General features: G+C 45.9%; 2 protein-coding genes across 7 annotated transcripts; both read left to right on the top strand.

The window, feature by feature from the left end:
• Positions 1–4569: 4569 nt before the first annotated feature.
• On the top strand, positions 4570–31430 carry LOC115078255 (phospholipid scramblase 1-like). Of its 4 annotated transcripts, XM_029581056.1 has the most exons (8): positions 4571–5066; positions 19358–19402; positions 23109–23311; positions 26107–26149; positions 26978–27198; positions 28139–28300; positions 29000–29161; positions 30457–31430. In XM_029581056.1, the coding sequence occupies exons 3-8, from the start codon at positions 23141–23143 to the stop codon at positions 30481–30483; spliced, it is 786 nt and encodes a 261-aa protein (XP_029436916.1). In that variant the 5' UTR covers positions 4571–5066; positions 19358–19402; positions 23109–23140; the 3' UTR covers positions 30484–31430. The 4 variants fall into 4 exon arrangements, with proteins under 4 accessions (XP_029436917.1, XP_029436916.1, XP_029436915.1 ...); XM_029581057.1 differs by lacking the exon at positions 19358–19402 and having other exon boundaries at positions 4570–5066; XM_029581055.1 differs by lacking the exon at positions 4571–5066 and having other exon boundaries at positions 19289–19402.
• Positions 31431–40092: 8662 nt separating this feature from the next.
• On the top strand, positions 40093–61358 carry LOC115078197 (phospholipid scramblase 3-like). 3 transcript variants are annotated; one of them, XM_029580943.1, is made up of 7 exons: positions 40093–40150; positions 46731–46921; positions 56265–56292; positions 58471–58652; positions 58957–59118; positions 60236–60364; positions 61106–61358. In XM_029580943.1, the coding sequence occupies exons 1-7, from the start codon at positions 40138–40140 to the stop codon at positions 61157–61159; spliced, it is 759 nt and encodes a 252-aa protein (XP_029436803.1). In that variant the 5' UTR covers positions 40093–40137; the 3' UTR covers positions 61160–61358. The 3 variants fall into 3 exon arrangements, with proteins under 3 accessions (XP_029436803.1, XP_029436804.1, XP_029436801.1); XM_029580944.1 differs by lacking the exon at positions 40093–40150 and having other exon boundaries at positions 46185–46921; positions 60236–60334; XM_029580941.1 differs by lacking the exon at positions 40093–40150 and having other exon boundaries at positions 46185–46921.
• The last annotated feature ends 3515 nt before the right edge of the window (positions 61359–64873 follow it).

The following is a 64873-nucleotide window of genomic DNA, read 5'->3' as shown; positions in this document are numbered from 1 at the left end:
TCACAAGCAGGGTGCGCTTATTGATTTACGGTGTTTGTCCACTTGGATCTGGCTTTGGGGAGCTTGTGCTGACCTGCGAGACCGTTCTCTAAAGCTGGTCACAGATGTGTTCAGTAATCCGCTGAGACGGTCCTGCCTACAGCCCTTGATTTGCACGCACACGATTATTTGAAAACGTGGCCCAGAGCCAGCGCCGTGCCCTGCTGGTGCACATCATGTACCGGGTCGGAGCCGGTTCCCGTAGGTGATGACTATACTGAGTGGCGTTACCCCTGCCGTCTCCTCCCTTCCAGTCCTGGGGGGAGGGAGCCTTGGCTGTTGCGCTGCAGCGACATCTGCTGGCCAGCAGGAGATTTGCTTCTGTACCAGGCTCTGAAGAGAGTCCCTGGCCCTACTCCTGGGGCCATGTGCAGGGCCCCACCTGGGCTTGAGGTAGAGGAAGAAAGCCAGGGGGGCCTGCGAGCGAAGGGACGGGGGAGGGGGGGTGGTGGTGCCTGAGGGGCTGTCAGGGCTGAAGGCAGGGGAAGCTACCCAGCCCAAAATAAAATAATTTAAAATACATTGCACATACATCTATACTTTTTATAAAAACAAAATTACAGATGCCGGTAACTCTACCTTTGTTCAAATGTTTTTTTCCATCTTGTACCGCCTTTTCCTATGCTCCCCTCCATCTCCAGCGCATGCATCTCGCCTCCTCTCGTCTCTCCAGCACACACTTGCTACCACTTTCAGCTCCCTTCTCATTTCTCCCCACCGCTCCCGTCTCCATTTCTCTATTTCTCTTTGCCTTCCCTCCCTCCCCCCCCCCCCCCCACATTGTCTTATTTGTACAGAGCTGGCCAATGGCCCCCTGCACTCCCCTACCCAGTCTGCTGCTCCTCCCTGCACTCTCCCCTACCCAGTCTGCTGCTCCTCCCTGCCCTCTCCCCTACCCAGTCTGCTGCTCCCCCCTGCACTCTCCCCTACCCAGTCTGCTGCTCCTCCCTGCACTCTGCTTTTTACTAAGGGGCTTAAACCTGGAGCCAAGAACATTGGGGAAGGGGGGGGGGGGGGTAAGCCATGCATCCTCTGGGAATGTGGCACTGAGTCCACCCCGGTTGCATTGATAAAGATGATTTTCCTACGAGTATGGCGGAAGGCGGTTCTCGTCTTGTAATCTTGTGGGATCTGTTGGCTGTGTTTCACAAGAGCCGATCACTGGAGCCTTTTAAATAGATGGTGCAAGATGGCTCCAGGTGGCATCGCTGTGTCCTGGTCGTCGAACACAACAACAAGTGGGGCCATAAATTGTGCACTTCCAACTAATGTCGACTGAACTGTGGTGCCCCTCCAGCCTCCTCCCTGTCGCCTATTGGTTTTTTGTTTTGTTTAAATACGGACCTCCAACTTCTAGGGAAGTGATAACAATTTGGCACACTCTATCATATATTCCAGGGGTGGCCAACTCCGGGCCTCAAGAGCCACAAACGGGCCCGGTTTTCAGGATCTCCACAGTGCATAAGGCATGAGATATTTGCAAACAATGGAGGCAGTGCATGGAAATCTCACGCATGTTCGTTGTGGATAATCCTGAAAACCGGGCCCATTTGTGGCTCTTCAGGCCCGGTTACTGACTCCTGCGATAGTCCAGACAGAGGTGACAGAACTGAACCGGGTGATGTCGTGACGGTGCCGATCCCGGTTCGCGCTGGGATAATTCCTTCGTCCCTGCAAAGATGTAACTCGGGCACTGGGGGTGCATTGCGAGACCCTCGAGTGAAAATGGAACGGCAAATTCCAAAAGTCTGTTAATTGTGCCTTGTTTCCTCGATCGGGCGGGGTCGCCCGTTCAGATGGCGGAGGGGCCTGCCAGAGAAACCAACTTCTCATCCACAGCTGATCCAAACTGCGGCGGCCAGAGACTTGCCTCTTAGGAGCAGGCTGCGGTGGCTTCCAGTCCATTTTCGGACTTGGTTTAAACGACTGACCTTACCTCTCTCAGGCCACAAAAAAAAGAACGGATCCTTCCTAGTCAAGGGACGTGGCATAAACCCAGATCTACTTTGTGGCCAACAGGAGAGCTCTTACTCTGTATTCCCCCACTAGGTAAAATTAGATTGGATGCATGGAGTGCCTTTTGTGTTCCTTTTCTTTGGTTGGTTTGGTTGTTTGACATTTATATGAAGGAAGAAACAGAAAAAAAAACCAAAACGAGGTGGATGGCGTAACTTGATTTATTATTTTTGTCCGTTTGATGAATATGTACCTTCAATGCTTTGTTATAGCAGTTTAATATCACATGCCCATGCACAAGCAATGGTTTTCTGCCAAAACAATAAAGAACCTCTATTAAATTTGAAAAAAAACAAACAAACCCCCAAGGAAACCTACAAATTATGAGCCCAGAACGCTGGAACACGATCCACCGAGCAATTAGACTGAAGGTTAATGAGCTGCAGGGCGGGCACGTGCTGCAAAAGTTGGGGTTTCTCCGTTCAGCCTTCGAATAGTGATTGTAGCCTCTCTGTTTTGCGAAGGCAATGTTTTATGGCTCTTGAGAGAGCCCGTGCTACCATTCTGTGCAGGCGGCTTCACTTCAGGGATCTCGGAGTCAGATCATGGCCCCTCTAGCCTGCGTCGTGAGAAGTGATCAGGGGGAAGCTTACTGACGGCCTCTCTTTATTTAGGTGATGGTACCTTAAGTTAATGTTTCTTGTAGGGATGATGTTAACTGGTTGACTGTTCATTATCTGTATTTTATATTACACGGGGGAGGGGGATTTCAGTGCCTTGGGATGTTTTATTTATTGACTAGTGCTACGGCTTTGTTTGTTTACTGTTTTATGTTTTATGTTCTTGATGCTTTTTGGATTGTTATTGCTTTCGGCATTTTATTGGCTTCTGTTTTTATTCTTCCTCTTCTATGCTGCCTTGTTCCCCAAATGGGGCCCCAGTCAATTCTATGACAGGTGTACATTGTGAGCCGCTTCCGTCTGCAGGAAAAGCAGTGAATACAGTTCTTTAATTAAAAATGTGCGATGTATGAGCTCTAGGTCATGGCATTTGTGTGTTTTTTTTTTGTGGTGGGTGGGTTGTTTTTTTTTTGTTATCTTTTTATTTAGAAGGGAGAGTACAAGGTGACTTCCTCCCTCAGGGGTGGAGGTGCTTTCCTCTCTCCCTGCTCCTTGGCCGGGTGCTGAAGAGCAGTGAGACCCCGGTAGCAGAAAGCAGAGCGCGTGCTAAGCCAAAGGCCACCAACGAGCTTGCTACTGCTCTTCCTCCCTTGGCTGCGGTGCAGGCCCTCCTCCTCCTCCTCCACCGGCTTGCTGGACCCTTCCACGCGTCTGCCCCACACGAAGCACTGCACACCCCCCAGCGGCGAGTAGCAGAGATGGGGAAGCAAGTGATCCTGTCTCCCACAGCAATGGGAGGCACCAGGCCCCAGAGCCGGATGTCCTGGCGGGAGGAGAAGATGGGTTAGGGGGGGGGGGGGGAGGGCAGGTAGGAGCTGGGATTTGGAGGAGGTCTTTGCCCTTAACTTTGCGGCCGAGTCCCGAGGATTCACGGGAGGTGGGATAGAGGTGGGAAGGGCTGGGGGGGGGGGGAATGGGGGCGCTTGGGTCGTTCCTATTAGTGTTTGCCTTTTTTCCCCTCACTCCGTTCATTGCAGGCTGAAGGCGTCTTCCCCCCCCCTTTTTTTTTTTTTAACTGTTGGCTTGGCGTTGGTGTAGAGTTTGTCACAGGGCAGGGTGAATGGGAGGCGAAGTTATGTTAAATTGTGATATGGCTGCCTTTTATGGGTGCAGGACTTGGGCGTGGCCATGGGCAGCACCAGAGGCGAGATCCTTGGTGAAGGCAGGCGGTGGAGGGATTGGTGGGCTCGAAGGTGGCTCACTAGCGGGATGTCCTGAAGAGCACCAAGGGCATGGGGGGTGCTTGTTTCTGTTGTATGGTTCGGGTTTCCTATTCGCAAAGAATAAACTGTGGCCTTCGTTAATACCATACTTGTGTCTCAGTATTTGCTATGAAACACAGAAATGACGGCAGAAGAAGACGTCTGCCCAGCAAGCTTTCACACATTTTTTTTTCTCTCAGATTCTTATCTGTTTCTGTTGGCCCTTAGTAACCTTTTTTATTCTATTTCCCTTCCACCCTCGCCATTAATGTAGAGAGCAGTTTTGGAACTGCATCTAAGTGAAATAGCTTAATTTAGTTAGGGGTATTAACCATCGCAATAAGCAAGCTACACCCATGCTTATCTGTTTGTTCAGACTGTGTAATTCAGTCCTTGTTGATTGTTGCCTGAATATAGATCCACCTTTCTTCATTCCCCCCTGCCATTGAAGCAGAGAGTTATGCTGGCTATGCATTGAAAGTGAAATATCAGACTTGCTCCCCTGCCGTTGAAGCAGAGGACTATGCTGGATATGCGTGAAGTATCAAACTTCCTCCCCTGCCGTTGAAGCAGAGAGCTATGCTGGATATGCATTGAAAGTGAAGTAACAGACTTTCTCCCCTGCCGTTGAAGCAGAGAGCTATGCTGGATATGCATTGAAAGTGAAGTAACAGACTTTCTCCCCTGCCGTTGAAGCAGAGAGCTATGCTGGATATGCATTGAAAGTGAAGTATCAGACTTTCTCCCCTGCCGTTGAAGCAGAGAGCTATGCTGGATATGCGTGAATTATGAGGGCAGCTGGGAGGAATTCTGCAAGTCCCAGCATGCCCGTGTTATTAAATGTAAACTCTCTAGTTTTCAGTTTTATGCTTTTATTTTTATCACACTCGTGAGTTCCACTTATTGCAGCGCCGCGTGCTTATTGTAAACTTGTGCTCATGGCGCAGCCTCTCCTGAGTTATGCAAAAGGCTAAGCGAACATTTTAGCTGGAGTTTGTGTGCACTTTGGAGCATATTATTAGCTTACTGCCTTGGAAACGAAATAAAAATGACCGCGCACAGCTTCCAAGCCTACCCCCTCCCCTCCCCTCCTCTTTCATTCAAGCTACCTGGGAGAGGTGGGGCTGGAGCAGGAAGCAGAGGGCCGAGGGAGAGCAGAGGAGAGAAAGCAGAAGACAGCCACACACAGGTTAGAAATATTTTAAAGTTTGCTAAGGAGCTGGGCAGCGGTGGGGGGACAGCGAGATAAGGATATCAATCTGTCTGTTACTTTGACCTAAAGATAGCACTATATATATATTATATATATATATATATATATATATATATATATATATATAATATAGTTTTGTTTTTTTGTTTATTGACTTTTATTTTTGTGCATTGAAGTGGACTGACACAGACACTGCCCTAACTTTAATCTCGGGTCAGTAGAAACCTTGTTTATCATACAGAGGACGTCTGTTCCTCCACCCTGGGAGCTGCTCTGCCTGTTTAGGGTGAGCTTCTGTTCATCTGTCCACTCTAGTCAAACACAGAAGTACTTTTCAATATATTTATAAATGATCTGGAAAGAAATACGACGAGTGAGATAATCAAATTTGCAGATGACACAAAATTGTTCAGAGTAGTTAAATCACAAGCAGATTGTGATACATTGCAGGAAGACCTTGTGAGACTGGAAAATTGGGCATCCAAATGGCAGATGAAATTTAATGTGGATAAGTGCAAGGTGATGCATATAGGGAAAAATAACCCTTGCTATAGTTACACAATGCTGGGTTCCATATTAGGTGCTACAACCCAAGAAAGAGATCTAGGTGTCATAGTGGATAACACATTGAAATCGTCTGCTCAGTGTGCTGCGGCAGTCAAAAAAGCAAACAGAATGTTGGGAATTATTAGAAAGGGAATGGTGAATAAAACGGAAAATGTCATAATGCCTCTGTATCGCTCCATGGTGAGACCTCACCTTGAATACTGTGTACAATTCTGGTCGCCGCATCTCAAAAAAGATATAATTGCGATGGAGAAGGTACAGAGAAGGGCTACCAAAATGATAAGGGGAATGGAACAGCTTCCCTATGAGGAAAGTCTAAAGAGGATAGGACTTTTTTCAGCTTGGAGAAGAGACGGCTAAGGGGGGATATGATAGAGATGTTTAAAATTATGAGAGGTCTAGAACTGGTAGATGTGAATCGGTTATTTACTCTTTCGGATAGTAGAAAGACTAGGGGGCACTCCATGAAGTTAGCATGGGGCACATTTAAAACTAATCGGAGAAAGTTCTTTTTTACTCAACGCACAATTAAACTCTGGAATTTGTTGCCAGAGGATGTGGTTAGTGCAGTTGGTATAGCTGTGTTTAAAAAAGGTTTGGATAAGTTCTTGGAGGAGAAGTCCATTACCTGCTTTTAAGTTCACTTAGAGAATAGCCACTGCCATTAGCAATGGTTACATGGAATAGACTTAGTTTTTGGGTACTTGCCAGGTTCTTATGGCCTGGATTGGCCACTGTTGGAAACAGGATGCTGGGCTTGATGGACCCTTGGTCTGACCCAGTATGGCATTTTCTTATGTTCTTATGGTGGTGGTGGTGGGGGGCATGCGGTGAGGAAGCGTCACCTCGGCTCTCCCCACTGGACTGGAAGGCTCAGGGGAATGGTCACAGCATCACCTTTAGGTTCAAGCCTGGCCAGAGTGCCCTGTCTGAAATGAGCTGGTGGCCTCCGGCCAATGCACATCTTGGCTACCATCAGACTCCTCGGAGCTCCTCGTTCACAATGGGCCAAAACCCTCAACAGGCATTGTCCAAGGTACATTCAGGATCCCTGGGCTATTGTGAAGTGAGAAGGCTCCCCTTCTTGAAAATTTCCATCCGATTCCTCCGCAGGCCTCGGCAAATCAACGGGAAGCTCGAGGAGGAGGAAGTTTCTTGCCAGCACCAGAGAGGTGCTGAAGACTTTTCCTTTTCCCTCTGACCTTGGCCTCGGCCATTTGGACCCCAGCTGCGAGTGTGAGAAGTTCCGAGGCATCACCTGTGCGGCCCAAGTATTTGCTTCGCGCCTTGAACGCGATCTCCTGTTTTCAGCTGACGTGAGGAGCTTAAGCTGCTCCAGCTGAAAAGTCACCTCAACCTAGGCGCCTAACTGAGGTTCCTAAATCTAGGTCAATGATTAGAAGGCTAAGTGCTGAAAATCCCGCCCTAACTCCACCCCCACATCTGCCCACCTTTCAGGGCCTAAATTTCGGGCTCCTCTGTCCCTCAACCAATTTCTAATCCACTTCGCTGCTTTGAGCCCCGTCGCTCGGTGTTTCTATGTACGGGACAGCCTCAGAAGCTTTGCTGAAATCCCAGGACACCACCTTCAGCACCGGCCCCTGATCTAATGCTCTGGACTCTCCTGGCCTATGAAATCTGATCAGATTTATCCGAGTCACTCTCCCCCTGCTGTAACCACGCTGCCTCGGATCCTGCGGCCTGTGAATTTCAAAATACTGCTCTTGCTTCTCCTTCACTGAAGTCTGGCTCGCCGGCCTCTAATTTCCAACCTTCCTATTGTTACCGATGGCAAGGGACTGGCTCTGCATACATAAATACCTTTTTTTTTTTTTAATTCCATTATTTTCGACGGGCCCTTTCATCCATTAAGGGCCACGACTCTCTGCGAGTTAATAACCGAAATGTACAACACAATGCCATTCAAGGATAAGGCTCTGCGAGCTCATAGCAAACACCTTGCTTTGTTCAGGATAATTGCAAGGTTGTAATTATCTGCACTTTGCAGCCTCTGGAGGCTTCACATCAGGTTAAAACACAGCAGCAGCAGCGCTGGCTGAGCCATTTGCTCTCAAATGTGAAATTCCCTTTTTAGCAAAACCTTTAGCGCAGGTCAGGAAAGCAGGGAGAGCAGGTATTTATTTCCGAGGAAGCAACTTTGCTCCAAATAACGGGGAGGATTAGACTGTCCATTTGAGTCCACTCCGAGGTCAGCTTAGGTGGCTCCTGGCCCTTTTCAGCGCTGTCCATGTGAACTTCCACTCCCAAGCAGAGCCCGTAGGATTTTTTCTTCTTCCAATGGGGATCTGCAAACCCACATCCAACCCCAAGAATTGGGCAGGCCGTTCTTCCAACTCTGTTAATCAACAATCCTGCTCGCTGGTTTGGAAGAAACCTATAAGGTGCATGCAGTTGCCATCCGGTTTTGTGGTACTAACTTCGCCTCCTGATCTGCCAGGCTGCTCTTTTGAACCAGCATAGAAGCCCAAAAGGGAAGGGTGGATATCCTGGGTATTGGTTTATCCAGAGACTACCCTGGTGATGAACCATTTCTTGTAGAGTAGCTAGAATTGTATTGGCTTACGTGAGGCATAGCTCTATCTCAGCTTTTACATGCTGCTCTCTAGGTGCCGGTGCCACGGCTGCTCTCTAGGTGCCACGGATGGAAGGCTGCTGGCTGCAGCACCGCCATCGGTACAGAGCCCAGCTACTGCCTCTGACAGGGAGAGGGCCCCACCAAGACCACCAATGCTGCCAGTGAAGGGAGGGCCCCGCCACCACAGCTGAGAGGGGCAGAAGAGATGTGTTGCTTCCAAGAGAAGGGAAAGCAGTGCAGCAGAAACCACCATGTCCGGATTGGAGGGTAAGAGATGAAACAGATTTGAGAGTTGTGTCGATCCTGAAGAAGATGGACTTTGAGTGGGCTACCTGAGCGTTGTCCAGAACCAGTGAGGAACGTGAGCTTTCTAGACCGTCTTGTCTGGAGGAGGGATCTGGGAAGCTCAACGTGCCGCCACAGTACAGACCCAGGGACGTGGGGGCCATTGCCAGATTTAGGGCCTGGGAGGGAAAGTTGTTACTGTGCTGCAGAACTGGCTGCAGAGGCACGTCGGGTGTTTTTTCCTTGTCCCGTTGGCAGGGCATTCAGAAGGAGGATTAATTGCCATGGATCTCGAGTTACTGCTCGACCTCATGCACTATGGGATACTGCAACCTGCAGAACAGGTCGGATTCACACTGTAGGGCGTTCGCTTGCTGCTTAATACTGTGTTATTTTGGGGTTGTTTTGGCGCGGAAGAGGTGCATGGCCTGCTGGCACGAGCGTGGAGCTTAACCTCTGCAGCTCTTCCCACAGGGAGATAAAGCCATTCACCCCAGCCAGGGATTAGAACTGAGAGCATGCAAATCTGTCCTGTGCGTATTCATTTTGGCTGTCCTGAAATCAGATGGGCTAGGTGCGCCTCCAGGAGAGGTTGGGAAACACCAGACTGGTAACCGGAAGGTGGTGGGGAGGGACCATAGGAGGTGAGAGAGAGGCAGTAAGGGTGGAGACAGATTGAGAGAGAGCAGGAAAAGGAAAAAACTGCATTGAACTAAAACCATGCAGTACTGGAACAGCCATTGCAAACTTAATCCAAATAGCGAAAAATGTGCCAAGTTGTAGAAATACCTCACAGATACATTTAAGAAAAGATAAACAATAAGCAGAAGCCCCTGCCTCAGGGGCATCTTCAGTTATTTAGGGGCAGAACAAGAAAACTGCCCGTGCTTGGTTTTGGCCAGTTTGGGCTCTGGAAAGTGAAGGTAGGGGTCAGCAGTGCGTCCTTGCATGAGCGCAGAGCTTGGTCCTCAAGGAAGCAGGACCGTAGGGGTTCGGGCGTCTGAAAGTCGGAGGAAAGAGCAAAATAAAAACCAAGCAGTGACTGAGAAAGGAAGAAAAATATCCCCTTGTTTTCAGTTGAAAGATTGGGTTAGGCAACTTTTGAAAGTTTTCAATTATATATGAAATTGGGAGAGATCCAAGTTGGCGATTTGAAGGAAGGACGCACTGGGAGCTCTCTGCCGATTTCTTTTCCTAAGTGCTGGTTTTCTTCCCAATGGTGAAGAGGCATAGACCCTGGGCAGCTCCTTCAGTCTTGCCCAAGTGTGCTCCTACGTAATAGCAGACCATAGGAGCTTCCTTGGTTAATGCAGGTTCAGTGGCTTGTCATTGAATGGAGGTTCACCAGTTGACCTCCGTTCCGATGTCGAATCATCTCCTCTGGGTGCAGCAGCGGTTCATCCTCCCTTGCGTCCCGGGAACAGCGAAGGTGGTGCACCACCGTCATCAGCTTTGATCCCGGTAGCAGGGTCGACGTCTGCGTCAGCTGAGGGCCCTGCTCCGTCTTCTCCCCAGAGGGTCGCGTCAATGTGACGCCGTGCAGGATGATCTTACCCGAAGAGCAGCAGGAGATGTCGGAGCCGGGGGCTTTAGTGGGTGTCGCTGGTATGGTGGTCCCCCTGATAGGGGTAAAATTTTCAGCTATTGCTCCCAACCAAGCTGTCCACTCTCCTCTGCCTAGACCTAGTGTTGTAACACTGGATTTTTTGTGAACTCTCTGGCCATATTAGAATTTTCAATTTCCACTTGAATATAAACCCCTGTCTAGAGAGACCAATAAAGACCAGCTTTAAGAGTCAAAAAAAGTGAGAAGTTTATTTTGGAGAAAGGCGTGGTTTCTCCAGAAGCAGCAGGCATTACAAAGCAAATGGTGCATGCCCAAACCCTGCTCAGCGCTCCTCTGCTAGTGCACAGCTTTATAAGGGATTGCCTTCAGCCAATCAACAGATGTCCGCGTTTGCCTGCCCCTTACCTTATGACCAATTATTAAATTTGGGCATGTATATGTGCTCTGTTACTAGGATGCTTTTTCTGCCATTTACACTTGTTGGTAATTTCCAGGAAATCAGTCTGCTGTAAGTTTCGATTGCTGAGGGCTGACGTCACCTGCACTAAGCATATTCATACACACTCTATCTGCTCTTACCATGGATGTTCACACAAGTTTGCGATCTAGCCAGAGATCTCTGGAAGTTTCTCAAGAAAAGACTGCTGCTCTATAGAAAATTGTTCAAATGCTATAGAGACTATACAAACTGAGGCCAGGGTTCATCATTCCTTGTGGAATGGATCGGCAGGGATGACTCTGGCAAGGTATTGGAAGAATTAACACGACATCATTTTATGGTTACTTGTATGATAGCTCTTGTAACACTTAATTCCTTGCGGAATGATGAACGCGGCGGTAAAGGGGGGCAGGGGGAGAAGAAGGGGGCGGTCGGGCAGCCGGCTGCCCCATGGCGGTGCGGTTTTACCTGCCGCGGTGCGGCCATGCTGCACACTATCGCAGGCCACCGTAAAATGTTTAGAACATTATCGCCGGCAGCAGTGCCACCGGCCTATTTTCCTAATCCCCTCTCTAACTCCTCCCCTCCACCTAATTTGAATGCTACCACTGCAATACGGCTATTATTGCGTCCGATAAGGCCCTAACGCATGCGATAATGGCCTTTCGCGGATTGGAAAATAACCCCCTGAATTGGTCAAACATAACATATTCACACAATGAAAGCTGGAAAATCTGGAGAATGCTTCCAAATATTTAAGTCTACCAGAGTGTTAAACTTCCGTCAACTGAGTTTGTCTGCTCCTGTTGATACTTTTGAGGAGTGTTTGGTGAAGACGCTTTACCTCCTATCACAAAGGCCTTTTTTTTTTTGCCGTTAGTTATGAGTGAAGGATGGAATGAAATGCCTCAAGCGTCAGAACACGTTGATAGCTTAGATTTGACTGCATTTTTGGGATAGATCTGCAGACGTGGTGTTTTCATCTAGAGGGACATTATTAGTGACTTTTGCCTTCTCTCAGGATCGTGACACCGTCTTTTAAATTCTGTTTTAGGCGCAGAGCTGCTCTTTCCTTTGGACATAAAGTTTGGATTTTTTCCAGATCTTTCTAGGGCCACTCGGGCTGGTAGAAAGAGATTTCTGGCAATGCGCCAGGAGGCCATTGCTCTTGGCGTTCGGTGTGTCATTAGACTTCCTTGTAGATTACAGATGAGAATGTTAAGTATATTTTCTTTGAATGCGACCCGTTGCCTTCCTTTTTCGATTTTAAGAAGTTATCGCAAGGCATCTAGAGTGCTTAGTCTGAGATATAATGAACCTGCTTTCCTTCTTGTGAGATTTCTACATTTGTTTTCTTTATTAAGTGTTCTGGCTTGGAACTTCTGGATCTCCTCCACCTTTTATGGACTTTAATTAGTGCTGCTTAAATTTATTATCTGTATTCTCTGTTATCCTTTCATATTTTGTTTCTGTTAATTAGCAGTTGGATTACTGTAAGAAGAGGCTCTTGTATTGTTAATTTAGAAAATTAATTTATATATATATATATATATATATATATATATATATATGAAATTGTGTGTAATAATTGACAGCACTGCTCTACTCATGATAGTTCAGTCTCCTGATCTGTTTTGCAAATGCTACTTTTGGCAGATTTTTTTTTTGGGGGGGGGTCATGCTGGAAGTTTTGGTTTTCTTTTCTTTTCTTTTTTATTCTTTCTCCCTGAAGTCAACAGGTCGCGAGCATGGGCTGTCTGAAAGTAGGAGGAGGGAGATAGGAGGGAGCAGTAGGGGAAGAGACGGGGTGATGAGAGAGCCAGAGTCGGCGGTGGCAGGGACGACGGGCGACATGGAAAAGAGATGGGGGGGAAGGAATGCGCTACAGCTAAAAATGTAAACAAATCTGTTGTGGATCGGCAGGGATGACTCTGGCAAGGTATTGGAAGAACTAACACTACATCATTTTATGGTTACTCGTATGATAGCACTTGTAACACTTACTATACCTGGTTTAGTTAGTTGATAGGTCAGGAATTTAGGAGTATTAAATGGCAGTAAGCTTTGGAGGATTCCTTGTATCCATGCTGCTGTTTCTTCCTCTTGCTTTCCACAGTTGCGACACATACGTTACGCTGAGCCATATTTAGAACAAGGCCAGCTAAGAAAGGTGGTTCAGGCAACTGGTTCTTACGCACCTGGACTGCTGCAATAGTCTCCTTCTAGGACGCCCTACAGCTGCTTCAAGATGTGGTAGCTCACTGTCTGTGGTGAGCCAATGACCCTTACTTTCAAGTCATTACCGGGACGTCCAGTGGCCTGCACACCCAGTTTAAGGATTTGCAACCTGTTTTCAAAGTTAGTGGTCGCAGTACAGATTGTTTACAACCTTGGATCTCTTTTTTTTTTTTTATTGAGTCACCTGGACATTACCCTTGTCCCAGGCACTGAAGGGTGCCCATTTGAAAAAGACACGTGTTAGGGACTTCAGTCGCACTGGGTCATATCTATGGAATTTATTGCCTTATAAGAGAAGGTCATTGCAGGACTATCTGGTCTTTAGGAAAACTGTAAAGGGTTGGTTGTTGTCAAAGGCATTTAGTTAATTTCAGTGACTACATATCTATAGTGTGGCTGTTCTGGAAGGGGGCAGGCTGGGTTGTCACATTTTTATGATAGTGTTATTGTACATAACTGTTTATGGTTGTTCCATAATGGAATTTTATGTTAGATGTTAATTTTATGCATTTCTAGTGTTTATTGTTAACATATTGCTATTGCTACTTTACTTTAATTGAGTTTGTTTTATGGTGTACTTTTGTATCAGTGTTATGTTTTAGCATGTTGTGCCCCACCTGGAGCAGTTAGGGAAAGGTGAAATAGTGGAGTATATTCCTTAGTGTGTGTGCCTGAAATAAAAAGCTAATATAAGGTAAGTAATTCTAGTGTCCCTATTTCCCTCCCTCCCACCCCTAGCTCATTTTTTGTTTTTCTAAGCAAGAGACACTTTCTCATTAAAAATCAATGAAGGTTTTATCTAAAATACAGGATTTCCCCAGCCCTTATCAAGAGTTTAATTATCCCCTTTCATATTAACAGATTAACAGCAAGTACACCACATACATTTAAAGGATTCTAATTTCTCATCCCTACTCCCTTAGCAACCTAAACTTAACTAGGAACTCAACAATATTATCGCTTCCCCCAGATATACGCCAGGAACAATGCCATCTCTCCTTCAGAAAGAAACTGAAAACCTGGCTGTTCACACAAGCTTACCATTGAAGGAACTTTTATCAACCAACATTGACTCTCACTCTCCGACCTCTTCCCTAACTCCTCCCCGTCTTAGTCCCTGCCCTGCCACCACCACCCCCCCTGCTTACCTCTCCTTGTTTCCTCCTTCCACAAGATATATTAAGTTAATAATCACCTAAGATAAATCTACAGCCGAGCTCAATCAATCTGTTTATGTCTCGCTATTCTATTGTTTTTCATTGACTATTTTATCACTCTCCAGTTGTTATCGTTTTAAATCTTTCCTGTCTTCCAGCTCCCATGTTTTCGCTCCCTGTTTAATGTAACTTTACCTTCTATATAGTTGTTAATTGGTTTCCCCCTGTTCTATTGTAAACCGGTACGATAAGATCTCTTCTTGAGTATCGGTATAGTAAAATAATTTAAATAAATAAATGATGAAGGCAACAGTCCAGCAGTGAGATGGAGGCTTTCTAGTCTTTTGCACCAAGTGTCACATGTATGATTTTTGTGACCAGAGGTTATATGTGGGTACCTGGTGCAAAGAGCTCATAGCTCTCAGAAAACAAGTCTGATCTCTGGAGGCTAGAGTAGCAGACCTGGAGGAGCTGAAGCAGACAGGTACTGTTTATTGAGGAGACCTTCAGGGACATAGAAGCCAAGTCCCAACTCCAGTCTGACAGCCCCAGTGCTGCCTTGGAGGAGAAAGTCACCTGATCGGAGAGATTCACCCTGGTATAGCAAGAAGTGATCCTGTAGCAAGGACCTGCTGTCCAGGTGGTGCATTATCCTCTCACATGGAGGACAAGTCTTCCAGGATTACTGCCTAGGAGGGAAAGCTTAAGTTGGTCATCACAACTGGTGATTAGATTTTTAAGAATGTAGATAGCTACATTCCTGGTGGACATGAGGATTGCTTGGTAATTTACCTAGATAAGTTTTTAGATAGTGCTGGGGAGGAGCTGGTTGGCCTGGGCACCAATGACATAGGACAATAGGATAAGGATCCTGCAATAAACTAAATGCACAATCGATTCTTTATGCATAGAAATCCCTTGTGTGTTGGGGAGGAGTATAGCGATAGGAGTATACTACTATCCACCTGGCCAAAATGATGAGATGGACAGTGAAATGCTAAGAGAAATTAGGGACACTAACCAAATTGGTAGTGCAGTAATAATGGGAGATTTCAATTACCCCAATATTGCCTGGGTAAATGTAAAGAGCTAAAGATCCTGGATGGAATAACTGACAGCTTTATGTAGCAATTAGTTCAGGAACCGATGAGAGAGGGAGAAATTATAGATCTAATTCTTAGTGGAATGCGGGATTTGGTGAGAGAGATAATGATGGTGTGGCCACTTGGCAATAATGATCATAACATGATTAATTTTGAATTAATGACTGGAAAGGGGACAATATGTAAATCTACAGTTCTAGCACTAAACTTCAAAAGGTAGACTTTGATCAAATGAGGAAGATAAAAAAAAAACCTGAAAGGTGTAGCTGCAAAGGTTAAGAGTTTATAATAAGTGTAGACATTGTTTAAAAATACCATCATAGAAGTGCAGTCCAGATGTATTCTACACATTAAGAAAGGTGGAAGGAAGGCCAAGTGCCTGCTGGCTTGGTTAAAAGGTGACGTGAAAAAGGCTATTTTAGCCAAAAAAAAAAAACCTTCCTTCAAAAACTGTAAGAAAGATCCATCTGAAGAAAATAGGAAAAAGCCTAAGCATTGGCAAGTTAAATGTAAAATACTGATAAGACAGGGTAAGAGAGAATTTGAAAGGAAGCTGCCTGTAAAGGCAAAATCTCCTAATAAAAACTTTAAAAAATATATCTGAAGCAGGAAGTTGCAAGGGAGTCGGTCGCACCATTAGATGATCGATGAGTTAAAGGGGCACTTAGGGAAGTTAAGGCCATTGTGGAGAGAATAAACAAATTCTTTGCTTTGGTGTTTACTAATGAGGATGTTGGGGAGATACCTGTTCCAGAGAGGGTTTTCAAGAGTGAAGATTCAGATGAACTGAACCAAATCACTGTGAACCTGGAAGATGCAATAGGCAAGAATGCCGAACTGAAGAGATGCAAATCACCTGGACGGGATGGTATATACCCCAGGGTTATGAAAGAACTAAAAAATTAAATTTCAAAATCTATTACTACTAATTTGTAACCTATCATCAAAATCGTCCATTGTACCTGAAGACTGGAGGGTGGCCAATATAACCCCAATATTGAAAAAAGGGCTCCAGAGGTGATCTGGGAAACTATAGACTGGTGAGCCTGACTTCAGTGCTGGGAAAAAAATAAAATCACAGAATATATAGATACACATTATTTAATGGGACACAGCCAGCATGGATTTACCCAAGGGAAGTCTTGCCTAACAAATCTGCTACATCTTTTGAAGGGGTTAATAAACATGTGGATAAAGCTGAACCGGTAGATGTGGTGTATTTGGATTTTCAGAAGGTGTTTGACAAAGTCCTTCATGAGAGGCTTCTAAGAAAACTAAAAACATCATGGGATAGGAGGCGATGTCCTTTCATGGATTACAAACTGGTTAAAGGCAGGAAACAGAGAGTAGGATTGAATGGTCAGTTTTCTCAGTAGAAAAAGATAAACAGTGGAGTGCCTCAGGTTACTATACTTGGACTGGTGCTTTTTAATATATTTATAAATGATCTAGAAAAGGATACGACCAGTAAGGTAACAAAATTTGCAGATGACACAAAATTATTTATATTTGTTAAATCACAAGCAGATTATGATAAATTGCAGGAGGACCTTGCAATACCGGGCATTCAAATGTCAGATGAAATTTAATGTGGACAAATGTAAAGCGATGCACATAGGGAAACTAACCCATGTTGTAGTTACACAATGGGGTACATTTTAAAAAACGGTGCGCGCGCGTATCTTATAAAATCCGGGGTCGGCGCCCGCAAGGGGGTGCACATTTGTGCAACTTGCGCGCGCCGAGCCCTGCGCGCGCTGCCCGTTCCCTCCGAGGCCGCTCCGAAATCCGAGCGGCCTCGGAGGGAACTTTCCTTCCACGCCCCCGCACCTTCCTCTCCCTTCCCCTACCTAACCCACCCCCCCGGCCCTATCTAACCCCCGCCCCTACCTTTATCGCACAAGTTACGCCTGCTCGAAGCAGGTGTAACTCGCACGCACCGATGGCCCGCTGCCGCGCCATCACCCGACACGGGGGCTGGTCCAGAGGCCTCGGTCATGCCCCCGGAACGCCCCCGGGCCGGCACCATGCTCCCTGGAACGCCCCCCTAGCAAAGCCCCGGGACTTACGCGTGTCCCGGGGCTTGCACGCGCCGCCGAGCCTATGCAAAATAGGCTCGGTGCGCGCAGGTTTTGTTTTTTTTTAAGGGTTCCGCGCTTAACTTAAGCGCGGAACCCTTTTAAAATCTGGCCTAATATTAGGTTCCACATTAGGAGTTAGAACCCAGGAAAGAGATCTAAGCTTCATAGTGAAATCATCGGCTCAGTGAGCTGCGGCAGTCAAAGCAAACAGAATGTTAGGAATTATTAGGAAGGGAGTGGCAAATAAAACAGAGGATGTCATAATGCCTCTGTATCGCTCCATGGTGGGACCGCACCTTGAATACTGTGTACAATTCTGGTCACTGCCTTGCAAAAAAGATATAATTGCAATGGAGAAGGTACAGAGAAGGGCAACCAAAATGATAAAGGGGATGGAACAGCTCCCCTGTGAGGAAAGGCTAAAGAGGTTAGGGCTGTTCAGCTTGGAGAAGAGACTGCTGAGGGGGGATATGATAGAGGTCTACAAAATCATGAAAGGATAAATTGGTAAATGAATCAGTTATTTACTCTTTCAGATAATGCAAGGATTAGGGGGCATTCCATGAAGTTAGCAAATAGCACATTTAAAACTAATCAGAGAAAATTCTCTTTTACGCAACACACAATTAAGTTCTGGAATTCATTGCCAGAGGACGTGGAAAGGCAGTTATCATAGCTGGGTTTAAAAAAGATTTGGACAATTTCCTGGAGGAGAAGTCCATAAACTGCCATTGATCAAATTGACTTGGGGCAGATTTTCAAAGGCTACGCGCGTAACCTGAGAAAATCTGCCCCTGCACATGCCGAGCCTATTTTGCATAGGCTCGGCAGCGCGTGCAAGCCCCAGGACGCGCGTATGTCCCGGGGGCTCCGAAAAAGGGGCGTTCTGGAGGCAGGGCCATGGGCGGGGTGCCAGCCCGGGGGTGTTCCAGGGGCGGGACCGAGTCCTCTGAAACAGCTGCCGTGCCGGGGGATGGCGCGCCGGCAGCTAGGCGGCGCGCGCAAGTTACACCTGCCCAGAGGCAGCCGTAACTTCAACGATAACGGTAGGTGGGGTTTAGATAGGGCTGGGGGTGGGTTAGATAGGGGAAGGTGGTGGTAGGGGGGGGCGGAAGGAAAGTTCCCTCCGAGGCCGCTCCGATTTCGGAGCAGCCTCGGAGGGAATGGAAGAAGCCTGCGCAGCTCGGCTTGCACAATTGTGCACCCCCTTGCATGCGCCGACCCTGGATTTTATAACATGCGCGCGGCAGCTCGCGCATGTTATAAAATCGGGCATAGATTTGTTCGTGCTGGGTTGCCACTGCTTATTACCAGCATCAGTAGCCTGAGATCTACTTAATGTTTGGGTACGTGCCAGGTTCTTATGGCCTGGATTGGCCACTGTTGGAAACAGGATGCTGGGCTTGATGGACCCTTGGTCTGACCCAGTATGGCAGGTTCTTATGTTATGTTCTTAAGCTAAGACTTGGAATGTCAGTAGTTGCCATGAGGCAATGAAAAGGCAGTCAAGTACCTGAGATGTTTCTGATTTGGGCCTCTGGCATGGAGGTGGAGAATGTGGTTGGTGGCTCTTTGAATCAGCTCCCAGATACTGAAGATGTTCTTTCTCGTTCTGTCAGGTGGGTGGAAAAGTGCAGGACGCTGGAAGGCAATTTCTGGTGCTGAAAAAGAGGGTCTCAGAATGTTTTTTAACTTTCAGCTCTCTTGAACCTGAGCAGACTGAAGGGGTTGGGACGGGTGGCGGCCCATTGCTAGTTCTTATATTTACTTCATCTGGCCATGAATTTAATAGTTGGTTGTTATTTATTCAAAATAAAGATTCATAATTCTTAGGTCAAAAATTTTGTTTCCTTGAACCAATGAGGAAGGAAATGAAAACGGAGTTGGTTGAGACCTGATATCCTACAGGCGGTCAAGCTTCTTCCGCTGGCAGCTGGGAGATCTCCTTAGCAGTGTGGTCAGGCAGAACCGGGCCGACTGGTTGGTCTGGTTTGGTCTTCATCGACTGTCATTTACCCTGTTCCTCTCTCACTGCACCATGTAACAGTCTTATTTATTTTATTAGAATATTTATCATCCGCCTGTAGCATAATGGGGCAGGAGGCAACTCACATGGAGACATTGTTTGCCCTTGAGAGATTCATTTACATGTTTGACAAGGAAGTGGTATATATATATATTTTTTTTTTTAATCCTTTCTTGTTGCGCTGCCTTCCTGTCTAATGAACCGAAAGCAAGCAAGAAGAGAAGCATTTGGCAGAGGGACACCCCTGTTCTCTGTAAGTTGTTTGAGGGCTTTTGGCGATGGTTTGGGGGTTTATTTCTTTGTGTGCTTGATATCCACCAAATGCCCGGTGGTTTGCCCAACTCTTTCCACTTCTCACACTGGGAGAAAGCGCCCATGGTCAAGGGTGTTGCTGTGTACACAGGAGCTGTTTAAAGAACTGGATGTTCGGGGTTATTGGCAGGGGATCTGTCCGTTTCTGGATCCAACGTGAGAAGGAGCTTTGCTTTTTATCACAGTGCGGGTCCTGACTTTTACAGTCTGGGGAACTGACAACATAAGAATGAAAAAGCACAGGACTGCTTCTGATGCCAAGTCCATAAGCAAAACACGTCAGCACAGTCTGAATTTTCAAAACGGTAATCATTCAGAGCTGCACAGAGCAGCAGCTGCTACCTTAAGAGAAACATGAGGTGACCTGCACGGCTTGCTGGACAGACTGGATGGACCATTTGGGTCTTTTCTGCTCTCATTACTGTTACTATATGTTATCCCAGGCAGTAAAAGAAAAGGTAACTCCAGATGCAGTCAACAAATGGTGAGCTAATGCATCGGTCATTAATAAAAAGTATGCAAACCCCATTTAAAAATGTGCGCTCAGCCTTTTGCATAGGCTGAGTGCACATTTTAGCTCTGTTGGGGAAAAAGGAGTCTCTCGGACTCGTGATTTAAGCACACCAAAAAAATCAAGCAATTTTGCATGCATGACAGTCTCTTCCGTGCAGAAAACATGACCTCGATGCATGCTTCCTGGCACTCACATCCCGACTACAGGTCTCTGCGCCAGAACCCCTGCTTCTGCCCATAGGCTGGCACTAGCCCAGGAAACCTTACTCCACGTCTGACCAGGTTAAGAAGACGCTAGGCCCCTCTCTGCAGTGGGGGGAGGGGGGTATTGGCTCATGCCCTCATTAGCATGGGATTTGCATGAGCGGCCACTAGCCTGTATGCACGTTGTAGTGCGCACGCCTCTTCTGCATGGGGAGTAAGGTGTGCACACAAGAGATGTGCACACAGCTGCAGGTAAAACCGTACGCCCCGCTGCGTTGGGTAAGTGACGGGCTCCAGACTTCCCTCCCAAGCAGAACATTGGGTGAAGGATGCCCTTGGAATGATTTCGCCAGGGGCCATCTCACAGGCTCGCTCCCTCTCGCTCTCTCTCTCTTCGTCTTCTCCTTTCCCCCTTGGTGTTTTTCTGATCCTGGGAACATTTGCTGTCACGTTCCCTTCTGCTCCGGGTAAGGGGATGCATTTGGTTTCTTCAGGATGATTCAGGGACTGGGTTTATTTTTGGCATCTGTTTTGATTGGAAGAAATTGTAAATGTTGAAAAGTTGGTGGCTTTTTGTCCTCTGTCCGTCTCTCTCTCCTTCTCTTTTTGGGGGGTGGGGGGGAATGGAATAACTCTCTGGTGATTCTGCGAACATAGGGCCTGATTTGCGAAGGCTTTTCTGCCCTTCTGTGTCTACGGGGAAAACGCTTTGCAAACGAGGGCGGTAATCTGGCCATTTTTCCAATCTCTTTTCTTTTTTCTTTCCCGTGGATGTGTTCTCTCCCCGCACCGTCGGTCAGGAAATTAAACCCAGGCCCTTTTTTTTTCTAGTGCAGGCTGAGCCGGTCCGGGTTTTCTTTTGCTTGTTGAGCTTATAGTCTGTTTGATTTCTAAAAAGACCCTGGTTGCAAACTTCAGGAGGTGCAATGCACCTCAGGCACCTGCCCAAGGCGAATGCATCTTTTCCAGAAAGCTAAATAGAAAATCCCGGTATTATGCAAATCCCTGCACTCTTTAAAAACGCATCAGCTTTATAGTTCAGCAGCTACCACCTGGAGGGGGGCAATAGGAAGGGACATGGCAGTCATCTAGAAATCCACTGACTAGGTGTGGCTGAGATTCTGCCCAAAATGACACACTCCCCATATCCAGCAAAATGCCTGCAATCATCTTGCCCAGCAGCTTGGCTCTTCCACAGTTTATGGGAAGAGGGGTGCGATTTGGGATAAAGTCACGTTAACTCGCTCCAGTGCTCTGGATTCTGGGAGCTGCTCTCCAGAGACCCACTAGAGAGCTCTTGCTCCTGTTTAAATGTTGGCTGGTGGCTAAACGCTGCATATTGAATTTATGGCTAAATGTTGGCGTGGTCAGCGGAACTAGTGGAGATGACATGTTTAGAGTTTCCATCTCTGTATTTTAAACAGAAAATCGCAGAATATAAATTCTAGAGCATCTGGGAACCCTACGTTAACACTTTGTCTTCACATCAGCAGCTGCAATGTCAGGAGAGAGAGAGGCGGGAGGTGTCGATTCGCGCTGCCAGGACGTAGAATGCTCTATAAAGTGGGCTTGGGCGTTCCAAGATGGCGGGGATGGGGGATAGACCATGTGGGTGGGGGAGGGGGAAGGGGTTATTTGCTGTCTAACTAAATGTGGTGGAAGTTACTGATGTTTATCAATAAAATGCAATAAAGATATTTAAAAAAAAAAAAAGACACCCTAACTGGGGTAGAGACGTAAATGTAGTCAGAACCTGAGAACACAATAGTGTCCAATTATTATGGGTAAATGCGCATAAAATCACTGCGAGGCAGACTCGATGGCCCATTTTGGTCTTTATCTGCCGTCAGTGACTATCGGGCCGATACAGTAAAGTGCACTCCAGCGGAGCGCACTGTTAGCCCACGTTTGGCCGCGCTATTTTTACCCCTTATTACAGTAAGGGGTAATAGTGCGTCGAAAATGCACGGCCAACCCCCCCGAAACTAATAGCGCCCGCAGCATGCAAATGCATGTTGATGGCCCTATTAGTCATTCCTGCGCAATACAGAAAGTAAAATGTGCAGCCAAGCCGCACATTTTAATTTCAGCCAGCACCGGGGAAGTGCACAGAAAAGCAAAAAAATCTGCTTTTCTGTACACCCTCCGACTTAATATCATAGCGATATTAAGTCGGAGGCTCCAAAAGTTTAAAAAAAATTGTAAATCTGCCCGCGGCCCGCAGGTTGGAAGACGGACGCTCAATTTTGCCGGCGTCCATTTTCCGAACCCGTGGCTGTCAGCGGGCTCCAGAACCCGCGCCGGAAAAATTGAGCGTCGGCTGTCAAACCCATGACAGCCGCCGCTTCTGTGAGAAAGGAGGCGCTAGGGACGCGCTAGTGTCCCTAGCGCCTCCTTTTATCGCGGGCCCTCATTTGCATGCCTCGGTTTAGTGAATTGCGCGCCCAGGAGAGTGGCCTGGGCACGCGTGGGGAGAGCGGGTGCTCGCCGGCTCTCCCGCGGGTTTTTCTGTATCGGCCTGTCAGTTATTATATGGGAATAACTAACCATAATACAACTTGTAAAGATAGCCACAAAATACCACATTATAGTTCATAAACATTAAACTAAAAGCAGGTAAAGGAACTGATCAACCCTAAAAAGCCCAAAGCTCAATAATTATTTAGAAAGTCAACCATCATTACATACAAAATATGTAAAAACTGTCGCTTAGCATACTTTATAACTAATCCCTCCTCCTCCCTCCACCTACATCTCCCTAGGCAAGGCAAGACCTACAAGTTCCAGCACACCCTGGGGAGAGGGATGGGAGAGTAAAACCAGCAACAGCCTACAGTCTGGTTTAGAAAGGGCACTCGGAAAAAAACAACCCAAGAAGACGCTGGTTTCTGAGTTGTTTTTTTTCCTGTTTCTTTCGATTTCATCATCAGGTAATCCCATTTCTCCGTTTGAGGTGAACGTGATGGAGAAGTCGGACCGCCACCATCCCTCCAATGCGGGGGGCATCCAGGTGCAGCCACCACAGGCCAGGGGGGGACCCCAGTCATCCATGAAGATGGACCCACCCACCGTCATCGTGCCGTACATGCCCCCTATCACAGGCGTTCCTCCGGGGCTGGAGTACATGACCCAGGTGAGCTATGGTTCCAGGATGCTACCTTAAGTCAACAGACTGTGACATGCTTGCTGAAATGTAAAAAAAGCAAATTCATGTGGCAGTACAATAATAATGGGAGATTACTGCCTGGGTCAATGTATCATTAGGACATGCTCAAGAGGTAAAGTTTCTAGATGCCATGTCTGCTTCATGGAGCAGCTACTTTAGATCTAGTCCTCAGTGGAACGCACAAGCTGGTGCGAGGGGATGCTGTGGTGGCACAGCTATGCCACAGTGATCATGATGCAATCAAATTTAACATAATCGCTAGAGGAAGGATATTAAATGAAACTACTGCTGTGGCATATTAACTTTAAAAAGGGAGACTGACAGAATGAGGCCATTTATTTAGAAAAAAACTAAAAGCAGTTGCAAAGGTTAAAAGATTGCATGAGGAGTGGAGATTGTTTAAAAATACCATTTTGGAAACCCAGATAAAATGTATTGTATTGCATTTAAAAAGGTTAAAAGAAGACTAAAATGACTGCCAGCATGGTTTATTTGGGAATAAAGGAGGCATTTAAAGCTAAAAGGGCATAGTTCAAAAGATGAAAAACAGAGCCAAATGATGAAAATAGGTAAGAGCATAAGCACCAGCATGTTCAATGATAACAGTAATAAGACAGACCAAGAGAGAATTTCAGAAAAAGCTTGCTAGTAAGACAAAAACTACTAATAAAAATGTTTTCAACTTCATTCAAAGCAAAAAGCTTGCAAGTGTGGCAGTTGGGCTGTTAGATGACTGAGAGGCAAAAGACATACTCAGGGAAGGAAATGGCTGGAAAACTGAATGAATTCTTTGCCTTTGTACTTTCTGAGGATGTTGGGAACATACCCACATCTCAAACTTTCTTTAATGGTGGAGAGTCTGAGCAACTAAAACAAATACCTGTGACAGTGGAGGATGTGATAGGTCAGACTGATAAACAAAAGAGCAACAAATCACCAGGACCAGATGGCATCTACCTCCAGAGTTCTAAAAGAACTAAAAAGATGAAATAGCTAGCCTGTTGCTAGCAATCTAAAACAGTCATAATGCCTGGAGGGTGGCCAATATGATGCAGAATTTTAAAAAGAACTCCAGGGTTAATCCAGGAAACTATAGACTAGTGAGCTTGACATCGGTGCTGGACAAAGTGGTAGAAGCCATTCTTAAAAACAAAATCACTGGCCATGTAGATAGGCCTGGCTTAATAATGATGAGTAACATTGCTTAGCAAAGGGAAATCTTGCTTTACCAATCTTTTAGATTTGGTTGAAGGTGTAAATGAACAAGTAGAGAAAGGCGAGCGGGTTGATCTAGTGTATTTGGATTTTCAGAAGGCATCTGACCCTTTCAGATAATACTAAAACAAGGGGACGCGCCATGAAGCTAACCAGCAGCAGATTCAAAGCAAATCATGGAAAGTACTTTTTCAAACTGTGGAATCTGTTACGGGAGGATACGATCTAGCACATGGAGGGAACATCCATAACCCATTATTAGCCAGGTAGATTAAAGAAAGCCATCGCTATCCCTGGGAGGGAGTAACGGGAATCAGATCTGCTTTACGGGATCTGCCTGCACCTGTAACTGGATGCTGGCTGTGATGGACCTTTCTCTGGTACTAGCAGGCTACTGAGCGAGCTGGGCTGGGTCTGGGTCTTCCCTTCCCAAAGAGCTTCCTGCACTGCAAACAATGAATGTCAGTTCTAATTCCTAGGGACAGCAATAACGTTCTTAATCTTTAGTCTTCCTGGGACTCCTACTGCAGGTCGGCTTCCACCCCTCCTTGTGGCTCCTATCAGGCTGCTGACAACTTCTTGTCTGCAGTACATCTCTGGCTAATCTCTTACTTTATTGCCCACAATTTGGTCCTTGCTCTGAGACTCTGTCCTGCATATCTGTCCTTGTGGGCTCAGGACTGCAGTAATCCCTGAATGACAGATTTAGATCGATCCCATCGACATCCAGGCAGATGGCAGGTCTCCTGTAAATCATTCTTATTTTTTAATTGCTGGGCTGTTGCTCTTCCTCCTGTCCACTCTCTCCCTCTCATCTGCAGTTCTAGTTCTTAGTCGTCACGTGAAAGCTTGTAGAGATGTTTGTCACCTTGAAAGCTGCCATGAGGGGGAGGTTTCCTTGCTGCAATCTGTCTTCTAAACTCTGCTCGGTGAGCTGCTGCACTCTGCTTGCCAACCAGCTGGAATTTGGTTGGCCTGGTCCAGCTGGCCGACAGCACCTTGAAATATACTCACCATCAGTCTGCCAACCACCTCCCTCTCGAGCATCGAGACATTCAGTCCTTCTCCTCACCACTCTACAGCCTCTTCCAGCTCATCGCTCTAAAAGTGCAAGAGCTTCTGGGGCCCCCTGAGCTGGCGAGGGGATGGGAGTGTCGATTCACGAGCTCTGCACTCGGTCCTCGACTGTCACAGGCCCCGGACTGGCACCAGCAGCTTCTCTCGCTTTTGGAGACATGAGGGCAGCCAGGAAGAGAAAATGGAGACCTGCAAGCTGGGGATGGTAGTGGTGGAGGTCTTGAAGGGTTGGCGTAGGGGCAGTGGAGATTCACTTGGGTGGCAGGGTTGGTTGGCATGTATTTTAGGGGGGTAGGCCCCTGCATTGGCAAGCCTAGACCACACACATAAAAGCCATGTCAGTTAAAAACACAACACAATACAACACAACACATTCCAATAATCCATAACAATAATCTTTGGCCTTCACAGAGAGCGAAAAGGGCAATTGTAAGATGGAGGTTAATGCTGTTTTGTTTTTCACATTTCAGATTGACCAAATTTTAGTCCATCAGAAAGTCGAGCTGGTTGAAGGTAGGAAATCCTCTAATACTGTAGATAATGAGGAGCCTTCTCCATTGGGATGAGCTGGTGGAGTCGGTTCCTGTGAAAGCCAGTCACTAGTTCCAATATTGGCTAAGGGAAAGTTAGCCACAGCACAAGAGGACTAGATGCAGGCGATGGGGATTATGAGAGGCTGATATTCAAAAGAGCTGTCCAGCTAACTTTGGGAATTAGCCAGACAAATCTGGGTTTAAATGACACCTACTCCGCCTGCCACCATCGCTGAACAGATAGATATCTTTTTTCTGGGCAAATCGTGGCCCACACAAAAGTTGCCCACATAAAAACAGGTGAGATTGGAGGGCGTTTCCTCGGGCACAGTGACATTTTAGCCAGTTACCTAAAGTTGAGCTGCTAAGTCTGATTGGAGAGAGAGGTTGTCCTAAAGTTATACGGATAAAGTTATTCAGATATATTTGGATAACTTGCTGCTCGCTAGCCCTTTGGATATGGACCTCTGTGGTACTGGATGGTTACCGTACATATGGAGATCCTTGGGGGGGGGGGGGGCGGGTTTGATAAGATGGCCATCCGTCAAGCTTTTGCCATATTGTCGAGTGATGGCCTTTCTGAGGGTGATGACCGAGGTAATGAATGTGGTCGTAATGATCACGGTGGTGGTGGTACTGAAGATGAGGAGGATGATGGTGGTGGTGATGACTCTGCACCTCTAAAGGAGACTGTGGTGAGGGTCGTGATGTGAAAGGGGGTGATGCAACCACTGTGGAAGGTGCCCGTAATGATGGCAATGGTGATATTGGTGGTAGTGATGCTAGATTAAGGTGCTCTTGTTTTCAGTATTGACTGGCTGTGAGACCAACAACAAGTATGAAGTTCGAAACAGCATGGGTCAGACAATCTTCCTTGCCAAGGAAGACACCGACTGCTGCACCAGGTTCTGCTGGGGCTCCCTGCGGCCCTTTAACATGCAGATCATGGACCATAGCGGACGGGAGGTCATCCACATCTACCGGCCCTTAAAGTGTGGCTTGTGCTGCTTCCCGTGCTGTCTGCAAGAGGTCAGTTGCTGGGAAATCTCTACTCAGGGGATGGGCACAGGGACACAGAGGCTGTCACCCCCTCCCCACACATATTCAAATCCAGTTCAGTTGGACAGGTTTGGAAGCAGAGCCTTCCCCTAACCCTTTCAGTTGTTCCTCATCAGTGGTACGGTTTAGGAAGGTTGGCAGCCCTCATCCTCATGGTTATCCTGCTGGAAGACCAAACATATTCTTTGTTTTTTTTGTTTGCTTTGGGCGTGAGGGTTCGGCCTACTGGTTTCCTCCTCTTCCTTTTGGGACTCGGGCTCAGTCAGAACCAGAGCTGGGATTTGCTGCCATGCATCTCCATTCACATTACCATGCAGGGACTTTTCCCCCTATATCCCTTGCCAACTTATGAGGTCCATTCATCGCAGCAGCAGCCCTCAGCCGGGCTCCTTCCTGAACCTACAGTCACAGGTCCTGAGTTCAAGCCATTGGGTTTCGCCCCTGCAGGATGATGAGGGCTGTGTGACTGCTGCCTTGGCAGCCACCCCCAGCCCCGGGCCAATCTGGGTAATTGAACCCAGGCTCGTTGCATGGGAGAGCCCAGCACCGCCACTGAGCTGCCAGGCCGGCCCACACATCTTTGTGGGATTTTAAAGGAAAGAAGAAACTTTGCACCTTCTTCTAAGTCATCCCTGGAATAGAACAGCTTTTCCTTTGGTAGAGCCATTGGGTCAAAACTGGATCAATTCCTCTCATGACAAATCTGCTAAAACTCAGAACCACCACTATGGAGTGGACTGTTGGTGCCATCGCCTGGAGCACTGGAGCCTATTAGCTCCTGATGTAATATCCGAGGCATACCGCGGGAAACGTGCCTCACCCATCCTGCTGCTGAGCACCGTTGTAATATATCCCTTACTTCCCTCCTTCAGTGTGACTCATGGGGATATTTTTTTGGGTTTTTTTCCAGATGGAGGTGCAGTCTCCCCCTGGTGTCCCTATCGGCTACATCGTCCAGAACTGGCACATCTGTAAGGGCAAGTTCTCCATTCAGAACGCTGCCCGGGAGACGATCCTGAAGGTGGTGGGCCCCTGCTGTGTCTGCAGATGCTGTGCCGATATCAACTTTGAGGTAAGTGCGGCTTCTGGGAGGCAGTGCGGCGCTGAGGTCTGGCCATCTTGGTCCAAAACAAGCAGAATGGGGTCATTCCTTGCAGCCCTTTTATTAGTCTGGGGCAAAATCTAGTAGTCTGGTTCCTTGGTGAGCTCTGTGAAACCATGCGACAACCTGAGAGCTGAGGCAGTGTAGGACCATTTGAGGCCTCCTAGGCCCCATCTGAAGTTGCATCGTTTGAAAAGATGTCCCAAGCCCCGCCCCTCACGCACAGCAAATTTTATCACTAGAAGGGGAAACTTTGAAGGTGGACTCTCAAGGTAGGCACGTTTCTTTTGCATTAGGAGGCTGATTGGGAAACAGTCAGGTAGGATACCCTTCTAATTTCTTCACTTTTAGTTTTAAACTGTGTTATTTAATATTATAGACTGAGCATCACTAACACCTCATTGGAAATGTTTGAGAGCGTTGGGTCACCCTTACATATTCATTAAGAAAAAAGGTTCCCGATGAGGAGCTCATTAAGTCACTGCTGTCCAGGAGCCTAGAGTCATCTACAAAATATTAAACAAGACAAGAAAAGAACATTTAAAACTTGGGAAACGAGTGCTGCATCTCTGAGATCCCCGCGTTACATTCGTGCGGCGGCCAGAACGATATTCCGTTATCTAATCACTAGGCTGCTCCCTCTGACGTGTCCTGTTGGTCCATTACCAGGTGATGACCATTGATGAGTTGCAAATAGTGGGCCGACTCAGCAAGCAGTGGAGCGGCTTGGCCAAGGAGATGTTTACGAAGGCCAGCAACTTCGGGATCCAGTTTCCAGTGGACCTGGATGTGAAGATGAAGGCAGTGATGCTGGGAGCCACCTTCCTCATAGTGAGTACATCCCTGACACTTCCACGCCCTTCCAACTCACTCTGGCTTCCTTTCTAGCTCCTGTGCCTGGTTTGGATCATGAGGAAGTCTGGAGATGGTCTGTAACTCAGGCGAGCAAGTTCTAGAAGACCCAATTAGAGCAAAGCGAATCTCCCCCCCACAGGACAACCAGTAGTCTCCTGTTACTCCCCCTTGCCCCTCAATGCCCTGCGTGGGGGTCTGTGTTCAGCACATCTCCCACCCCCCTCCTCCCCGCTGTCTCTATTTCTGTGGCTAGCACTCTTATCCTGCTGGTCCCACTTTGAGGTCATGTTGAACTCCTCTCTCTGGCCTTATATACCCACAGCCAAATCACTACTAAAACATGTTGTCCTCACCAAAATCCGTCTTTTGCTTTCTGAACACTCTACCAAAAACTTTAACCACTCTCTCCTCACCTCCCGCAACCTGCTCCTCACAGGTCTCCCAGTGAGCCATCTCTCTCCTCTGCAATCTGTCCCACATTCAGCTACTCAACTTGTCTTCTGTCAATGCTGCTACACCCATATAACCCCTCTTCTCAAGCCACTACACTGGCTCCCTGCATACATTCAAGTCCTCTTACCTACAAGAGCCTTTGCTCTGCAGCTCCTCACTACCTCTCCTCTCTGATTTCTCCTTACGCACATCAGGCAGGTCAGGCCTATGCCCTACTCCTCCACCACCGACTCCACACGTTCCACTTTGCTCTGCCAAATGCCTGGAACAGACTTTCTAAATCAGCGCATCTCACTCCTTGTTCAAATCCAGCCTAAATACCATTGTTGCTTGTAACCATTTTCCAGAATAAATTAAACTCCCTTAAGTCTCTTATTTGCCCTGTCTTGAATAGATTGTAAGCTCTACGGAGAAGGGACTATTTCTTATGTATATTTGTACCATGCTGTGTGCATCCAGGAGCTGTATAGACATGATTAGTAGTAACATCAAGTATTCTTCCATTACTCTCAGCAACACTACCTGGCGTGTGTGTGTGCCACGTATGGCTCCAGCCGTCGTAAATCAGCTAATCCAATCCTTAATTTACTCCTAGTGCATCTGTAGTTCTAGCGCATCGAAGAAACAAAGGAATAAGTCCAGAGATGCCTGGGGCTAAAGACAGGAGTGGATCAGCTGATGCTTGACCTGGAGCCACAAGGTTACCCATAGTCAGAAATCCTCTGAAGCAGGAAATATTGAAAAAGAAACCCAGCTTTACAAAACTGAAGAAAATATTTTGCAACTTTCTGTTCTGAATATTGTTCTGTGTTTTCCAGGATTTCATGTTCTTCGAAAACGAGTGAGTTGCAAACACATCAAGACCTCTAGCTTCCAGAGTGGGAAAGCCAAAATATTCATGTAGCTATCGATTCATGTAACTATCAGTACAGACATGCACCTTAAGAGAGTTTTGGTCTATCATTCATTTTCAGAGACATCAGTGCCATCATCCCCTTAAATATCTCTTCCCCGTGTCATTCACTCACTGAGATTTTAATGGCATCTCCCTCTTTAATATCTCATCCCCATGTCATTCACCCCCTTAAATATCTCATCCCCATGTCATTCACCCCCAGAGGTTTCAATGACATCACCCCCTTAAATATCTCGTCCCCATGTCATTCACCCCCAGAGGTTTCAATGGCATCACCCCCTTAAATATCTCATCCCCACGTCATTCACCCCCTTAAATATCTCGTCCCCATGTCATTCACCCCCATAGGTTTCAATGGCATCACCCCCTTAAATATCTCATCCCCATGTCATTCACCCCCTTAAATATCTCGTCCCCATGTCATTCACCCCCATAGGTTTCAATAGCATCACCCCCTTAAATATCTCATCCCCATGTCATTCACCCCCATAGGTTTCAATGGCATCACTCCCTTAAATATCTCATCCCCATGTCATTCACCCCCATAGGTTTCAATGGCATCACTCCCTTAAATATCTCATCCCCATGTCATTCTCCCCCTTTAATATCTCTTCATCACGTCATTCACCCTCAGAGATTTTGATAGCATCACCCCCTTAAATATCTTTTTCGCAAATCATTCATCTCCTGAGACTCCAATAGCATCACTTTCTCTTTTTTTATGTTTTTTTTAATCATATATTTGCTAATCAAAAGTGTTGCACGCAAATATCATTGTGTACAAAGAAAGCTAATAGTATCGTCTTATGACTGATACATCCAGTTATTGTTTGTTTCTACAATGTTATCAAATAAAGCTAAATTGTTTTGCATTTTCTTGTGTGCGGGTCCAGCTCTTATCTTCTGTACAAATAATCCTTATACAGAAATGCATAGCCACATCCCCAGTCTCTCTGGCCAAGGTCCCAATGGGGTTTGAGCTTTTGGCAACCAAATTTAAAAAAAAAAAAAAAAAAAAAAAAAAGGTTGTTACTCTTCAGTAAAATCAGAGTATTTACTGTACAGGGAGGAGCCATGCCAAAGATAACCAGACTTAGAGGTAGACTTTAAAAGAAGCGAGCGCGCAGCGCACTCATGGACGCACCCATTTTATAACGTGCGCACATGCGCGCCAGACTTTATAATCCACGCGCGCATGTGCAGGCAGCATGCACGGGGGGGGGGGGGGACTTATGCAATTTCCACGCAGCGACGCATCCCGGCCTTCCCCAGTTCCCTCCCAGTCCGCTGACTGGGAGGGAACTTGCCTTCCCCCCTATCTAATCTCCCTTCCCCTTCTCCTCTCCTCTCCTCCCCACTGCCTAAACCCTACCTATTCCTTCTTTTTGTTGGTTTCAGTATTTCAGGGCCCGACTTGAAGTAAGTTGCGTCCTCGGGCCCCGCCCCTTGCCAGAAGGCTGGCACTTGTGTGCGTGTCGGATTTTACCCGCTTGCCCGCCTCGCACGTAAAGGCCGTAATTTATGCTGGGGGCCGAATAAAAATCTACCCGTTAATGTCCACACATGTTCTACACTTGGATCCTTCCACAATTTCGTTACCGTCCTAATAGCGCCACATGAGGCTCCAGGGGCGGCAGAATGACTGCCATCTCATAAATGTCACCCAAGATTTCACACCAAAGCATTTTCATGGTAGGTCGGACCTCCCAAAACCTTCCTCTCGCTCCACATCCTCTCCATCAGCGATCTGAGAGGTTGCACCTCATCCTTTTAGGTCTGTTAGGGGATAATCACAGATACCATCTATAAAGGAGCTTGACCCCTCACCTCTCTAACGCAGATTGAATTACCTCTGGCCACGTCACTCGTTCCGCCAAATATCTTCCCATTTGTTAGGCAAGACTTAATTTTGCTCTCCTTTATTTAAACATCTTTTTTTACTCCAAGTCTTCCCAGCGTTGTGTCATTCACAACTGAAGAATAGCAAACACTGTGTTAAAAATAATCTGGAATTAGACCTGTCCTGTGTTTTTTACCAACTGCTATGAGTTGGGTCCACTATTTTGTTTCTTTTTAGCATGGTGTTTATTATTTTTCAGTTTTGAATGACACACAGTGCTGGAAGTTGCTGATGTCTGGTTTGTTGATGTCATAAGGTGAACAACTACATGTATATCCTCCGAAACCTCAGTAAACAATACCACAACAAATCAGAGGTAAATAGATAAATACTATATCATAATTCATGCTTTATTGATAACAATCATTTACAATTTTTTTTTTAATAGTTATGATGGACCTATCTTATCTTGTGAATATCCAAAATTAAAATAAACACACTCTCATTACTCCTTGACCCTAAAGTCGTCACACTCATACCATACATGCTTCACCATGCTTTACCCTAAAATCATCTCACTCATACCATGCGTACATCATTCATAATGGGCCAGATTTTCAAAGGGGTACGCTTGTACCCCCCAAAAACCTGGCTGAAGTACCCCCTGCGTGTGCCGAGCCTATGTTGAGTATGCTCGGCGGTGCGCGCAAGCCCCGGGACACGCATAAGTCCCGGGGCTTTCCTGGGGGGGTGGTGTTGGGGGGCGTGTTGCGGCAGCGCGTTATTTGGGGGCGGGGCCATGGGCGTGGTTCCGGCCCGGGGGTGTTTCGGGGACATGGCTGAGGCCTCTGAAACGGCTCCTGGGCCTGGGAATTGTGCGCCGGCGGCTGGCCCGACACACGCAAGTTACGCCTGCTTCGGGCAGGCGTAACTTGTACAACAAAGGTAGGGGGGTTTAAATAGGGCTGGGGGGGTGGGTTAGGTAGGGGAAGGGAGGGGAAGGTGGGGGGAGGCGGAAGGAAAGTTCCCTCTGAGGCCGCTCCAATTTTGGAGCGGCCTCGGAGGGAATGGAGGCAGGCTGCGCGGCTTGGCGCACGCAGGCTGCCGATTTTGCACAGCCTTGTGCACGCCGATCCCGGATTTTAACAGATACGCATGGCTACGCGCTTATCTATTAAAATCCCGCGTACTCTTGTTTGCGCTTGGTGCGCGAACAAAAGTACGCGTGTGCACAAATTTGTAAAATTTACCCCAATATACATTACACACGACACCCTATAAAACCTATGTATTGTGATGGATAATCGCTTGTACAACTGTCAAATAACCTAATCTTAACAACCTATGTCTCACATGACAAATATGATTAGTTAATGTTCTTTTAAACAAATCTTCTCTTTATCTTAATCCAGTCCAGTCCGACGAGAGCCTCGTTTCTCCCTGCTGCTCAGGGCTTCTTCAGGGACTTCACTCATAAATTTTTCAATATGAAGTTATTAATTGCCTGGATTATCCTAACCAATCGATGTCCATTGGTCCATCATATGGCTTCAAAAATGTTGAAATCTAAAATGTAAACAATATACTTATTCCTACATATGACAATGTTTACCACAACATCTGATGATATACTTGATACATATAACATTAACCGTTAGTGCTGGAATATACAAAGCTGATACAGTACATCTCACAAAGTCTATACTATAAATTTCATTAACATGTAATACTAGGATAAACAATGTCCATCAAATATATTACCATTCATGTCTGTTTCATTCACAATCTTTTCATACCGTACTGATTAAATCACGCTGCAGTCTCCCTGTATCAATATCTGCATTCAGCATAGTACGATTATCAGAGGTAGTGGCTTGCTATTGTTTTTTTCACGCCTCCATTTGATTTGCTTCTTACAACCTGCGAATGTGTTATAGATACATTATTACAGCAACCCTTATACCCAGCAAACACTGTTAAACACACAGAATCAGTATCTAACCTGCAAGCCGCAACGGTGTAACATACACACGAGATCCACCAACGCTCAAGAATTTCTCTTAGCGGGCCACAGCCTCACTGTTGTCTAACAATACGTCACCCGCCCCATGTCAGATTTTTAAGTCACGTTCAACCAATAACTATCTTGTATTCTTCATGACGTACTGCATCCGGGCATTCTCAATAAACTTTATTACCATTTACATGGTTGTCCTAAAATTGTGCGCATACATACAAACTATAATCCTTCCTACATCCGGGCTCTTTTCAACAAACTTTAATCGATTACAGAAATATTCATACATGCGACCAATGAAAAGTGAAAATACATAATAAAGTGGCCAAACCCATCCCCAATCAACCACGTATTGTATCCATAAATGCAAACCAATTGCATACACCATACATATGTTTATTGTCTGTGTACAACAGGAACATATTTTCACAAAAGCATGCCATGTCCTATTTTCTCTCCCTAAATTTCCTATTCAGACACAAATAGACAACCGTTAGTATATTGAAACTCAAAGCTATCAATCATTCTCTTTATGTAGTGTAGAATGCGTCCCATTCCACTGCTTCATTTAGTCCAAAAGGGGCTACTGTCTTCCAGGTATATATATATTTTTGCTCAGTCCTTTTTAATGTTTTTTTTTCACCTTGCTGGTGCTGAATGTAACATTGCTGAATGATAAAGAATTTAAGTTGCTCAAGATCATGTTGGGCTTCTTGCCAATGGGCTACGAGGGGAGCTCCAGCTTTGCCTGTACGTAATCTACTTTTGTGCTCAATAATTCTTAATTTAATCTGTCTCTTGGTGTGACCAATATAAATAAGGTCCCATGGGCAGACTATAGCGTATATCACCATGCTAGAATTGCATGTGTTTCTGCCTCTAATCACAAATGGATATTTCAGAGAAGAAACATGGTACGATTTTATATTGAGCATATTATTACAAACAACGCACTCTCCACAGGAATATTGGCCTCATGTGCCATCATCTACGTGCTTGTTCCTATATGTGAGCATGGATCTTAAATTAACTCCCCTTTTCATGGCAAAGATAGGGGGGGTTCCTCGAAACACGGCCCAATGTTTCATAATAATATTTTGATTCTATTGGATTTGGAGGAGAATGGCAAACTACAAATTGGTCTCAAAATGTGATTTCGGGGGGTCCCCAATAATAAATTCTGCCTATTCGCATATAAGGCTCGCTTATAAGCCTGTTTTATACATTTATTGGGGTATCCCCTCTTTCTGAATTTATCCATTAAAACGATGGCACTTCTCTTATATTCCTCAGTGGACAAACAGATTCGTCTATAATGGAGGAACTGACTGATGGGGATGAAAGCTGTCAAAATGTAGGGTGGTGTTCCTATCTGTCGGTTTCACATGAATTGATGCATCCAATTTGTTACTGCATAACTGTATACTGACATCTAAATGAGACACTTGTGTGAAACTTGACTGTAATGTACATTTCAAATTTTCATCACAAGAATTCATGTATACTTCCAAATCATGCAACCTATTCATATCCCCATTCCATATCCAAAACAGATCAGCTATACATCTAATATAGAAGCCCACAAATGAAAAAAATGGTTTGTTGAGGTGGCACGTGGTTGCCGACCCCGTGCCACCTCAACACGTGGTTGCCGATGAGACGCTGCTGTCCACACTGGGCACCTTGTGCAGGTGAGCTTTGGTTTTCCCCCTATCCCCCGATGCTGTTGAGCGCACGAAACCGCAGCTGATGGCGGGAAATCTGAGAACCTAATCTTGAAGTTTAAGGACTGTGAAATGGTTGACGTATCAGTCTTTTTATTTGTATTATAAAGGTAAAGAAAGAACAGACTGGGGTGTATGACTGAGGCCATAGGTGTTTAGCAGCTCGCTGATACACCCCTTCTTAGAAGTCTTGTCAGGAGTAAGGGTGAGCTGCATTGTGTGAACCCATTTACCGTCTCGGTTTGATGGACTCATTAGACGGATGCACACAGTTACTGATTATAGTGCTCTCCCAGATTATGTTTATTCCTGCTAACCTATTATACATGCAGGAGTAAACCTTCTCTGCTTTATACACAAATGAATTTACTAGCAAGTCCAAAAGCCTTTATGGACCTTCAGTAAGAGAATTACAGACAGGCTGTCTGGTCCAGGCACTGTTAGAAACGTACCTGGAGGCAAGTAAGTATATAATATGTATGTAAATAGCAGAGGATTTTGCTTCAAATAGGAATCCCAAGGGAAGAAGTGACCATAACGCAGCGTACCGCGTCAGATAAACACTTCTTCGATAGCTCATTATAAGCTCTGGCCTTATGAGCACAACACCACTTAACCGTCTGCATAAAAAAAAGGAAGTGAGAAGGCAAGCAGTGCAGAAACAGAAAGTCAGTCTAACAGGTGCAAAGAAGTGATATCGATAAAGCAATTAAAGGCGGCGTCTAACTTTATTGCTAAACCGATTGCTGACCTTGTTAATTTGTTCTGGAAGAAGGAGAATCCCTGAGAGTTTAAAAGGTGCAATTATAAAGCCCATATTAATTAGGAACTCTGATGACACAATACTAAGTAATTTTAGACCAATTTCAAACCTTCCATTTTTATCTAAATGCATGGAAAAGGTAGTGCAAAAGCAATTGGCTGATTACAGTGAAGATAACAATATCTTATGTCCATCACCATTCCGTTTTAGGAAACCTTTTAGTACCGAGACGCTTTTAACAGCATTAACAGATACTATTCTCAGAGGTATGGATTCTGGTCAACCCTACCTATTGGTCATACTGGATATCTCAGCAGCTTTTGAGAGGCTTTTAGAAATTGGATTATCAGGAAAAAACACTGTCTTGGTTTAAGTCCTATCTGCTTGATCGTTCATATTTGGTTAAGATTGGGACTTCGGCTTCAGATAAAGAACCTTTGATTCAGGAGTACCCCAAGGTTCGTCTTTATCCGGGACCTTATTTAATCTATGTATGACTGTTGCCCCTTTGCAAACTTTTATCTGGATTAGGGATTATACATCACATTTACGCTGATGACGTACAGATGCTTTTACCTGTAAGAGACTCTATTGAGAATACTTTGAAATAATTAGACATTTATATGTCCTCAATCCTACAATTGCTGGTACATTTGAAACTAGCATTAAATCGTCGAAAGACCGAAACAGTATTTCTGAGCAGTAGATCAGAACACAACGGGTCTCTGATTTATAGAGTCGTCCAAGCCAATTTTAATTTAAGTAATTCTGCTCAGGATCTTGGGGTGATCCTGGACAGCGAGCAAATATGCTTAGAGTGAATTACACATTTTAGAACAATAAAAACTGCTTTTATATCTAAGTGATTTTAGGACCATTCTGCAGACTTTGATCTTGTCTAAATTGGATTACTGTAATGCTCTTCTTCTAAGTCTTCCCAGTAACACCTTAAGAGCGCTTCAGCTATTACAGAATGCAGCGGTAAGAGTCCTAACTGGGGTAAAAAAAATATGATCATATTACACCCACCCTGAAGAATAGAGTACAATGTCCTCTGTCTAATGCACAAATCATTAAACGATAAGAAAACAGAATGGTTAAATGCAGCCCTGCGGATTCGTAATTTACGATCAGCAAACAAAGGTTCTGTAACTAGTCCTTCCATTATATCCGCTCATTTGAGCAAAGTCCAGGAAAGAGCAGCTGGGCCTAAATTATGGAATTCCCTTCCAGTTGAGTTAAGACTACAGTCAAATTATCAAACTTTTAAAAAAGGATTAAAAACCTGGTTATTTAGACCAGCGTTTGTAGAGCAAGTAATTTAAAAGAGTCATATTTTTTTCAGAGCTGTCTTGGAATGAGTTGGTGAGGCTTTTATGTTGATATCTATTTATAAATGTTATGCTACATTTTTTTATTTTATTAGATTGTACTTTTATTTTTATTTTTAGGTTAAGATATATTTTACTTGTAATATTTATGATTTTGTATTTTTTATGTTTCTTGTTTGATTTTATATTGATGCTGTAAACCGTTATGATTGTTATCAGAATACTGGTATACAAAACAATATAAATAGATAAGCTTATAGTTAGGAGGGAGAGCAGACAGCAGTTTATGCTTCAATAGTTTTCCAGCATCCACCCAGATTCCATATCCCTGTTTTGTACTCGCACCTGCAGAATATGTAAAGTTCTGGGGGGGGCCGTTGCTCTGTAACCAAAAATAAATGCTATTATGGGCTGCCTTCTTCAATCATGAAAGTGTTATGACACATGCACAGGTGGGTCCTCTGTCCAGCCCAGTTTCCTATAAGTCTTTATGTTCATCTGCTTGCAGCCTCTGTTTCTATTATAAAATGGAGGTATCACCCACTGCAGTACATAATGCACAATGGTGATAACATCCATGTAATCAATTAAAACTGCAGTCTAGACTGATCAACCTGGCCCTGTATTCCCTGCACAGTCCCCTCTCTCACACCCCATGTCCTGCCCCCTAGATTAGTGTCACCGTATAGACTGCCGCACCTGTCCCCGTGTCACTGGCACAATCTCCTTCTTTCACACCCAAAGTCCTGCTCCCAGATTAATACCTAGAAATGACAGCAGATAAGCACCAAATGGGCCATCCAGACTGCCCAGCAAGCTTCCTAAGGGAGTAACTGCCTCTCTGTGCAGGTTATTCCCGTATTTCTCTTAAGGATAGTAACTGTCGCTCCGTGCAGTTATCCCCAAACCTTATGATAACCCCTAAATATTGCAGTCAGGAACATTTTGTACTGGGTGAGGAGCACTTCAGACAGTGCTGCTTGACGCACTTTGCTTATGGACTTGGTTGTAGAAGCAGTCCTGTGCTTTTTCCCTTATAATCTGTTTATCAGTTTCCCAGACCGCAGAAGTCGGGGCCCAGCATTGGTTGTTGTCTGAATCCAATTCCTCTTCCAACACCGCCCTCCCTCCTGTCAAAGGAGAGAGCAATGTTGTAGTTTTGTCAAAAGCATCAAGGCTTATCGGTACAGGGTAGTAATCCCTTCCTTGCCTTCTGTTAAGGGCAGTAACTGCCGCTCCGTGCAGGTTACCCCCATGTTTATCAGTTCCCCAGACCATAAAAGTTGGCGCCTCCTTTTGTCTGAATCCAACTCCCCTTTTCCCCCTGCGGAGAGCAATGTTGCAGTTGTATCAAAAGCATCAAGGCTTTTTGGTTAAGGGTAGTAGCCCCCACCCCAGGAAGTTACCCCTCCCCCCCCCCTTGTACGCTTGTCTCATTTCCCTCCTCTGGCCTTTAGGGATCCACAGTGTTTATCCCATGCCCCTTTGACCGTCCTCACCACCTCCTCCAGAAGGGCATTCCAGGCCCCCACCACCCTCTGCTGATGTTGGTTCTACGTTGTCCCCTCTGGAGGGTCATTTTGTGACTTCTGGTTATACAGACGTAGAGATTTCACACTGGCACACCCCATGTCCTGCCCCCTGGATGAATGTTTACTGAGTCAGGGCGCGTTACGGCATCTGTTTTGATGCTGGTGCCTGCGTTCCCTGGGGAGGGGCAGGCTTGGCCCCTCTCTCCAGGGTGAGGATTATTCTGGGCTGTGTTCTGTTTGTGTAATCCTCCTGTGGGGGGGGGGGGGGGTATCCTCTCTCTTCCTCTCCTGGCTTGCATTGCTCTTTTAACGCCTGGGATGAAGAGGTTGTGTGATTCTTACCGGAGAGAGAAGGGGCAAACGAGAGACGCTGAGCATGTCCATGTCAGGTAAAAATCAAAGCTAACCTTTGCTTTGTCTTACTTCAGCCTCTTTTAAATCTTGCACTAAAATCCTCCGAAGGAATCCTCAGGTTTCATGAGAGGCTCTCCTCTCAGTTTGACATTTGGGTCTTTTAAATTTGTCTTTTCTCTGCGTTTTTTGTTCTTAATTTCTCTTTCTCTTTGTCTCTCACTGTTACTCGCTGCCTCTATCTTTCTTTCTCTTTTTTTCTCTCCTTCTCTCACTCTTTGCCTTGTTCTCTTGTTGTATCTTTGTCCATCCTTTCTTCCCTGTCTCTTCCCCTTTATCTATTCCTTCCAGGTGAGATTTCTGTTACCTGGGCTGTAGGTTGGTCGTTTGGCAGCTCGCAATAAATCTAGATGAAGGGGCTCCTTCATCTAGATTTATTGCGCCTTCATCTAGCGCCTATCACGCTGCCCCCAACCTGCACAAAAGGGTTGCTCTAATGCAAACATAAGACTTTCCATATTGGGTCAGATCAAATGGCCATCAAGCCCAGTTTCCTGTTTCCAGCAGTGGCCAATCCAGGTCACAAGTACCTGGCAGGATCCCAAGCTGCTTACCCCAAGAATAAGCAGTGGATTTCTGCATCTCTACCTTAATAATGGGTTATGAATTTTTCCTCCAGGAACTTGTCCAAACCTTTTTTTAATCACAGCTACACTAACAGCTTTCATCACATCCTCTGGCAATGAATTCCAGAGCTTAATTATGTATTGGGTAAAAAAGTATTTTCTTTTGTTCCTTTTAAATGTATCACCTAGTAAGACGCGTCTTTCGCAGGCTCCCGATTTCAGATCCTTTTCGAACCTGATTTGATGAGGGTGAGGGTGGAAAGGGAAGGTATTTTCTCTTTCTCCTGTGCTGCCCTGCTCTAGTTCAGGAGACTGAAATCCTTCTAAATGGTAACTAAATCCAGCAGTGTTGTGAGAACCTAGAACTGGTGACTCTGTGGTGAGATTGTGGAAAGAAATGAAGCCTCTGGGGCAGTGATTATTTAGTCTCAGGCTGGTAGGTACTTTGCAGGTTATGAATATTTCATTAAATGTTCCCGGATCAGGACCTGCTCCCTCTTAACCTCCCCCTCCCTAATAACCCAGCCACGTCAGCAACAGTCCATAGTCGGGGGGTGCTGCGGAACCAGGGCCAGGAGTAGAACCCAGGCCTCCCGCACTGGGCCAGCCCTAATCAGCTCGATTTCTTTCCAAACTTCAGTTTGCTCTTTCTAACTCCAGCAGCCCGCTAAGGTCTTGGGATTATCTTTTTTTTTTTTTTTTTTAAGCCTTTAAACATTTGTTTTAAAAATGGGCAGAAGTAGCTTAAATACTTGGAATTCTACACCAGGACAAACCCTCCCTCCCCACAAAAGAAAAACAAAAGTAAATGTATCTCGCGTCAAAACAAACAGATTTCACGAGTCTGTTCAAAGCTTTTTTGAAATCTCCACCCAAGATGAGACTTTGAGATGAAGGTCCTCCAACAAGCTGGTAAAACAAAATATGGTACAGCTTGATCTGTTGATGCCGGTGTATTCCTTTAATTAGCCACTGTGCCTTTTAAAGTCCTTCTTAGCCTCACCCCATTGCTAAGTCGGCCTGAGCTAGCAGGGGCTTCCCGGTTAGCCTGGCTCTCTGTCTCCGTTATAATCAGAAGCTGAGATTTGATATTGCCAGGAGAGAAGGGCCTCTTGGCCTCCGTTGCCCCCTGGTTTCAGTGTCACCGCAAACCCTCCATCATCTCCCTCCCCGGCCTCTTTCCCCCAACCCCTTCTCCATCACCACCTCCATCGTCCTTATGAAGGCCTGGCCTCCAGAACTGAACCCTGGGTCTATTCACAGGACAGAGCCTCGCTAGTGACCTCTATCCTCCTCTGTCCTGCCAGGGATACCTCTCCTCATGCGAGCAAGCTGTTAGCGATTCCCTGCCACTTTTCAGTAGAGAAGACTTGCAGTAAAAAAAAAAAAAAGCACAGCAGGTGGGTAGCAAAAAAACTGAACAAACAACCATTAGAAACCTCCTGGCACTACTTCCCTGATCATGCCACTAGGCAGGTTTACTGTAAGACACCCCAGGGAGGTCCTTCTGCCAACCCCAGCAGCAGACAAACAGGAAACAGCTCTTCTGAACCTTTCAGAGCAGCACTGGCACAGGGCGCAGAGATGCTCCGAGCTACCACAGCTCAGCTTGCTCTGACCTATTTAATGCTCTGGCGCCATCTGGTGGCAAGAAGGGAAAGGCAGGCCCACCCGGGTGGAAGGGCGCAGAGATGCTCCGAGCTACCACAGCTCAACTTGCTCTGACCTATTTAATGCTCTGGCGCCATCTGGTGGCAAGAAGGGAAAGGCAGGCCCACCCGGATGGAAGGGCGCAGAGATGCTCCGAGCTACCACAGCTCAACTTGCTCTGACCTATTTAATGCTCTGGCGCCATCTGGTGGCAAGAAGGGAAAGGCAGGCCCACCCGGGTGGAAGGGCGCAGAGATGCTCCGAGCTACCACAGCTCAGCTTGCTCTGACCTATTTAATGCTCTGGTGCCATCTGGTGGCAAGAAGGGAAAGGCAGGCCCACCCGGGTGGAAGGGCGCAGAGATGCTCCGAGCTACCACAGCTCAGCTTGCTCTGACCTATTTAATGCTCTGGTGCCATCTGGTGGCAAGAAGGGAAAGGCAGGCCCACCCGGGTGGAAGGGCCTCGCTCAACTTGTGCCTCATGACCTGGAGCTTGTTGGCAGCCCTAGTTTTTTTGGTGAGGCTTCCTGGTTGCAAATCAGCACCAATTAGGGAAGAAGAACAGCTCTGTGGCTCCAGCCCTTGTGGCTACCTACTGTAGGCAGGGCCGGATTTTAAGATTTTGGTTTCCCACAGGCAGGACTGTAACAATGGGCAGAGGGAGAGTGGGAAAGAGTGCCACAGCCCTAAGGAGGACAGGATCCCCTTTGGCCAAAATATCCGACTAGTAAGCAAAAGCTAAAGTGCAGGCCTGGAAATGTGACTGTTGAATGGTTTCATTAGGAAGCCGAGAGCTTATTGCGAAACGTTAGCCAGCATCAGCTTTTTGCCAGCCTCTGGTGAAGTCCTCACTGGGTTTGAAACGCCGCTGCTGACTGAAGATCCAGGGAATTCGAGATACGTTTTTCATTACCCGTGCTTTAGCATTTGGGAAAAGACGTTATAATAAACACAATGTAAACCCCCAGCTATGGGAGGGGGCCATCTAACTAACTCCACCCAACTGAAGGCTCTCCCAGGTGGGGAGGAGATCTGTGCCTGCAGATTTAGATTCTTACCTCTAGGGAACAGGCGCACACTGCATCCTATTAAAAAAAAAAGGATGTCTTAGCATTGAAAACTAAGAAAGTTAGCGCTTTGTAAGTTATAACAGAAAACACACAACAAAGGAAAAATGTTCGGGGGTTCGGAGGAAAAGGCCAGACCCCAAATGCTGAGGCTTCAAAATTTCAGGTCTTGCTAGTTATTTTGAATCATAAGTTTAAAAAACTCTGGATTTTTTTTATTTTCTTTTGTTTCGGGTGCCCACCATTAGTGAAAATTTGCAAACTGCACTCTGTGCTTAAATGGAACAGGTTTTGTTTTTTTTTCTAAAAACTTAGACAGAAGAGGATCAGAGTAGTTTTAAATACAGAAGAAACTGCTTGCACGGAGCTGTATACGGAGTCACTAATGATGGGCATCTGTCACAAAAGAAAACAAAAAATCCAGAGGTTTTTTCTTTTCCTCAAAAAAAATAAATATAAATATACATTTTTCATTTGTTGTGTGCTATTTGAATCTTTACAAGGTACTTCTATTCCATTGCTACTTCTTAAGTACCTGCTGGCCTTGATGTATATATTTTTTGAATTATAAAAGAAAACCACTAAGCTCGCCCTAAATCTCAGTTCATTCACTTGTAGCAAATTAGAAAAATTGGGTTTCACATTTCCCTTCTAAAGCAGAAGGGCCAGAATATGCGCATGGGTTCTCACTCTCATTTGATGCGATTGCTGAATACTTTAGATGAAGTTCTCTGCGGTTGCAGAAACGTAGGTTCCAATGCTATAGATTCAGAGTCAACTTGCCTCATGGAGATAATGTCCAGGACGCTCACAAATGAAATACTATTCCCTCTCTATTCTAATTAAAATGTAGCCCCTTGCTTCAGTGTTCAGGGGACAGTCCCGGGGTTACTTGCACTAATATTTTACTCCAGGGTGTGGATTCTTCAAGGGGGAGCTGAATCTCCAGGGCCCAAGATGTACAGAAGCAAATGCCTCTCGCTCTCTTTCCCTCGTGGCTGTACTCATTTTAGATGACCAGCTGCAAGGAGGTCCTGCAGCACCAAAACGACACTGGACACTAGGGTGGGGTCTTTCAAAATGAAAAAAAAAAAAAGACTGTAGCAAAGTCCTCAAGCAAATCAGCTGGGACTTCTTCAATTAATTTTCAGGACAAATCCAGATGCTCTTTTGGTCTCGATCCTGCTCATCTGAGTGAGCGTCCCTCAAGGTGGTCGGCACTAGGAAAAGGCTGGCCCTCCAGGTGGGGGAAGATGGCTCCTAGTGCGGGGACTGAGGTCTCCCTCTTCTCCTTCTGATGTTAGATCGGATCTTTCGATTAGAAAGTCCACATTGCAGCAACTTGACTCTTGCTCCTTCTCCCAACAAGAAAAGAACAAAATCTTCTCCCGTGTAGCAAGGAAACTGTAGGATAGTAGCACAGGTCTTTTCTTTTCTTTCTGATCTCCTTCCTCCAGGCAAGGGAAAAATCTTCCTAAAGGCCTGCACAGGATTCCACATCTTAAAATCTGCTCCAGCACTTGAGGCAAACCCTGCCAGGCTGATTGGGTGCTAGGCCAGGGCTATGCCTCTTTCTCTCTCCCTGGTATCAGGGCCATGGAGCCTGACGTTGCTGCTCCCATCCAGACTTCTTCGGCTCTAAACTCCAAATCCCAATCCCAGGCACTGCTGAGCCCCCCTCCTGCAGTTAAGCAGGCAGGAGAGATCCTCAGGGGGAGTGGGTATTGCTCCCCTCGTCACTCCCTACTCAAAGCCTGAGCAAGGGACCTCCTGTGACAAATCTTCCTGCAACCAAATTAGCCCAGCACTAATGGGATGTCAACATCTATTCTAGGATTGTGAAGCTAACTGGGGGGGGGGGGGGGGGGGGGGGGAAGCAAACTGTATCTACAAAAGAAAAATCACTTTAATTACTCCAGCAAAAAAAAACAAAAAACAACCCATCAACAACGTAGGGACTATGGTTGTTTCAGCTGAATACAGGAGCACCCGAATGGCAAACTCCCTGCAGCAAAAGACAGAGAATTCCTTTCCCAGCCAAGCCAGGTAAATGTCTCACCTCAAGGCTATCTACTTCTCTTGAAAAAAACCCAAAACAAACCAGCCTTAGCTTTTTTACATAATTAAGATGACTTATTGCTTCCGCACAGGTATCGCCCACACCAGCTCTGAGGCAAAAGCCTACAACTAGTCCTTTCAAAGTAAAACCGTGTCCCATGGATTAAGAAAAGTCAATGATAATACATTCGAATATCTACCCCTGTCCAGTAATGTCCCCCTGGTGTCAGATAGCTTTGCCACTAGGACCACAGACTTTCCCAAGGGACATCACAAGGAAGAATTGAATAACCTTAATTGGCTTCCAAAAGGAACATTTGCTTTTCTGCCATTGGGCGTTTCTTGAAGTCAAAAGAGAGTGGCCAGATTTGTGATTACTCAAGTAATAAATCAGCTAAAATTCCCCTAACCAGAGAAAGGAAAGAACAATTGAATAAGACACTAGCTTGCAATAATGTTATAAAAAGTATTGAAGTACTGAGCACCCAACAGCAAGGCAGCATGTTTGCAACAAAGATAGCCAGTGATATGAGTTTTCAACAAAGCCTTTATTAAAACTTGAAAATTATAAACAAAAAGGTTACAAAATTAGAATAAGAGTATCAATGTTATAAACTGTTAATAAGAAGTTTCTTTTTTTTTTTTTTAAACCACGTTATGTTGAGTCTGTGGTCTTTTTCTTCTTAATTTTGAAATTCTTACTTCTCATGGGTGGAAGATGTATATTTTTTTGAAGGAGCTTTTCTGTTTTGTATTATCCTGTACAGTGCCATGTAAACTAATTGTGCTATAGATGGCCAAATGTCATCACTGGTGAAATTTGCTGTAGATGGCAGATATCATGGTTTCTGAAAATTAGTACCAAATTGAAAATGATTTAGCTGATCTGGAAGGCTAGATTGAATTACTCCTCTGAATAACTTGTGTGTGTGTGTGTTCAGAAAGAGTGAGGCATGAAGATAATGAAATAAATAATTTTGCATGGAAAGGAAGTAGATTTATAAGACTGAAACATTAATTCCTCTTCCCATCCTGATTAGATCAAATTACTCCCCATAGAAAGACACGGCTAACTCCATTTTGTTACGTTCCTCCTAGCTAACCTCTCTGGATCCCACCGCTGCCACCACATGGGCCAGTGCCTCAGCTGCAACTTAGAAGCAAGGATATACAGGACAACCTCTAACCTGCATGTTCTCTTTCCTTGTGATGGCAGGTTACCTCATCCCCCAGCCTGATGGGCACCGAACGCAGATGCCCGGGTATCAGCCCCTGGAGTCCAGCCTGCCTGCGGACCCAGCCTTTCAGCACCAGCCTCAGGAGTGCCCCGGCCCTGACCCCCAGAACGTGGTGCCGTACATGCCGGAGATCCTTGGCATCCCTCTCGGGCTGGAGTACCTAACGCAGGTGCAGTAGAGATCACTGACGTTGTGCAGTGATGGCGCTACCGTGGTTCACAGCCTCATGATTAATATTTAGCAATACTCACTCATCTAACCATGTTAACCTCAAAGGTTTTTAATGTTGGACCGTTGGTAAATGTGTAACTAATAATTTAATATGATAGTGACTGCCACTCTGTGCAGGTTACCCCCAAACCTCATGATAACCCATAAAAATTGCAGGTAGCAACGTTTTTTACTGGGTGATGAATCTTCTTGAAAATTCAGACAAGGCTGCTTGACGCGCTTTGCTTATGGACTTGGTCGTAGAAGCAGCCCTGTGCTTTTTCCCTTATGTCTGCATATGTAGTGGGTTGTAAGAATGGTGGGTTTTGCCTTGTAGTCTGGATCATGCAAAACACACTAAGAAAATAATAATAACACTTTCACCCTATGTGAAAGTATGAACAGCTATATTCTCTGTATCACATATGCACAAAACACTTCTTATGACGTCTGACAAATAAACAAAACACAGGTTATATTCTAAATTCTTATATCCTGTTAGATAGCAGAGGTTATATGCATAGAAAGCAGTAGTAACACTTCCCTCGCACATTCCCAGGTGCAAGACAGCATCACGAGCAAACAGGAACTCAGCCCAGGAGATTCTGTCTCGGGTCTTCGGATGGCTGATGACTCTCTCCTTACTGAATCTGATCTTCACCCTGATTCTCAGAGCTTTCTGCCCAGCTATTCTGCGAGAAGCTGCAGCTGCTCTGTTGCTAACCTAATCTTTCTTCTGTAGGAGAGCTCTGCTTCTAATCGAATCTTAGTTATGCAGGAAATGACCTTGGAGCTGCTCTGTGAGCTCTGAGATCTGCTTTTCAGTGCATTTGTCTTCACATTCACTAATTAGCTGCCTGCAAAGTTTCCACACACTACAGCATATCAGCAGCCCACACCGTGGAAGTCGGGGCTCTCTTGGTTGTCGTCGGAATCCAATGCCTCTGCCGTCAAAGCGGGAAGCAATGTTGCAGTTGGCATTAAAAGCTCAGGGCTTTTTGGTTAAGGGTGATAATCCCATGCCTTCTGCTAAGGGTAGTAACCGCCGCACCAGCAAGTTACCCCCATGCATGCTTTCTTCATTGCCTTTAGGACTTGGCCGTGGAAGCAGTCCTGTGCTTTTTCCCGTATGTCTGTGTATCAGTACCTCCAGACCATAAAAGTAGGGGACCCATGTTGGTTGCTGTCTGAATCCAATTCCCCTTTCCCCCTCCCCCCCCCCCGCAGTCAAAGCCGGAGAGTGATGGTGCAGTTGCATCACAAGTATCAAGGCTTATTGATTGAGGGTGTTGTGTCTGTCAGTGCCCGACGCCCTCTCTCCACCCTCCTTACCTCTCTGGCGCCTCCCTCTCCGTCCGCGGGAAGACTGGCTGCCGCGGCGTTCTCCTGCCACTTGTCCTCGGGCGTTCCCGGACCGGCTCGACGCTGCAACTGCCATGTTTCCTGGAGGCCTAGGGGCACGCGCGTGGCGCGGCCCCGATTGAAGTACCGGCATTGGCGCGAACCTTGGGGGCGTCCCCCAAAGATGATGTCACCCGCGACGGATATTTAAGGTCTCAGAATTTGCTAACACATCGAGTTAGCAAGGGTTTCGCTACCTAAGCTACTCTGCCTCCTCGGACTTACCAGAGGTACCCGCTCCTCGGGGGCCTCGCTCTCTCCTTGTTTTTTCAGATGACAGTCTGGAACCGGTACTCACTCCTCGAGGGCCCTGATCCCAGACTTGCTTCATTTACTCCTCTGCCTGGAAGTCTTCACTACCAACTATCTCAGCTACATCAGTGAGTTACCATCATTCTCTCTGAGCTTTCCCTGGAACCAGGTACTCGCTCCTCGAGGGCCTATACTTTCCAGCTCATGGGCTTCACTGGGGCATTGCGTGAGTGTTACCATCTGCATACCCTGCCTCCTCACTATATCTCAGTCTCTCTTCAGCTCAGCCTCCAGGGATCGCTGTTCCAGTATAAGAACATAAGAACATAAGAAAATGCCATACTGGGTCAGACCAAGGGTCCATCAAGCCCAGCATCCTGTTTCCAACAGTGGCCAATCCAGGCCATAAGAACCTGGCAAGTACCCAAAAACTAAGTCTATTCCATGTAACCATTGCTAATGGCAGTGGCTATTCTCTAAGTGAACTTAATAGCAGGTAATGGACTTCTCCTCCAAGAACTTATCCAATCCTTTTTTAAACACAGCTATACTAACTGCACTAACCACATTCTCTGGCAACAAATTCCAGAGTTTAATTGTGCATTGAGTAAAAAAGAACTTTCTCCGATTAGTTTTAAATGTGCCCCATGCTAACTTCATGGAGTGTCCCCTAGTCCTTCTACTATCCGAAAGAGTAAATAACCGATTCACATCTACCCGTTCTAGACCTCTCATGATTTTAAACACCTCTATCATATCCCCCCTCAGTCGTCTCTTCTCCAAGCTGAAAAGTCCTAACCTCTTTAGTCTTTCCTCATAGGGGAGTTGTTCCATTCCCCTTATCATTTTGGTAGCCCTTCTCTGTACCTTCTCCATCGCAATTATATCTTTTTTGAGATGCGGCGACCAGAATTGTACACAGTATTCAAGGTGGGGTCTCACCTTGGAGCGATACAGAGGCATTATGACATTTTCTGTTTTATTCATCATTCCTTTTCTAATAATTCCCAACATTCTGTTTGCTTTTTTGACTGCCGCAGCACACTGAACCGACGATTTCAATGTGTTATCCACTATGACACCTAGATCTCTTTCTTGGGTTGTAGCACCTAATATGGAACCCAACATCGTGTAATTATAGCATGGGTTATTTTTCCCTATATGCATCACCTTGCACTTATCCACATTAAATTTCATCTGCCATTTGGATGCCCAATTTTCCAGTCTCACAAGGTCTTCCTGCAATTTATCACAATCTGCTTGTGATTTAACTACTCTGCACAATTTTGTGTCATCTGCAAATTTGATTATCTCACTCGTCGTATTTCTTTCCAGATCATTTATAAATATATTGAACAGTAAGGGTCCCAATACAGATCCCTGAGGCACTCCACTGTCCACTCCCTTCCACTGAGAAAATTGCCCATTTAATCCTACTCTCTGTTTCCTGTCTTTTAGCCAGTTTGCAATCCACGAAAGGACATCACCACCTATCCCATGACTTTTTACTTTTCCTAGAAGCCTCTCATGAGGAACTTTGTCAAACGCCTTCTGAAAATCCAAGTATACTATATCTACCGGTTCACCTTTATCCACATGTTTATTAACTCCTTCAAAAAAGTGAAGCAGATTTGTGAGGCAAGACTTGCCCTGGGTAAAGCCATGCTGACTTTGTTCCATTAAACCATGTCTTTCTATATGTTCTGTGATTTTGATGTTTAGAACACTTTCCACTATTTTTCCTGGCACTGAAGTCAGGCTAACCGGTCTGTAGTTTCCCGGATCGCCCCTGGAGCCCTTTTTAAATATTGGGGTTACATTTGCTATCCTCCAGTCTTCAGGTACAATGGATGATTTTAATGATAAGTTACAAATTTTTACTAATAGGTCTGAAATTTCATTTTTTAGTTCCTTCAGAACTCTGGGGTGTATACCATCCGGTCCAGGTGATTTACTACTCTTCAGTTTGTCAATCAGGCCTACCACATCTTCTAGGTTCACCGTGATTTGATTCAGTCAATCTGAATCATTACCCATGAAAACCTTCTCCATTACGGGTACCTCCCCAACATCCTCTTCAGTAAACACCGAAGCAAAGAAATCATTTAATCTTTCCGCGATGGCCTTATCTTCTCTAAGTGCCCCTTTAACCCCTCGATCATCTAACGGTCCAACTGACTCCCTCACAGGCTTTCTGCTTCGGATATATTTAAAAAAGTTTTTACTGTGAGTTTTTGCCTCTACAGCCAACTTCTTTTCAAATTCTCTCTTAGCCTGTCTTATCAATGTCTTACATTTAACTTGCCAATGTGCAATGTGCAATGTGAGGTTATAACAGCCCAGCTGGGCATTCCTGCTCACTACTGCCACCTCTGGTGGTTCAGTGTACTGTCTAATAAAAGAACTAGTGTGTGTTTGTCTCCTAACTCTGAGCCTGACCGGTGGTCCCTCTCGGGATCATTCCCCCGGGGGTGTGGTCATCTTCCACTGGTCCAAGGATCCACCTACAACTCTCATATATAACTACAGATCTCGAACTGATTGCTAACTACTATCTGATTGCTCCTCCCGTCAGGCATCAGATCAATAACAGATTGCTAACTCCCTAGCAAATCCAGAACAGAGGGTAGTAATCCCCGTGCTTCTGATAAGGGCAGTAACTGTCACACCAAGCAGGTTACCCCATGCACTCTTTTCTTCATTTCTGTTTTCTAACCTATAAGGATCCACAGTGTTTATCCCTTGCCCCTTTGAAATCTTTCACTGTTTTCGTCTTCACCTCCTCCGGAAGTACATTCCATCCATCCACCACTCTCTCCGTGAAGAAATATTTCCTGATGTTGGTTCTGAGTCGTCCTCCTTGGAGTTTCATTTCGTGACCCCTAGTTCTACTGATTTCTTTCCAATGGAAAAGGTTGTTTGTTGTTTGTGCATCATTAAAACCTTTCAGGAATCTGAAGGTCTGGATCCTATCTCCCCTGCACCTCCTCTCTTCCAGGCTGTACATATTCAGATCCTTCAGCCTCTCCTCATAATTCTTCCAATACAGACCCCGCACCATTGTGGTCGCCCTTCTGTGAGCTGGAATCAATAATAAGGAGAATTTAATCATAGCATCAAAGCAGCTTAAATTCACCTTATTTATTGACTCCTCCTCCTCAGAATCACTGTTATACAACTCACTGTACACATGCACTCACACTCCTGCACTCACACTCCTGCACTCACACTCCTGCACTCAGATTCGTTAATCATTCTCACAGAGCTTGAAATGTAAGGGAAAAGGGCACAGAGGATCAAAGTTATACAAAACTTAAACGTTGCATTGCCAAACAGCAATTCAAAGCACATTTTTAGAGGGCGGCCCCTTCCAGGATGGGGAATGCATTTCCCGAGGTTCTGGCAGCCTTCTTCTCCTCTGTTCTGATGACTTTCCAGCCAGGGAACTCGCATGGTTTACAGTGTCTGACAGTGAAAAAAGACAAATTAATGCCTGCGCTTCACACTGCTTCCTCGTAGAGCAATGAAGTGCACAGCACAGCACAGCACACACACAAACTCCAGATGTTAAAGAGCCCTCAAAAGCAATCCAGTGGATCCAGCAGTGCATTGCAGAGACGTTTCTCCAAAGCAGTCCACACAGCACAATGCAGAGAAGAAGGAACGATACAGGGAGAGATGGGCCGGACCAGCATGAAACCTGAAGAAACAAGTACACAAGAAAAGCAGAATCCACCGAACAGCCAGGAAACACAAGGCCACAGATTCAGAAGAGGTTGCTGCAACATTAGAAAACAGTCCGACTTCAATAGCGGGTGCCTTTTCATTGCATCCAACAGACAACCCCACCCAAAACTGGAAACTGATCCAGCGTGCACACACGGTGACACAAAGGACAGAGACCAAAGCAAGGGCGTGCAGTGTTGAAAAGCTCAAACTATAGCACACACAAACAGATAAAAATAGCAATGCACCTGCTCCATCAGCATGCCTGACAGCTGCAGAGACCACAATGGAGCACACCTCCTGCCACACACTCACAAACCAACCTGGAAGGAAACAAGAGACAGGCAAAACAAGATCATACAGGGTCCTCTGCTGTTTATTGATTGCTACCAGGGCCCTAAGTGATTTACAAATAAACATTCACAATGCAAAACAATGTAAGTACTGAAACGCTGCTATCTGTTCCGCTCGCCCAGCCCTGTGAACCTGCCATTGGAGTCACGGCGAAGGGATGATATGCGCTGGCTCATATCCTCAGGAGCCACAAACAGGCCTGGCTTTCAGGGTATTCACAATGAATGTGCATGAGAGAGATTTACATACAATGGAGGCAGTGCTTGCAAATTCATCTCATGCATATTCATTGTGGATATCCGGAAAACCAGGCCTGTCTGTGGCTCTTGAGGACCGGAGTTGGCCACCTCTGTGCTAGAGGGAGGGGGGTCCCTGCTAGTTGTCCGGGATCAGCAGCATTTCTCAAATTCATCCCATATTCAGCGCCGTTCTGCCGGCTGATTTAGCTGACCAGCGATGCCACTTGAATATCCAGTGATGCTCTGTGGCTGGCACTTATCCAAGTGGATGGGGTAAGGTGGGCATTCTGGGGCAGAGTCAGACATCTGGCTAACCACTAGATAAACGCAGATATTCAGTGTTATCCAGTTAAGGGGCTCATTTTCTAAAGCCAACGCACGCGAAAAGGGACGGAGTCGGGGCGGTGTCTGCCCCGGAAGAGGAGGAGTCAGGGCGGACGCCGCTAAGACAGCGTGGACGGCGAAAAGGTAAGGAGCCTTTTTGCTTGCAATTTTGCGCCTAATAGCACCGCCTTTTACGATGGCGCTATTGGGTGCGAAAGCCGGCAGCGGTCCCACCGCGGAGATGCGATCGCTGCCGGCTATCGCAGGCGCCCTCCCCCGCACCCCGCGGTTCACGCCGCCGCGGTGTTTTAGAAAATATAGGCCTAAGTTAGCAGGATGACGTTAGGCATGCATGAAAGCAGTCCCAGGGTTGCCTGGATACATCTTATCCAGCGGACTTTGATATAGCCAGGGATTGGATATCCACTGTGGCACAACCGCACCACCGAGTATCCAAGCAAAGTTAGCCGGATACGTTTATCCGGATAACTTTGCAATCCGGCCAGCAGCTGAATATGGACTTCAACAATATTAAGTGTACACTATAGCACATGTTTTAACTTTATCTAAATCCAGTGTTCACCCTCCCAGCTAACAGGCACATCAGCCGTACTTCTAACCCGAACAATTGGTTCTGTCAGCACTACAGCCTCCTCTCTCTTACATGAGCTGCAAGGAAGACCCTCCAGGGTGGAGTTGCGGTAGATGACGGGGAAGGGCAATTGCAGGAAGTGTGGCCTGCTGGCTCTGTTGCTAGCCAAGGTTGCCATGCTTGTGGCCAGTCATGTGACAGCTGTCAATGTGTCATGCCAGCATTTTGTATATTACATGGTACATCCACGATGGTGGCACTGCCAAGTCATCTCAGGGGGTCTTCACCTAACAGAGCAAAGGCCCCACTGCAGCAACACGTCCTGCCCGATATGCCCTCAGTACAGGGCTGCTTTTATAAACGGGGCAGGCAAGAGTTAGTGACAGCAGTCAGTCTTCTATCTTCAGATATGTAATTTCTTTTGCGCGTGCCGTGTCTGCTAATATCCAGTGTACGTGTCTGTTTGAAAAAAAAAAGTGAGCGAGGTATCTCATCGTATCCCATATGATACAGGGCATGTTCTTAATGTGCATGAAAGTAGCCGAGTACATTCAGGAATGGGATGTATGAAGCAAGAACCCTCTCCATTATAGCATGACTGCTGGGGATGTAGAGTAGGTGATGGAGCCCTTGTGTGTGAGCGAGATGAGGCCCCCATGGCCAGAGCCCCTGCCTTGCTATCATATGTTAATGTGTAGAAGGGGACTATGAGCTGGATAACCCATGACAGTAATCTATGAGTTGAGGATTGCATGGTGTGGGTGTGGGTAGTATCCTGTGAATGCTGTCCCTTCACAGAGAAGACAATTGCAAGAGAAAGATGCGCAATACGATTGTGTACATTGGAAGACGTGTTGTTGTTTTTTATTCTTTTAGACATATTGGCCTTTCATGTCAGCAGTTCTTCTGTTCTATAGCTTGCTAAGGCATTTGAAGGCTGTTTTCTGACTATTGTAAATGTATTTGTGAGTTGTTGGGTTTTCCTCATTGATTCTAATGGAGCTGGGGTGAATAAGTGTTTCAGAGAATGTGCCGATGAAGCAGTATGGTGACAGAAGTGTAGGCATGCATTTTTTATTCTTTGCCCTTAGATCATGCTGATGACAGTCTCTGTGCAGTTTCCCTGCCCTGTGGGGGACAGACGTCACAAGAGCAACTTTGCTTGTTGGAAAAGGGATAATAAGGCTAACATATAGGGAAATAAGGCAGTTAATGCATTCTGTGGCTCGAATCAAAGGCCTGGCCAAAGAGTTACTCATCTCTGGCCACTTTCTGAGTGAATTGATCCCTATCTGTATAAACCTAAGGTGCAAACAACTGTTTTGTCTTCCAGGCTAGACGAGTACCCGTTGTCATTGGGTAATATTGGATTCCTTGCAGGCTGTGATACCATTTACTGGATTAACACAATAATGATCCAATATAATTATTCCCAGAGCACCTGTGTTCCTTCTTCAGCTGGGCAATTACTATTCGAGATTTCAGAAAGTATATTGAACTAAAGTACTATATTAAAACCATAAAGAATATTATTAATATCCCTTTTACCTACTTTATTTATCTCTATTTCTACATTTGCATCCTGTTTCTTCTTCTTCTTCTTTTTTTTTAATATGAAAGATGAATTTATTAGATCCAATAAGTAAGCAATGCAACAGCAAAATCTAAACATTAAATATTTAAATATCCCAATCTCTCTAATGCTGAAGGATAAACAAAAGTCGGAAGGGGGGCACAATGATGGTATTCAGTCTTTCTTTATATATATTTTACATGAAAATAACAAGAATAATCTAAAAAAAGAGAGAATTGGGAAAACAAAGAGGTGATAAGAATATACCGGAGTGTAATGTATACAGGAAAAAGCAATGTCTAATGGAAGAAAAAGAACAGCTGATGTAATAGAGAGAGGTGCCCATATCTTGTGGTGTCGTCCATTGCATAAACCTCCCACATTCTAGACAACTGATCTATTGCGGAGGGTGGATGGTGCGCCACCACTCTTTGGCAGACCGAGTATAGATGTTCCCAGTCAATCAGTTCTCACAGCATTCTTGATGTAATGAAGCAGACCCTTCCAGACCGAAATAACTTCCGGGCAGCTCCACCACAGATGAGCCGTGGTGCTCCCACTCTCAGAAAACGTCTCGCTCTTCTTGTCGGCGCGCTCTGTTCCTTGAGGGCGCTGACTGAATTTTTCCTTCAGTTGTTGCACGAACTATTGTGTCACTCTTTTGGTTAAACCTCTATCCCTTGCAGTCCACTCGGAGTGGAGTTTTCTTCTGATTTTTTCTTTCTGTGGATTTCAGGGGAACATGGCAGCCACGTCGCATTCAGAAAACATAAAAATACGTGTATCAGTCTGATAAGTGGAGAAGGTTCCACGCTGACGCTCCTTGTGTTTCTCTTTGCAGATTAACCAGATTCTACTTCGGCAGAAATGTAAGAATGTTTTTACTTTACTTTTTAGAAATTGTACCCAAGTTGCACACACACATGTGGGAACAGAGATGCACACATACACAATATGGAGATGCAGGATGCACATGAATACATGCAGCTGGCACACACACACATGTATATGTACTAAAACATAGGCATATACTCAGACACATAGGTGTATCGGTACAGCAGACAGACAGACATGCATGAGCCTCACTAAAAGTGACCAGAATACTCCAAGTCATCAGGAACAGGCCAAATTCAATCTTGTTTGTACTCCAGTTGCATCTCTGGGATTTGTCGTTCCAGTGCCCCTACAAAAAAAGCAGATGCCCTGGGGACAAACCAGGACTGGCTCAGCTTGATGAGCCGGTGCTAGCGGGTCACCTTAAGCTAACTGCAGAATTGTCTACCTATCCTGGCTTTCTAACTACCTATCCAAGTGCACTCTGACCTCATACTGCTGACGGGAGGACAAGCTGAACTACCACAGCCAGAATGCCTTGGGATGAGGCAGAGGCTCTTCCTTACAATAAGTCTTCTTTCATCTGCTTTGGCTTCTTTCTTTTTTTTCTCATTTCTTGCCCCTGATTTCCCCCCTACTTTTTCCCTGGCTCTCAGCATTTCCTCCTCTTCCCTTTTATACTGCTTGAATGCTGCTGTAGATGCAGTGTAATGGTGGCTCTGTGTTTGGCGATGGTGCAGTGATCTGACTATGATGCTAATATCGATGAAGATAGCGGTGGTAGTGGCGGGAATTCTGCATTAGGCAGTGATGAGAGAGTTCTGCCGTGTTCTACATTGGCTCCAACGGTTGTGCCAATAAATTACAGGAAGGACAATGTACACATGAAGGCTGAGGTCACTCTGGTCATGATAATGCCATAGTTGCAAAAGATGACAATGAAGGTGACTTGAAGTGCCTTCACTGAGATTTGCAAGACGTTGTGACTGCCTTTTTTTAAAATTACGTATTTATGACAGTAGTAAACTGTTGTGATGGCGAAACCGAACGACGGTATATAAAACTCGATAAATAAATAAATAAATAGTACTAACTGATGCTGTTAATGATGATGGTGTTACTGCTGAATGTAACTGTTGTGTTGATGAGGATGTTTTTAAAGAGCATAATTGTGATGATAAGGGTAGTGTTGATGTTGTTTAATGCAGGGTTAACTTTGTGGACTCTTGGAAGGTCCTATCAAGCATTGCTCAGGCCTCCTGCATCTGCACACCTGCTCCTTCTCTGACAATCCTCCACCTGACAACTGGACTTCCATTTGCCTCTGAGAAAATTCCCCACTTGCAAGCTATCCCCTAGTGGTTTCTAGAGACCCTGAAACCCCACATAACCCAAGGGTCACACAGTTCCTAAAAATGCACCTATAGACCAAATGCAAAAAATGCTGGGATCATCACTCGATCACAGGACAGAGATAACAAACTAAGGAATTTAACAAATAGCAAGAAGAGAAACAGAAAACAAAATTAATTTGCAAACAGCAACAGATAAAAGAACAAGGATTCATACAATTAATGCTTATTAAACAAGCTTACTATACTTATCCAGTGCCCTGAAGGCACTTAATCTAAACTTCCCCAGAAGCTTGTTTAATTACCATTAATTAAAGGAAGTGTGGAGCTGGGACAGGGCCTTGGCACAGATCACTATCAGCCAAAACTGAGATTTCTGGAAAATGTTGGGCTAGGTCACTCTGGAGCTGGTACTGTACAACTAGTGCAAGCCCAAGGCACCACTTCCTGATTAATAGCAAATACAGAATGTGGAGACTGGGGAAATATGCATGGCCTGGTCTCACTTCGGGATACATAGCAGGTTAACCTGCCAGAAACTGCAGAGCACAGCAGGAGTTCGGCTGCCATCTGTCTGTTAGGTCTGTAAGAGAAAAGGGGTTTACTAGGGAATGAATCTCTGTACATAATAAGAACTCTCAACAGGCAAAGATCCCCATTTTACCACAGGTGGTGATGATGATGATGGTGGTGGTGGTATGATAACAGTGGTTGGATTGATGCTGCCAGATAATGTGGATGACTACAGTGTTGGTGATGGTGTTGGGGTGGATAATATTGATTATGGTGGCACTGAAGATGACAATGATGATAATTTAAGTGGTGATCCTGTTCGTGATGAGATTCCCTCTTCTCTGGAAGTTTACAGTCCTCAAAACATCAATCATTACGAGATCCAGAACAACATGGGGCAGCGGATATATTCTGCCAAAGAGCAGAAGGAATTCTGTGGAAATCTGTACCACGTAAAAATCATGGACAACTCCGAGAGAGAGGTCATCCAGCTCTTAGAAATATACAAGTGCTTCACCAGTCAGCGTGAGGTGAGTCTGGTCTGCTGCCCCACCAAGGCATTTAGCAGAATGTGTTGGGCTGAGTGAGAGAAGGCAGAGCCAGTGCTTGAGCAAGGGCCATTATGCTTGCTCCAAACCTTTTCCTGGGATGCCAAACTCTCTTTGGCAGAGAAATTGAGCATCCTGGACCCTGACCAAAGCTGAATCACTTTATAAATCAGATACACCAACTCCCACTGCCCTACCTCTTCCCCCCCCCCCCCCCCCCCCCAAATCTCCAATATGTGGAAATAACACTCATTATGTTGTATTTTTTCTGCTCAATACTTTCCAGGTGGAAATCCAGTCTCCGCCAGGCAGAATCATAGGTTACATCACCTATGCTTGGCAAGCCTTTGTGACTAGTCTCTCCGTTCTGGATGCCTCCAAGGAGCCTGTACTAATGGTTGTAGGTCCAGGCTTTCAAACCAACCTCTTTGGTGATGTGAATTTCGAGGTAAGATTCTCCCTATGCATGGTTTTGATGACTTGCCACTTCCTTAGTGCTGCTCAGGCACTGCCATGATGAACTTGGCGTCTTAATGAACTGTCTGCCTGCAGTCCATATGAGGCAAGGCTTGAATGACTAGGACTCTTCAGTTTGGAAAAGAGACAGACCGAGGAGAGCTAGGACAGAGATCTATAGAATCAAGCAAGGAGCAGGAAAGTAAATAGGGAAATATCATTCACTGTGACTCACCGTACAAGAATTAGGGGTTGCCCAATGAAACTGTCCACAGCTGGTTTAAAACAAATAAAAAGAAATGTTTATTTGTACAACCTGGAGTTAGCTTGTGGGATTGACTGCTAGATGATGTGGTGGAGGCAAATAGTATAACTGGGTTCAAAAAGAGTTAGACAGTTTTACAGAAGAAGATGAACCGCAGTCTCTTCAGCATTATAGTCAAGCATTGTCAACGCGCATTCCTACGTCATGACATTAGAAACGGGGGAGGGGGGTATGATGGTGAATGGCTAGTTCTGCCTGGGTCTTCTTTCTTAGACACTTCCTCAAAGCCCCCACTGCTTGCCACTGTCAGAGATGGGGGCACGGGCTAGACGGACCTTGAATCTGATCTTATATTCTGATAAGGTAGAGAGATGGGGAGGAAGCTGTAATCCCAGATAGCTGACTTGGCCACAGGTGTGCCCTGACATAAAGACTATAGCCAGGTCTGGGGTAGGGAATGGGATTGCATGACCCAGTGGATATTATCAGATGAAGGAGAAAGAATGCAAAGGTGTGCATATAATGAATATTTGAATTTTTATTCCCGACTTTCCAAATAATGCTCAAAGTGGCTTACAGCATTATTAGAATTCAGATACAATAAGTCCCGAACCCAAAGAGTTTACAATCTAAGTGGGTTCTCACGGTGCTAGGAAATAAAGTGACTTGCTTTAGGTTACAAGGAGTGTCAGTTGGGGAAGTGAGATACACAAGCTGGTGTGCGATAATGTGAAGGGAAATGGAGGCCTGAACAGAATTCAGGGGACTCCGATAATGAGGTGTGAATGGGATTGTTGTCATGGTTCCTTGGTCATCATCTTGGCTTTCCTCCTTCTCGTCACAGGTAAAGACTAAAGACAAATCCCAGACTGTGGGCAAGATAACCAAAGACAGCGAGGTGTTCTTAGTTCAGATGCCCTGGGACCTGGATGTCCAGATTAAGGTGATACTGATGGGAGCCTCTCTTTTCTTGGTGAGTGCACCACTGACAGCCCCTATGATGGAGCACTCTTTGACCTGATGAAGGCTAGTTTTCAGATTGTACTTATCACACAGACCCTCAACAATTTCTTCATCTTTACACATCATATGCAGACTGGACAGCCCAAGGGAATGGTCATGGCACCTTTCACCCTTAAGCCAATGTTTAAATCCCAGCTCAAGTAGCCTATGCAAAATGAGACCGTGGTTTCAGTATAGCTCCTTATGTGGCCACTGCAGACTCCTGTCAGATTCCCCTCAATCTGTGAATTCTGCTGGACACCTCATCTCTGACTTGTGACAAGGATGGCAGTGGGTTAAGCATAGATGGGGGGATACACAATCACATCTTTGATAGTTTTGGGTCTTGCCTATATTTGGAGACAATATTCAATTTGCCCAGTTTAATGAGTAAGACTTGTTGACTAGATTCCCATCTCTTTGACTCCTATCCCAGCACCCTCGGCCCATGCTCTGAAGCCCGGAAAGCAGTTAAGTGATGTTCATATTCTGGTAGCTGTGGGGGTTCAGGAATGAGATTTTATTGCTGGATGCCTTGGGAATCTCTTCATGCCAGACAGAACAGAGCAGTTGTTGACATGTAAGGAGCTTTTGGCCAACCCAACTGCCCTTGACTACTGTACCAGCATACACCATACCTGATCTCTGATCACCACCCATAATGAGAATGCTTACAGACATCTCAATGTTTGTCCATCCTTTGTACTTCTAGGATCACCTGGTTGATATGAGGAGACGGCAGGTTCTGGTGGAAGTTAGCCCCTAGACCCTGAGATTTTTCAGATTACAGAGGTAGGAAAAAGAGGTCATCCTGAGATGGAAGAAGGAGAACAAAGCATGGAAGGAAGACACCGTCCTAGGAATGGCAGCAATAACACCCTGACAACATCCTCAGATAAGGGGAGGGCTGATAAGATCCTGGGATGGGAGAAGGATAATGTTTTGAGATGGAACAGGTACAGTTATCTTCATGCTCAAATCATCTTTATTAAAAAAAATAAATACAAACTTGGGATATTCTCACAAATTGAATTATTGCGTCATGCCTTCTGGCATCTAAGAGATTAGCGGCTGAAGGTGCTGTTCAGTTTAATTACTCCATCATCCTGCCATCATTTGTATGAAATGGCTTTTCAGAAATCTGAAGTTCCTCCTTTATTCGTCTCTCCTCTGCTTCCTTCCCAGATTGTCTTAACAGAGAGGTTAGGGCTATTCAGCTTGGAGAAGAGGCGGCTGAGGGGGCATATGATAGAGGTGTTTAAAATCATGAGAGTCTGGAACGGGTAGCTGTGAATCGGTTATTTACTCTTTTGGCACTGCATGAAGTTAGCAAGTAGCACATTTAAAAAAAATCAGAGAAAGTTATTTTTCACTCAATGCGCAATTGTTTAGTGCAGTTAGTGTAGTTGGGTTTAAAAAAGGTTTGGATAGGGTTTTGGAGGAGAGGTCCATTGAGTGCTATTGATTGGGTTGATTTGAGGAATAGCCACTGCTATTGCTAGCAGCGGTAGCATGGGATCTACTTAGTGCTTGGGTAGTTGCCAGGTTCTTGTAGCCTGGATTGGCCTCTGTTGGAAACAGGATGCTGGGCTTGATGGACCCTTGGTCTGACCCAGTAAGGAATTTCTGATGCGCTTATGTTCTTATCACATGTAAATTCATGTAAATGAGGCTATTAGCTAATCCCTGTGATGTAAAAAATTTCCCACACGGCCAATGCAATGTGGCAAATTGTACTCCAGCCCAGGGCTGGCATAAGAATAGGCTGCACTCAGGGGCGCATTGAAAGAAAAAAAACCTCCAGCTTTCTGTGATTCTCCTAATAGCATTGTAGAGATACTAAGCAGGAGGCGCCAAATAAATCAGTATTTAGTTTAAAAAAAAAAAGTTCTAGACACTCAATAGACACACGAGACACACGGTGCAGGCCGTGTGTATTGTGCGTGTCTGTGCTGGTAGTGGGAGAAAACGGATGCTCTTAGACTGAGCGCCCGTCTTCCCAACCCTCTTTACGGCCACCTCTCCTGTGCGCCCGATGACGAGGGAGACCCAGCGCTTCCAAATTCCCAGAAATAGAGCAATAGACTGCGTCTTCGTCTGAGAGATTCAGAAGGGAGATCTGTCGTCAAGGCAATTAAGCAGGAATGTACAAACCCAGCTATTTGAATGCTCTGTGAAAAAATGTGCAACCTATCCCTGCTAGACTTGCAGGTCCTGTCCTTCTGCATAAACACACCTGTGTGTGTGTGAGAATTACCCCCTTCCAAGAAAAAGCTATGCCAGAGCTTCATCCTAGGCAGCGAAACAATGTACCCTCTCTTTGCAATGCTCAGGCGAGAGGCAAGAACCAGCATTTTCTTGTTTCAAAGACCCCCAAGGGCTGAACTGTTAATCCTAGTCCAAAGCCCAGGTCCCTCATTGCCACATTCTTTATATCTGATAAAAATACCTCCCTTTTAAGGTCCACCATGCTCTTTACACTAAGATCTGGCACGGAGGCTCCCCTCTGACTTCATTTTTTTTGAAATACTTTATGGGGATAAGTTTCCAAAAGATGCCCTGGTTTATTTGCATAAATCGGCTTCGAAAAATCATCTGGGTTGGGCGTGGGGCGAGGCGGTGCGCAGCTCCTGGACTTCCCACTCCCCCCCTCCCCCCCCCCCCCCACGCTTGCGGTAGGCACTCCGGGGTGGGCGGGGGAAAAGCATTTGCCCGCAGGCGCTTTCGGTTTTCCAGGGCTACGCGCGCAAAGGTCCGCGCAAGGGACGGGAGTTTTCGGGGCGGACTTGCACGCCCGAGCCCATTTTAGTGCGTTTCCTTTTCCATAACCTCGTACTCTGCATAACCCGCAGAAAGCGTTCAGGGTGGAGCGCGATCGGTCCGCGCGCACGAGGGTGAAGTTTCGGGCTGAACGAAGTCTGTGGATCCAGCGTCGGCTGCTGAAAAATAAAAAAGCTCCTCCCCGGGGGGGGGGGGAGAAGGGAACCAATTGAAGGGAAGTTTTGCGTGGCTCGATTCCACCCCTCGGAACGGGTGGAGGTGCGTGCGGGACTGAGAGAGAGAGAGAGGGGGCGCCCCCAGGGCTCGTCGAAGGAGCTGGCGCCGCCCGCACAATTTGCCCTTTCGGATGTCTGCCCACCACCCCCGCTCTCACTCCACCACCCTTAGGCACTCTGTACACGTGCAGGTGGCAGCGCCCATCCTAACGGGTCCGCGGAGCCCGCCAGTAGGTGGCTTGGGCACAACTAGCCCCGCCCCCCCCCCCCCCACTAAATAATTAATGGCGATTTCCAATACTCACAATCGTACAATAGAACGATAGATTTCTGTTGGCACGTGAAACCAAAAAAGGGGCAAAACGTTCAATACATTTTCATAATTCGCCCAGCAGTTTACTATCTAAAAAAAAAAAAATCAAAAGCCATGGCTGGCAATGTTGATTAGCCCTCAGTGAAAGAGGAGATGTAAAGAGAGATAATTCAAGAGGAAAAATAAAATCCAGCTGAGGAACCCACAAAGATAGATCTGCGATTACCCAGCGACTGAACCACCACAAGAGCAAAACCTCAGCTGATATCAACACGTTATCAGCCAAGAAACATTTTTCTATTTTTTTTGTTTCATGACCTAGTGGTTCCTCCCTGCTCCTTTGTATTTCCAGCTGAATCGGAAGGGGGTCTGGGATACGGCACCATAAGCCTTCATTTCCAGCAATTCGGGGGCTTTTCCTCACCCCCGTTTGAAATCCCCTCACAAAACTTGCTTTGATCCAGTCATAGCGGCGACTGCACCGGATCGGCGGCCCGTTCTTCTGGCCACTAGGGGTCACCGTTGTGTGATGACTGACTCTCTTTCTCTCCCTTCCTCACTGGGGTGGACTGTGAGCGCCACCTCCGCTGCACACACAAAGCCCCAGGCACTTACGATGAAGGCTCATGGTGCTATATCCCAGGAGAAGCAAGATTCCCATTTGAGCCGGTAGCAGGAGAAAGCTGCTGGCCTGGAAGATTCCAGATATCCAATATATGCGAGTGAATGTTCCCAGCTAGAATATGACTCCTGTTTTTATCAGGTATAGGACTGCAATCCAAGCCAGGTCAACTCTGAGACACTCATTTGGTTCTGGATTTGCCCCATTGCATCTATGGAATTGTAGTCCTGTCCTCTCTCTCTTGGGGACTTAACTGCAATGCAATGCGTAAATCCAGGAAGCACTGATAAAACTATATAACCTGATTCTGCATTCTGGCCCCTTCCCTAAGACATGGTCAGAGGGGTTAATTACTGTGCATTAGTCTATAAATCTGGAAATACCACAAACCCCAATAACTACAGATGCATCTGTGTCAACATTAATGACTTCAGTGGCTTAATCTCAGGGCCATTCTTATGGAAGACATTTGCAAAGCTGCTACCTCTTTGTCTGTTGATACCTTCACGGGCCGCTGCTGCCTGGACAACAGGTCCCGAGGAGACATAA

The sequence above is a fragment of the Rhinatrema bivittatum genome, chromosome 16 (genome assembly GCF_901001135.1).
Source record: "Rhinatrema bivittatum chromosome 16, aRhiBiv1.1, whole genome shotgun sequence".
In the NCBI taxonomy this organism is placed as follows: Eukaryota; Metazoa; Chordata; class Amphibia; order Gymnophiona; family Rhinatrematidae; genus Rhinatrema; species Rhinatrema bivittatum.
This window is presented reverse-complemented; position numbering and strand designations above follow the sequence as displayed.

Excerpts from the sequence above, each read along its gene's own strand:
- LOC115078255 (XM_029581054.1), top strand. Across the intron at positions 23,312-26,106 it reads GGCTGGAGTACATGACCCAG|ATTGACCAAATTTTAGTCCA; the intron begins GTGAGCTATGGT and ends TTCACATTTCAG. Across the intron at positions 28,301-28,999 it reads GTGCCGATATCAACTTTGAG|GTGATGACCATTGATGAGTT; the intron begins GTAAGTGCGGCT and ends GTCCATTACCAG.
- LOC115078197 (XM_029580941.1), top strand. The coding sequence starts at position 46,706 with ATGTTCTCTTTCCTTGTGATGGCAGGTTACCTCATCCCCCAGCCTGAT. Across the intron at positions 46,922-56,264 it reads GGCTGGAGTACCTAACGCAG|ATTAACCAGATTCTACTTCG; the intron begins GTGCAGTAGAGA and ends TTCTCTTTGCAG. Across the intron at positions 58,653-58,956 it reads GCTTCACCAGTCAGCGTGAG|GTGGAAATCCAGTCTCCGCC; the intron begins GTGAGTCTGGTC and ends AATACTTTCCAG.